Source organism: Mus caroli, unplaced genomic scaffold, assembly GCF_978045245.1.
Source record: "Mus caroli unplaced genomic scaffold, Mus_caroli_1 scaffold_14, whole genome shotgun sequence".
Lineage (NCBI taxonomy): Eukaryota > Metazoa > Chordata > Mammalia > Rodentia > Muridae > Mus > Mus caroli.
Window position 1 is genome coordinate 100,576,901 of NW_028227269.1, and position 71,918 is coordinate 100,648,818.

The following is a 71,918-nucleotide window of genomic DNA, read 5'->3' on the forward strand; positions in this document are numbered from 1 at the left end:
TCCATGGGGTCCCCACCTTCCTTCTGTCATTCAAGCCTGGAGCCCCTACATCTAAATTTACTGTAATCTCCCTTCAGAGCAACTGCTCCTGTTGAAGAAAGAAAGAAAGAAAGAAAGAAAGAAAGAAAGAAAGAAAGAAAGAAAGAAAGAAAGAAAGAAAGAAAGGAAGGAAGGAAGGAAGGAAGGAAGGACGAAAGAAAGGAAGAAAGAAGGAAAGAAAAGAAAAAGAAAAAAGGGAAAAAAGCCCTTTTTACATCCTCTAAAAGATCTTCTTTCAGATAGTATGACAATACTAGGATTGTTTGCTTCAATTTGAAACATTTTCTTCTACTATATTGCCTGAAACTTTGGGTACAACAGTGTGAGTAGGCCTTGGGGTTTTGTTTTTATTTTTTTTTTAAGAAATAATTTGTTATTGTGAAATGTTTCAAAAAAGACCACAGACTCTCTCTGCTCTCTATACCTCTCCTCTTTTCTCTTCTCTCCTCTTTTCTCTTCTACCTACTACTTCTTGGCAGCCATGAGTGGCTTTCTGCCCTAAAAACACAGAACTAAGTGACTGTGGACTGAAACCCTCTGAAACCATGAGACAAAGTAAACATTTCTTTCTCCATTTCTCTGTCCACAGATGAATGAACATAGACTTTGCTAGCACGAAGACCTAAGTTTGATATCTAGACCTCTCATAAAAACTCTAGACATGTCTGGGATAGACATGACCAGCTCTGAGGAAGGACACTGATAGAATCCTGGGGCCCACTGGCCAGTCTGTTTAGCTGTACTGGTGAACTCCAGACAAACGAGAGGCCTTATCTCAAAGGAAGAGGCTGAGGATTACATTCCTGAGGTTGACACTGAGACTGTCCTCCAACCTACACACACACACACACACACACACACACACACACACACGAGAGTCTCAGGGTTTCTATTGCTAAGATGAAACACCATAACCAAAAATCAATTTGGGAAGATAGGGTTTCTTTGGCTTACACTTTTATATCTCTGTTCATCATTGTAGGAAGTCAGAACAGGAACTCAAACAGGACAGGAACTCAAACAGGGCAGGAACCTGGAGATAGGAGCTGATGCAGAGGCCATGGAGGAGTGGTGCTTGCTGGCTTGCTCCCTATAGCTTGCTTGTTCAACTTGCTTTCCTATAGAGCCTAGGACCACCAGCCCAGGGATGGCACCACCCACAATGGGCTGGGTCTTCCTGCATCAATCACTAATTAAGAGACCACCTTACATGCTTACCTACAGCCTGATCTTATGGAGATGTTTTCTTAATTGAGGTTCCCTCCTCTCAGGGGACTTTAGATTGTATCTGGTTGAGATAAAACTATCTAGTACACAGCAGAGTGTGCATGTACATGTGTGCGTGTGTGCGTGTGTGTGTGTGTCACACACAGGAGAGAGAAATAAAAAAAAGGCTATATAATAACCAACATCTATCCATCCACCATCAGTTGTATTGGTCATAAGGCTGTATCCTATTTGTTTCCAACCCTTAAAAATCAACTAACCTGACAGTCTGCCTCTATTTTGCAATGGTCCTACAAGTCACTCTAATTCACTGCTATGTCTGCTGGCCACCTGCCTCTTTATGATTTCCCACACACGAGCTAATCACAAGGTTACAACTGCTGTTTCCAGGTTTCCCATTACCTCCTGGCATACATGCTCTGCTGGAACAAACACAGAACAAAGTACAGGGCCCCAGGAGGAGTTTGTCATGACTCACTGAATTCATGTGACCAAATTTGTGTGGGACAACTTAGAAATAATGCTTTCAATTCCTTTTTTAAATGCAAATACTAGAGAAATCCCTAAGAGTTCACAATAACCAGTGTGACATTTGACTTTAGTTTTTACTCCACTTTAATGGGAATAGCACAAGACAAAGTGAGTTAACCATGTCAGAGAGAAAAACTGTTATATAGCTGGCTGGATGGGGTGGCAAATACTTTTAATATCATCACTCTGGAGGCAGAGCGATCTCTGTGAGCTCAAGGATAGCCTGGTCTACAGGTCTACTTAGCGAGTTCCAGACCAGCCAGAGCTACATAATGAGGCCCTGTTTCAAGAAAAAAGGATATACTTATCATTTCTACAACTCATTTATTTATTTATTTATTTATTTATTTATTTATTTATTTTGTTTTTTTGAGACAGGGTTTCTCTGTGTAGCCCTGGCTGTCCTGGAACTCACTCTGTAGACCAGTGTGGCCTCGAACTCAGAAATCCACCTGCCTCTGCCTCCAATGTGCTGGGATTAAAGCCACAAGCCACCATGGCCTGGCTATCTACAACTCTCTTTATCCCTGCTTTCTTCAGCTGAAAATAACTACTATCTTGACGTACTATTTATTTTTCTATAAATTTTATATTCCTAATATGTATTTGTATAGCTATGCAATTTACATACTATTTGTTAATTCTTTTTTTTTTTTTTGGATGTATTTATTTTATTTATATGGGTACACTGAAGCTGTCTTCAGACATATCAGAAGAGGGCACCAAATCCCGTTACAGATGGCTGTGAGCCACCATGTGGTTGCTGGGAATTGAACTCAGGACCTTTGGAAGAGGAGCTGCTGCTCTTAACTTCTGAGCCATCTCTCCAGCCACCACTGATTCTTTTATTATATGTTTTGTTGTTGTTTGAAGACAGGGTTTCCATGGGTAGCCTTGGCTATCCTGGAACTCACTCTGTAGACTAGCCTGGCCTCAATCTAGATCTACCTGCCTCTATCTCCCAAGTGCTGAAATTAAAAAGCATGGACCATCACTGCCAGGTTTATATATATTTAGGCCATGTATAACCTTCTGCAACTTTTTGACTGCTCAATTATTGTCTGTATCATGTTTGTGTTATGTGTGGGCAGAGGCCAGATGAACATTCCTGAAAAGAAGCTATGTCTGGCTGTGAACAAAAACACTTGGAAGGAGTTTTTATGTCTGCAAATTGGAATTTCAGCACTGTGGAGAGATTGGAACTTTGTAAGTTCAGAGACTAATTACTTTATCTGGAGCTAGTTTTAGCTTCTGGAACAGCCAGGCCAAGCCTTGCCCCACTCTGCATCTGAACTAATACCTCGTGACGATGATAATAATAATACTTACTCTTTAAAAGCTATTAATTAGTAGAACACTAGCTTCTGCTGACCCTAGAGCTCAGGACGTCACTCAATAGCATCTCAGGCCTGTAGAACAGCTACCCCATCTTGTTGTACCTGCTCTCTAGTATATAGAACAGCCACTCCCATCTCATACTGGCCTCTCTGATATACCCACCAACCTATTTTGAACTTACCTTGATTCATGACTTTCTTTGTTCTGGAAAACTATTAAAAAAAAAAAAGTAAAAAAATCTGGAAAACTGCTTCTACATTGGAACATGGCTCGATTTGATATGTTAACTAGGCACTTCAGTCGTGTGACCCAGGGTTTGAGACATCTAGAACAGAGAGCAGGCAGTGTGAAGTAATGGGAGTGCTGGAAGATGTAGTCCAATGGTTCTCAACTTTTCTGGTGCTGCGGCCCTTTAATACAGTTCCTCATGCTGTGGTGACCCCAGCCATAAAGTTATTTCGTTGCTACTTCATAACTGTAATTTTGCTACCGTTGTGAGTTACAGTGTGAATATCTGATATGCAGGGTATCTGATATGTGACCCTCTCCAGGGGGTCATGATCCACCGGTTGAGAACCACTGGTGTAGTCCCTGGTTTAACTGATTCCCCTTTGCCCTTCTTGGCTCTTCTGACTCCTGAGGCACTCTCTCCTCCAGTTACCCTGGAGTGAGAACTGAGTGAAAATACACCCTCAGCATCTGCAAGCCTAACAGGGAAGGAACAATTATCTCTGCTGCTGTGGACCCTCCCCCCTGACCCCGCCCCAGAGGTGGGGGGCAGTGAAGAGCAGCCACATTATAGTAACTGAATTACTCCCTTTAAGCAATGACAGTACAAACTACTCCAGAATTGAGATAAGGGCTAAACCTTAACCAAGAATGCTTAATTATACAAATCCCATCAGGAACTAATTTTCCCTCTAAATTTAAAGTATCCATCAGTACCTTTGGATGTGGAAGTGCGTGGTCATGGGACCTCTTTTCCTCTCCCCAAGTGGTCTTGCTGATTAAATCTCCATTCTCTGACTTTTCCCACTGTGTACCCCTCTGTCACACTGGCATGTGTGGCAGAGCCCCATTGGGCCAGACTCACACAGCCAGTAGTAGCCTTTGCCTAACCCTTGTAACACAGAACTGGGATGGTGGCTCTGTATCTCCATAGAGCCAGGGATAGTAAGGTAGACCAGTTATCTCAGCTTGGGAGGTGGAGGAGAGAGGACTAGAAATTCAAAGTCATTTTTGGTTACAGAATCAGCTGAAGACTGACCTGGGATGCCTGAAGTCCTGCCTCAGTAGAAAAAGAGAATGTCCATGCAAGTCAGAGTGAAAGAGTACAGAGTTAGCTGCGTGGTGGTGGCACACACTTTTTATCCCAGTACTCAGGAGGCAGAGGGAAGTGGATCTGAGTTTGAGGCCAGCCTGGTCTACAAGTTCCTGGACAGTCTGGGTTACACAGAGAAACAAAACAACAACTAGAAAAAAGAGAACAGAGTTGATTAAGTTGAGATAAGAGTACACTTCTGCTCTGGCAGGAGAGAGAGGGTGCCTTTGGCTGTCTTCATAGTCTACACACACACACACACACACACACACACACACATACATTTCTGTGTTTTCTTGTTTTGTTTTGTTTTGTTTTGTTTTTTGTTTTTCGAGGCAGGGTTTCTCTGTATAGCCCTGGCTGTCCTGGAACTCACTTTGTAGACCAGGCTGGCCTCGAACTCAGAAATCCGCCTGCCTCTGCCTCCCGAGTGCTGGGATTAAAGGCATGCGCCACCACGCCCGGCCATTTCTGTGTTTTTGAAAGTTGCATTGCCCCTAAAGTAATTTGCAACAAGGTTCAAGGATTAATTAAAGTTTATAAATTAAGTACAAAAGTATAAACTCATTTCTCTTATCTCAACAGATTTCCTTTGTGCATTCTTTGTGAGATGTCAGCATCTAAGGACGGGCTGGTGAGCGCTGAAAAGCTGAATTCTAAACTCACACATATTCATCTCATACTAGGCCTTTTACAAACACAGCTTAATGTTTTCAACATCCGTGCCTGAGATGTCTGCCGGGAAGTTAAACACTGTCTCTGTAGGCTGTTTTGATTTTTATCAGTCCTGCTGAAGTTTCTCTCTGCTAGATTCTTTTTTTTTTTTGGTTTTTTTCGAGACAGGGTTTCTCTGTGTAGCCCTGACCGTCTTGGAACTCACTCTGTAGATCAGGCTGGCCTCAAACTCACAGAGATCTGCTTGTTTCTGCCTCCCAAGTGCTGGGGTCAAAGACGTGTGCCACCACTGTCTGGCAAGACAGTGTGTTTTGAAGGCTGATTATGGATGAGTAGAGAACTAATACATCAGACATCAATATTTCAATAAGCAAATGTCACAATATATATCTCTAGAAGATAAGGACATTCCTATAGCTTAGACTTTAATTATTGCCAAAGGCCCATGTGTTAAAGCTTGGTCCCCCATATGGTTGGAAGGCTGTGGAATGTTCAGGAAGCAGGGGACCTGTCAGGAGATCTGTGAGTCCTTCTGGGTATGTCTTCAGAGATTATGGCACTCTGGCCTCGTCCTTTTGCTTCTGCTCCACCCATGGTTTAAGTGGATCTACTCCATTAATTACGCCTCCATGTCTGCCTCAATACAGGCCCAAGGCTACAGAACCAGCTGGTCAAGATCAGAACCTCCAACCCATGAGCCAAAAGAAGCTTTTATCTTTATAAGTAGACAGTCTTGGATTTGTATTATAGAATTGAAGAACTGACTTCTTTCTTTTTCTTTCTTCCTTTCTTTTTTTTTTTTTTTTTTTTTTTTTTTTTTTTTTTTTTTTTTTTTTTTTTTTTAGGTTTTTCGAGACAGGGTTTCTCTGTATAGTCCTGGCTGTCCTGGAACTCACTTTGTAGACCAGGCTGGCCTCGAACTCAGAAATCCGCCTGCCTCTGCCTCCCGAGTGCTGGGATTAAAGGCGTGCGCCACCACGCCCGGCTCTTTCTTCCTTTCTTTTTTGTTTTGCCCTGGATGTCCTGGGACTCACTTTGTAGACCTCTGCCAGCCTCTACCTTCCAAGTGCTGGGATTGAAGGTGTGCTCCCGGGCTACCAGAGTTCAAAGTCTGAGTAAGTGGCTGAGAGAGGCAAGCAAAGCGACAGCTTTGATCAAGTGGTAAGTATCATAAAGGAGGCTTGAGGAATGCGAATGAGGAAATCAGGCAGAAGTCTAAAAATTTGTTCAAGAGGAGAGAGCTGTATGAGTCGGGGTTCTCTAGAGTCACACAATTTATAGAATGAATCTATACACATAAAGTGAATTCATGGGAATATCTTAGAGTCTGCAGTCCAACTAACCCAACAGTGGGCAGCAGTGAATGGGAATCCTAAGAATCTAGTAGCTGCTCGGTCCCAGGAGGCTGGGTGTCTCAGCTGGCCGTCTGTATAAGCTGCAATCCTGAAGATTCTAGGTTCTAACAGATGTGCTGGCAAAGTGTGTGCAAGCAGGCAAAGAACAAACCCTTCTTTTTTCCATTGCCCTTATGTAGGTCTCCAGCAAAAGGTATGGTTCAGATCAAAGGTGAGGCTCAGATCCGGTTTAAAGGTCTGCATTGATCTGGATTAAGAGCACAGGTCATCCCACCTTAAGACCTGGATTAAAAGCTTGTGTCTTCCCACCTCGAGATCCGGGTCACAGCTGAGCTCTCCATTTCTGGACCGTAATTCATCCCAGATACAGTCAAGTTGACAACCAAGTGTTGTTGCCAAGCTACCACAAGGGCCAAACATATTTTTCTAAGAAACCGACAAACCGACGCTAGCAATAACTAGCCTGTTCCTACCATAAAAAAAAAAAAAAAAAAAAAAAAAAAAAAACACTAACCCATGAGTTCTGCCCCGATGACCTAATTACTTACTTTTGTTTTGAGATAGGGCCTCTCCTACCTAGCCCAGGCTGTTCTTGAGCTCCTAATCCTCTTGCTTCAGCTCTCCAAGCTATATGATTACAGAGATATATATATCTGTAATCATATATATATATATACATATATATATATACCTAATGGTTTTTTTTAATAAGATTTATTTATTTATTATATGTAAGTACACTGTAGCTGTCTTCAGACACTCCAGAAGAGGGCGCCAGATCTCGTTACGGATGGTTGTGAGCCACCATGTGGTTGCTGGGATTTGAACTCTGGACCTTCGGAAGAGCAGTCGGGTACTCTAACCCACTGAGCCATCTCACCAGCCCCCTAATGGTTTCTTAAAGGTCCCACCCAAATCTCAACATTGTTGCACTGGGGACTAAATTTCCAGCACACAAATCAGAGACACAAACAAACAATGCCAGAGCAGGTCTAAGAGTTTTCCTCAGGGGCTCAGTGGCAGAAGCACTCATCTCTCAGGGCAGTTTAGCTTCCAGGGAAATAGCAGAATTACCGTCACATTTGGAGTCACGTCCATACTTGCCAGGAAACAAAAAAATGTCTTTTGTAGACATATACTCTGTGGTCTGTGAACAAGAGAATAGAGAAATGCCTATTTTACCTGGCAAGCCAGATGGAAGGCATAGACTTTTTTAAGTACCCAGTGCCCTCTGCTGTTGGAAGCTAAAAATGCACAAAGGAATCAATTTCATTTTTTAAAAACATTTTTATTTGTGTGTGTGTGAATGTGCATGTGCATACGTACGTACGTGTGCATGTGTGTGTGTGTCCATGTCCACAGAGGCTAGAAGAAGGTACCTGATCCCCTGGAGCTGGAATTACAGGTAGTTGTGAGTTGTCCAGTGTGGGTGCTGGGAACTGAACTCTGGTCCTTTGGAAGAGCAGAAAGTGCTCTTAACTGCTGACCTGTCTCCCCAGCTCCTTCTATTTTAATTTTTTGACATTAGGTAGAACAAGAAAGTGGAACTACAGAACCAAACTGTAAGCACACAGGACTCTCAAAAGTGAGAGTAATAGAGTAGCCGAGAGCCTCCAGGGGCAGAGTGGAAGAGGATGACTAATAAGGGCTGTGGAGATTCAGAGAGATGGGGCTGAGGGGCAAGTGCTCCCTCTGACCTCTGTGGAGTCACGGAGCAGACCTGTGGCAGTTTTACTTCCGCGAGATGTGGTATTCCTGCTTTTGGCTGTCACTCTAGTGACCCTGGAGGATGCTACAGCTTTTTTTTTTTTCTGGAATTTTTAATTTTCACATCTCTGATGACTAATAATTTTACATACTTTCACATGTGCTTTTGACAGATTGGATGTTTTCTCTTTGAAGTGCTGATATAAGACATTAGTCAATCCTCGTTGAGAGGACTTGCTATACTCTAGGGGTCCTGGCCTGTTTCATTTTCCCTGTCTGTTAAAACATTAAAAAGCAGAGAAAACCTGAAGCACATCAGGTAGCAAGAGTGAAATCTCACACACTGCAAACAGAATCAGAGGTTTATAAAGCTATTTATGGGGCTGGAGAGGTGGCTCAGCAGTTAAGAGCACTGACTGCTCTTCCAGAGGTCCTGAGTTCAATACCCAGCACCCACACGGTGGCTCGCAACCATCTGTAATGGGATCTGATGCCCTCTTCTGGAGTGTGTGAAGACAGAACATTCATGTTGTTAGGACGTAGTTGCCTGAGTTCAGCCCTCTCAGGAACAAGGTCCACCTGGCTGGCAGGATCAAAGCTGAGTTCACGTTCTCAGGCCCCACAAACCAACTCCTGTCCTGCTTCCTCAGATGGCTCATGTTTGTCTGTTAACCAGCAAAGGATGTAAAGAGGGAAGACGCTGTTATTCTGTTACCTAAACCAAGACACACAAGTCTCAATCGATTAGGCGCCCCTAGAATAGAGTGGCCCATTCCTTTGTTCCCTTATCCTTCTGAATCCCAGGTCTCCTGGGTCAGTTGATTACATTCCTTTGTTCTTTTATCACTCTAGATTCCGGGTCAGAGTCCCAGAGGGGACGTGACTCAAAAGCTGACTCAAGGACCCTGAAATCAAGTGACCTGGATAAGACCCAGTCACTAAGGATAACTTCCTTCCTTAACCCCTTGAGTCAAAATATGATTGATCAAGCAACTGCCCACCTCATGGCCCTTGCTTCACTTTCCCATCCCATAAAAATGTGGTACAGTCTCCCTTTGGGGATTTGGTTCAGATCCCGAACTGGCCACCTCCTTGCACGGACAGAAAATAAAACTTTAATTTTTAAACTTCTGGTGAGTTTTCTTAGTTTCTATACTGAACCCAAAAATATTATATAGGATAAATGAATATTTTAAAAAAGAAAGGTATTTACTGGGGGTAAGGAGACAGACACATGCAGAAGACACACAGAGCAAAAGACCCTTTGCAAAGCAGACGGGAAGCTTGGGAGCTGAAAAGGCCACTCTATTCTAGGGGCTTTTTTTTTTTAGATTTATTTATTATTTCTTGTATGTGGGTATACTGTCGATGTCTTCAGACACACCAGAAGAGGGCATTGGATCCCCAATACAGATGGTTGTGAGCCTCCATGTGGTTGCTGGGAATTGAACTCAGGACCTCTGGAAGAGCAGTCAGTGCTCTTAACCAAGCCTCTGTAGAGTTTCCCCCTCAATTTAGGGATGGTCGGTTTGAAGAAAACTACGTTGATTGGCCCAGAACTGTGGTGTGACATGTCCTGGTCTAGTCTTGAACTCCTTGAGACTGTCCATTAGTGGGGAGCCTGCAAGTGGAGACAAAGGTTGCCGGGCTTTGTCTCAAGTCTCAAGGTTGAGGAAGAAGCTGAGCATCTTTGAGATTTCCACCTTTATTACCTGGCTATAGTCCCTCTCTCCATTTGTCTGCCTACCAGGGAGTCTATCGAACTCCTAGTCTCTCAGACAGTTCCTGTTTTCAATTATTGACTGGCACACGTGGCATCTCAGATGTACACACCATGAAGAGTCCCTCCTGATAGTTGGCTTTTCTTTCATTCATCTTATTTTTGCCTTCCATCTGAGCTCTTACTAGGCAGGTCATCATTGGTGAATTCAAGGCCGGCTTGGTATGCATAGCAGGAATATACAGTGAGGCCATGCCCCCAAATCAATTATTTAATCCTTAATTTTTAAAAGTTCAACTTTGGGGCAAGAGAGATGGTTCAGTGAGTAAGAGCGCTTGCTGTTCCTAGAGTGTACATGAAGGGGTGTAGCAAGGAAACTGCCTTCATGACTGCTCCCTTATTAGGAGGTCTTATGGTGATTAAGAGAGAAAATATCCAGAGGCATCGGAAGCAGAGAGAAAAGAAAGCAGACTGGACATGGTCAGAGCTAAGAAAACAAGAGAGCAGGAGGGAAGAGTGGACAAAGGGAGTCAGCAATTGATAGGAATAGAGCAAGAGGACAGCAAGGGTGGGGGTAAGAGAGTGAGAGGGAAGGCATAACATGGGGGGAGGGAGGGAGGGGGAGAGAGAGACAGAGAGATAGAGAGACAGAGAGACAGAGAGAGAGAGAGACAGAGAGAGAGACAGACAGAGAGAGAGACAGAGAGAGAGACAGAGAGAGAGACAGAGAGAGAGACAGAGAGAATAGCAAGAGTCAGAGCAGAGATAGAGAAATGTGAACAAGTCACACAGATTACAGGAAGGATGAGAAGCTGGGTGGAGGGAAGGACAGGATGCTGCTGTGGTCTTTTGAGCTGTATCACAGGTACTAGTGATACCGGGGGAGCCTGGAGGCCAGCATGGGCTTCCGTATGCTGATTGATGCCACAGGTATCTAGAAGGAGAAAGATTCCTTCCTGGCAGATAGGAACAGGTTTCACACGTTTCTGAGAAATGTTAGTTTTTTTTGTTTTTTTTTTTTTTTTTCTAACAGCCAGAAATCTCTACATAGTCCTGATTGAGCTCACTTCTAGATATATGGTCTACCTAAGACAGAGACAGAGGTTTGGTTCCAACACGCACATCAAAACGGCTCACAAGCATCCTTAACTCTAGTTAGTTCTAATGGATACAGCACCCTCTTCTGGCCTCTGTGGGCACCTGCACACATGTGGTACACAGACATACACTCTCAGTTACACACATATGCACACTAAACAAACAAACAAACAAATAAATAATCTATGTTTTTGAAGGTCCAAGTTATAATTCTTTTGGAGCTCATTGTTTTTTATTCTTTTTAATTTTGCCTTAACCTGGATAAAGGTGCTTTGTCAACCTCAAGACCACAGAAAGATGCTCCCTTCCGTTTATCTGTAGAAGACTTAGGAATTTTAGTTTTCATATTTTGCCATATAATGGCAAGTGGACCTAAAGGGGGACATAGCTGACACGGGGTCTCTCTGTGTAGCCTTGGCTGTCCTGAAACTTACTCTGTAGTTCAAGGCTGGCCTTGAACTCATTAGCCTTTGCCTTTCAAGAGCTAGAATTAAAGGCATGTGTCACCACTGCCCAGCAAGATCCAACATTTCTTAAGAGATAGGATTGATAGACAACATGCGTGTGTGTGTGTGTGTGTGTGTGTGTGTGTGTGTGTGTAATCACATGCTTGTTATTGCACTCAAGGAGAGGTCAGAGAACAACTTTTACGAGTTGGTTCTTTCGTTCCATCTTTGTGGCTCCTGAAGATTTAATGCAGGTTTCTTAGATTGGCAACAAGTGTTCTTTAGCCACTGAACCATCTTGTTAGCTCTGGACACCATTTTTGAAGGACAGTCTTGTTACTATTTATACTGGTCTTCCTTCCTTTCTTTCTTCCTTTCTTTCTTTTCTTCTTCTTCTTCTTCTTCTTCTTCTTCTTCTTCTTCTTCTTCTTCTTCTTCTTCTTCTTCTTCTTCTTTTGGTTTTTTTGAGACGGGGTTTCTCTGTCCTGGATTCACTCTATAGACCAGGCTGGCCCAGAACTCACAGAGATCCACCTGCCTCTGCTTCCTGAGTGCTGGGATTAAAGGCATGTGCCACCATCACCTCTAGAAATCAAATTATTGGACTATATCTTTCTGCCCTTCAGTGGGCTACATTACCCCACTGCTGTAGCCCACCATGTCTGATCAGAAGTCAGCACTCATCTTTCCTCTCCCCTAAGCAATGAGTCACTTTCACTTTTAATATTTTCTTTTTTACAATTAATTGGTTTTTATGTGTATGAGTATTTTGCCAGCATGTATGTCCCTACAACACAACCCATGTGTTCCTGGTGCCTTAGATGCCAGAAGAAGGCATCAGATCCCCTGAGACTGTAGTTACTGTTGTGAGCTGTCATGTGGGTGCTGGGAATTGAACCCTGCATCCTTTGGAAGAACAACCAGTGCTCTTAACCACTAAGCAATTTCTCCAGCCTCACCTTTATGATTTTTTTCTCCATCTTTCATGTACACAAGTGGAATTCTGTAATTATTTTCTTCAGAGATGATTAGGTTTCTTGGATATACAGATTAATGTTTTCATCAAACTTGGAAAGTTTGGGACTATTATTTTCTGTGATATTTTCCTCTCCATCAATCTCTCCTTTTAGATGGAGACATCTTTATTAACTTCTCTGTCCCTTGCTGTGATCAAATAGCTGACAAGAAGCAACTCAAGGGAAGAGTTTATTTTGCTCAACGTTTCATGACCTGTATCCATTTGAGGGGTTCTGTTGCTGTGGTAAACACCACAACCAAAGGCAACTTGGGAGGAAAGTGTTTGTTTCAGCTGACAGGTTACAGTCTCGTGTACCCCAGGCTGACCTTGAACTTACCACGTAGCTGAACATGTCTATGATTTCTTATCCTCCGTCCTCAATCTCCCAAGTGGTAGGATTATAGGCATACACCATCAGGCCCAAATTATGCAGTGTTGGTGATCAAACTCAGTGCTTCATACCTATAACTCAAGCACACTGCCATCTGAGCTACAGCCCCAGTCCTCAAAATCCTTTTTGGCAGCCTGTCCACGGCCAATATTTTCATTGAGGAAGATTTGATTCTGTCTCAACTTCTTACATGGCTTCTGGGTTATACTAACTTAGGTTTACATTTCAGTGTGACATAATGTGGTGGCTTGAATAAGAGTGGCCCCCATAGGCTCATATGCTTGGTCCTCGTTTGGTGAAATCTTTAAGAAAGATTATGAGGTGTGGCTTGTTGAAGGAGGTGTGTCACTTGGAATGAACTTTTAGGTTTCAAAAACCTGTTTTGTTCATCTTTCTCTCTCTCTCTCTCTCTCTCTCTCTCTCTCTCTCTCTCTCTCTCTCTCTCTCTCTCTCTCTCTCTCCAACTTTCAAATCAGAAGTAAGCTCTTAGCTACTGTTCTAGCACTTTGCCAGCCTGCCTGGCATCCACGCTGTCTGCCATGCATGTCTGTGATGGTCATACACGCTAACCCTCTGGAACGGTGAATCTCCAAACTAAATGTTTTAATTTATAACTTGCCTTAGTCATTGTTATGGTTCATATATGCTCAGCCCAGGGAGTGGCACTATTAGACAGTATGGCCCTGTTGGAGTAGGTGTGGCTTTGTTGGAGTAGGTGTGGCGTCACTGTGGATGTGGGCTATAAGACCCTTGTCCTAGCTGCTTGGAAGTGAGTCTTCTGCTTGCAACTTTCAGATGAAGATGGAGAACTCTCAGCTCCTCCTGCACCATGCCTGCCTGGATGATAATGGACTGAACTTCTGGACCTGTGGGCCAGCCCCAATGAAATGTTGTCCTTATAAGAATTACCTTGGTCATGTTGTCTGTTCACAGCAGTAAAACAGTCATAGTATTTCTTCACAGCAAGAGAAAAGAAAGAAGCCCAAATAACTTGTTTGCATTTACACCTTACTGCATTTTGTGCTTTATCTGTAAAATAGGGTGATGTATTAGGTTTCATTAGTAAGGCTGTGGAAAAGCCAATCTTAAATCTCACTAGCCCGTAACTGCAAAGAACTATTTCTAACTGACCACATGTTAGATGTGGACTATTTACTGCTTCATTTTTTTTCCTTTCAGGACTCAGTCTAGCAGAACAACCCTAGCTGGGATCTGCTCTCTCTCATGAAGAAAAAGAACTGGAGGAAACACACCATTGCCTAACTCTGAAAGTTTAGGCTTGTATATAGTTAGGCCTGTCTACATTCCATCAGTGAATGGTAGATCATTTGATCAAACTGTCATCAGTGGAGCTGGAAAGGGTATCTCCATCTTGGGATGTATGACAGTCACCTAGCAACCACTGAGGATAAATAGCCCTTAACAGGAAGAACAGCTTAGTTAGAATTAGTTGAGAACTGCAGTGCCAGTTACCACACAATAAGAGCAAGACACTCTTTAAGGCATTGTGAGAATGGAGCCGCTCAAGGATCCTGAAACTGTTCTCCACTTAATAAGGGCTCTAAGATCACAGCAACAGTGATTTTCTGCTTCTGCTGGGAGTTAGTCTCACTACGGAGTTGGATTAAACCTGACTTAATAGGAAGAAAATGGCTTGTAGTTATTCTCCATATTTAATGCAGAGACAATAAAAAATTGAGTCTAGGGGCACAGACTTTGGAGTGAAATGGACACCCCCCCTTTTAAGGGCAGATAATATTGGAACCAGATTATTTAACATCTCTGAGTCTTAGTTTCCTCAATGCCCAAACGCACCAAACGCACTTACTTGAGAATCTATCATAGGCTTTTCCGTTAGCCAAATTAGCCTGGTCCTGTTTACCCAGTAGATGTAGCCTTCAGTGAATTATTGAACACAGATTTTCTATTTAAAAACCCATTTCAAAAAGTCTGTGAACTGTATGCAAAATATAACTATAGCACTATTGAATAGTAGTCTCATTCAAGTTATCTTTTCTACAAAGAACCCTCACAAACTGACTTATTTTCCTGCCTCGGGATACTTCTCCCTGTTTCTCTTGGTTTACAAAAGGCTCTGAACTATTGTTGGTTCATTAGTTTAGGCAAAATCCATCTCTGTCACTTGAAAGCAGGTTCTTTTTTAAAAATTGTATTCTTTTATTTTTTTCTTATACTATTTTATGTATTTACATTCCAAATGTTGCCCCCCTTACTGGTCCCCCCTCCCCAAGTTCTTCACCCCATCCCTTTAAATTGTATTCTTTTTTTTCTTTTAAAGATTTATTTCATTTATATTGAGTACACTGTAGCTGCCTTCAGACACACCAGGAGAGGACACCAGATCCCATCCCATTACAGATGGTTGTGAGCCATTGACCTCAGGACCTCTGGAAGTGCAAGCAGCCAGTGCTCTTAACCACTGAGGCATCTCTCCAGCCCTTGTATTTTTAATTAAAGTGTGTGTGTGTGTGTGTGTGTGTGTGTGTGTGTTGTGCGCGTGCTTTGTGAATGAACTCAGGACTCAGGCCGTCGGTCCTGGCTATTTATCTATGTACTCTATTTACTGAACCATCCCCCGGGCCCAGGGATTAGATAGTTCCATTCTCTGCCTGGAAATCCTCAGGTGTAAAACTTTTGAGAGGGAGGAGGAGCTCAGAGGCCTGGGCGGGCTCATGCCCCGCCCAGTTTAGCTTGGACCCGCCCCTGTCGTGCACGGGACCTTGCCCCCGTTGTGGGCGTGCTCCGCAATGTTATGGAGGCCGCGTGCGGGCGGTGTTACGTCACACGCATGCTGGCGCGGCACCCGGTTAGGCGGCCGACGGAAGCGGGGCGTGGCCTGGCGCTAGGGCCCCGTGGCCGCCGGCGCCGCCGCCTGAGTGACCTGCTAGGCGGCCGGCGGCGCTCAGCTCCCCGCCACTCAGGCAGCTCGTCGGCCACTCTGTTTTGAGGTCCTCGCCGCCCTTCCACGTCTCCCGGAAGAGCTAGCCGGCAGGTCCGGGAGCAGCGGGCTGCTGTGGAGGTCCGGGCGGGCGACGAGGCCGCGGCGTTGCCGCTCGGCGTCCTCAGGTGAGGCGCGACCAGGCCGCGGGCGGGACGGCTTGGCCTGCGGGACCCGGTCTCTGCCTTTCCCGAGCGCTGTCCTGCTCGTCTTCGCTCAGGGACAAGGAAGGGGATGCCACAGCCCCGTAGGCTCCGGATACCGAGGCTGACCCGCCCTCCACCCCGACTCTGCTCTGGGGACTCAGTGCGGTGTGTTCTCGCCTCCCGGGGACCCGTGGTCACACCGCCGGGCCTGACCGCTGACCCCTGACCCCGCCTCTGTGTGACATCTGACCTTCCCGGTGGCTTTGCACCACGGGAAGTCTCCTCTTGGAGTCTGTCACTGAGACAAGAGCTCAGGCTCAGTGTCTACGATCCACGTGAAAGATACGTTTTAAAGCCCCGTTAACTTTCAGATGGGAGGCAAGACATTGTCTTCAGGCTTTTTTTTATTAGGAGAGCTACTTTTCTCTCGCTCATCACTAATTTTTACATCGAGCTTGTGTGACGTTTTATAAGTCAGAAGGCATGTTACATTCCTTTTTCATTTGGTTTCTCATAAATTGAAATACACACTTAAATGGGTTTCCTAAAGAGTGTGTTTAAACAGTTAGGTTAGATGCAGAGAGGTTAAAAGGTGGGTTTACCACTAGGTTGACCTAGATTCCAGTGTCTGAGGTGGAATCGAAGTTCCAGGATCTTTCTAAGCCATATCCATGTTTATTTGTTTCTAAAGGACATTGCAATTTGCCATATAATGTAGCTGAGCATTATATTATTATATTATTTTTATTATATTATTATTTTATTTTTATATTATATTATTTTTAGTGATAATGTTTGCACAACACTTGACATATAAGGATGAATTACTAGGAGTGCCTGTGTGTGGGCTAGAATTGGAATTTATCATTGAGCAAACCAGGCATTGTGTGTATCCACCCACTCCCCCTTCCCCAGCAGGGAGAGACATGTTTTAAAACAACAATTGCAACAACATGAAGCAGTGTAAGGCAAAAGAAGGGCATGCACACAGAATAAAAAGACCTAGCATAGATGGGAAGGAAAGACAACACTAATGCCAATTTAGTGAAGAAAGCCCAAGAGTTAACTACATAATAGTTCCAAGCCAAAGGGATACCGACCACATTCAACCAACATTGTTGACTTTGTAGTTTACTTCATTCTACAGCTTGAAGGTTAATTTTACTTCGTGGCCTTGACTTTGGCACCTGGAAGGTTTTTGCATGTGTTGGTTGAATAGATAATTTATACAGTCATTTAAAAAAAAATTGAACTCAGCTCAACATACACATGGTAGGTACTAAGTATTTAAATTACTGAAAATTTACTTTAGACCTATATATGCTGCATACATAAATCACAGGAGTGCTTCACTGTTAGTTTTGTTTGTTACTGTTTTTCAAGATAGGATTTCCCTATGTATCATCCCCTGGCTGTCCTGAAACTCACTCTGTAGACCAGGATAGCATCAAATTCAAAGATCCACCTGCCCCTGCCTCCCAAGTGCTGGGAATAAAGGCCTGTGCCACCACCACCTAGCAGGAGTGCTTCACTTTAACAGTAATAACTTTGTGATAATCAAGTGGGGTTTCTTGGTTTGTTTTGTTTTGTTTTTCTGTTTTATTTTTTTTTCCCCAAGTTCAGCCCTTTGAAACAAATTTCAGAGGCTTTTTATTTGGTGTGCTGGAATTTTGCCAAGGTTTTCGTTTTTTTTTGTTTTTTTTGTTTTTTTTTTTTTTCCTGTTTGAATCTTGTATGAGTTTGTTATGACACCCATGAAAAAGTATCATAGGCGGGAGGGATTAACAGTAGAAATTGATTTTTCTCACAGTTCTAAGGCCACAGTAAAGGTATTGGCTAGGTTGACGTGTTTATTATTATTTTACTTACTAGTTGTGTGCGCACTTGTAAATGTGGGCATATTTGTGACCAGAGGACCTTTCTTGAGGCTCCTGCCTCATTCTTCAGTAGGTTCTATGGTTTGGATTCAGACTGTCAAGCTTCAGGGCTAGGGCTTTTACCTGCTCAGCTGTCTGAGGCTGACTTCTGAGGATTTCCTTTTGCCTTAGAGCTAGCTGTCTTCTCTCCTGCTTTTACGTGGTCTCTCTTTATGACTAATTGTGTATATGTCTCTTCTAATAATAGACATCAGTTTAAATTACATCTTTAAAGACTGTGTTTCTTTTTTCTTTTTCTTTTTTAGATTTATTTATTTTATGTATATGAGTATACTGTTGTTGTCTTCAGACACACCAGAAGAGGGCATAGAATTCCCATTACAGGTGGTTGTGAGCCACCATGTGGTTGCTGGGAATTGAACTCAGAACCTCTGGAAGAGCAGTCAGTGCTGTTAACCACTGAGCCATTTCTGTAGCCCAAAGACCCTGTTTCTATTAAGTGACATTCTGAGGTCTTTGGGTTTGGAGTTCAGTATGTGGATTTTGGGGAACACAGCACAGTCTGTAACATGTTTTTGCTATGTTAAGATTTTCCCTTTGTTGAAATAATAAGGAAAATAGTAGTAATTGTAATAACGATAATGGAAGCTAGCAGAAGGGTTTTGTCTGTATGCCAAGCTTCTCAAAAAGTGTTTCCCCGATTATTTGATCTTTAAAACCATTCTGAGCTACATGTGGTGATGAGTCCCTGTAGCCACAAGCACTTGGAAAGTTCTGATAGGAAGCTGATTTGTTCACAGAAGCTTGGGCGGCACAGCACAGACCCATCACAGAAATATTTACAAAAACATTCTATAAGGAAGTATACTTACTGTTCTCCATTTTCAAGATAAGGTTTCTCAGCTTCTAGTACTAATTTGTTCAAGGTTGGCTAGTATGAGGCAGGTTAGGATTTAACCCAGAAACCTTTCCAGAAGACAGTGATCAAATCCTGTCTTTTTTTTTTTTTTTTTTTTTAAAAACAGGTTCATCAGTAGGATTGCTTTGCTACCATCATGTCGTGGTTTGCTGATCTTGCTGGAAGGGCTGAAGATCTTTTAAACCGAGTGGATCAGGGGGCTGCAACAGCTCTCAGAAAGGAGAATACCAGCAACATCTTTTATAGCAAAAATACTGACTATCCTGAACTTCAGCAGCAAAACACAGATTCAACTTACCGGACTGGACAGAAAGCTAACTATATTTCCTCAGCTGCTGATAACATCCGACATCAGAAAGCCACGATCATAGCTGGCACAGCGAACGTGAAAGTCGGATCCAGGACAGTCGGGGATGCCGCCCATCCCACCGAGCATGCGTCTGTCCCTAGGCCTTCATCCCAGTTTGTTCGGAGGAAAAAATCAGAGCCTGATGATGAGCTGCTATTTGATTTTCTTAACAGTTCCCAAAAAGAGCCCACTGGGAGAGTGGAAATCAAGAAAGAGAAGGGCAGAGCTCCTGTCTTTCCAAGTTCCCCGTCATCAGGTGTCAGTTCTGTCAACACCAGTGTAACCACCACCAAGGCCATGGAAGAAAATTCTGGGAGCCAAAGTCCTGGTAGTTAACCAGTCTGTTTCTTTCAGAATTAAGTAGATTGCTGTGCCATCCTAAGTTAAGATGTTTGAATAGTGTTCTTCATCCCCTGTGACAGTGTCTCTCCCTGTAGGTGTAAGAGAAGGATCTTTGCCAGTGTGTGGTGTAAACAAGGACAACAGCATTGTCTACTACTCGTCTATACTGACTTACAGTAGTGTTTCTAGGCCAGCCTGGTCTGTAGAATGAGTTCCAGGATACCCAGGGCTCCACACAGAGAAACTCTCTCTTGAAAAAAAAAGAAAAACAAAGGAAAAGAAAAAGAAAATTAGTCTCTTTGACTCCAAAGAAGAATTGAAATCTTCATGTAATTTTTATTTAGACACTACCCTACAGTCTTTCTTTTACAAGCTTATTTATTGAATAACAAAGATTTTTTTAAAATTATGTGATAAGTGGTAAATACATTCTAAATTTATGATTTTTCTTTGACTTTTGAATTAAAATTTTCTCTTAATTACATATAAGAGATTTTCCTACTTTTCCTATTTTTTAACTTTAAAACATTGTGATCGGGCTGGTGAGATGGCTCAGTGGGTAAGAGCACCCGACTGCTCTTCCAAAGGTCCAGAGTTCAAATCCCAGCAACCACATGGTGGCTCACAACCATCTGTAACAAGATCTGGCGTCCTCTTCCGGAGTGTCTGAAGACAGCTACAGTGTACTTACATATAATAAATAAATAAATCTTAAAAAAAAAAAAAAAAAAAAAAAACATTGTGATCAAATAAAAAAATCTTTTTTGTTTATTTGATCTGATAAAGATGTCAATATTTTAAAACATATATGTCTATTTTCTAGAGGTGTGTGGGTACTCATGAGCCACAGAGACATGTAGAGATCAAGGACAATTTGAGGGAGTTCTCTCCTGCTGCCATGTAGGTTCTGGGACCTTAACTCAGGTTGTGAGGCTTGGCAGCAAGAGCTTCTGTCTGCTGAACCTCTTACCTTGAGGACCCTGACTTTTGTGGGGGAAAAGTCTTTCTTATTTATTTATTAGTATTTGGAGATAAGATCTAGAACTTGTAATTGTTGGAGTTCTTGTGATTGTAGCACTCCTAAGTGCTAAGGATTACTAGTATTGGCCTGGATCTCATTTTGATGTTAGTTTTAAGAAATATTCTATCCCAATCTGGCCTTGAACTCACAAGGTAGCTCAGCTTAACATCAGTTTCATGGTGATGCTCTGCCTCCGCTTCTAAGAGGTGGGATTATAGTGTACCACCACACCTGGTTTCTTGTGTTTTTAGTGTGCATTTACTCAATTACCAAAGACACTGAGGCACCATGTTATTACTTGTATCCAACCTTGTGGAAAGTCCCCTTCTGCCCATATAATTTAAAGAATAAGTTAATTGTGAAGCTACAGAAATAGCTCAGTGGTTAAGAGCACTGGCTGACCTTACAGAGGACCTGGGTTTTGTTCACAACACTCACATGGTAACTCACAACTGTCTGTAACCCCAGTTCTAGGGGATCAAGTCTCTTCTGGCTTCCATTGGCACAATGAAATGCACAGACATACATGTAGGCAAAATATGTATACACATTAAAAAATAAAAATAAGTTAAATGTGAATTTGCATCACACTTAGTTAAAAAGATAAATTTGAACTCCTGTGGCATCCTTTGGCAAGACATTTTAGATTCAGTTTGGGTGTAACAAATTGCTGTGACCTGTAGAATTAGTCTTCTTGGCTTGAACCTCATACTTGTTCTGTTGTGCCTTCTTAGTGTTTTCATTGTTGATACTTCTACCCTGCTTTTTTTTCTGGAAACAAGAAAACTCAGTTTAAATTATCTCTGGCAGCCAGAGGCAGGTGGATCTCTGTAAGTTTGAGGTTAGCCTGGTCTACAAAGTGAGTTTCAGGCAGCCAGGGCTATACAGAGAAACCCTGTCTCAGAAAAAAAAAAAAAAAATCCTCTCAGAAGTGTTTTATATTCTGTCCTCTTTCTTCTAGTATGTCTAGATTTGAGGATCTTTGTAGGTCTGTAGACTTCACTTGTGAGAATATATTTTCATCAGAAGGGTATCTGTTGAGAATTAGTAGTATTTTTCTGGGATCCAAACTATAGCAGCCTTCCAGAAGAAGCAGGTGACTGTTGCTGCACAGTGACTATGTTACTGTACGCAAGTGTGTTCTTGTTTTACAGGAGTGAACAGTTCTGATTCTGTGCCGGAGGTTCACAAGGAACCCTCAGAGGAGAGTACAGCACCAAGTGCTACCAGCGTGGAGCACAGCTCTTCACCTAGTGACAGCAGCAGCAGGTCGCAGGAGCTGTCCAATCTCCGTCTGGAGAATCAGTTGCTCAGGAATGAAGTCCAGTCTTTAAATCAGGAAATGGCCTCATTACTTCAGAGATCCAAAGAAACTCAAGAAGGTAGGACCTTAATGGGGCTTGTGAAGTGTTATGTCCATAGAAATGTAGGATCTAAATTTAGAAATAGAGCCAGTTCTTCTACGAGCATAAAATAGAATCTTGGCTAGTTTAGATTCTTAAAAAAAACACTAAATTTAAAAAATAAAATAAAATAATGGAGAGTAGAGTATAACCAACCCTGTACCTCAGCCTAACCTCAGACTCAGTGCAGTCTTGTCTTTTTGTTTCAACCTGACAAGTACTGGATTCATATGTATAAATTATTAAATTTAAGAACCAGTAGAAACCATGTATTAATAATCCTCTAATTATTTGATTTATTTATTCTGAACTTTAAAATTTTATTTGCTTATATTGTGTATAAGTACACTGTAGCTATCTTCAGACACAGCAGAAGAGGGCATCAGATCCCATTAGAGATGGTTGTGAGCCACCGTGTAGTTGCTGGGAATTGAACTCAGGACCTCTGAAAGAGCAGCCAGTGCTCTTATTCACTGAGCCATCTCTCCAGCCCTATTCTGAACTTTAAAGGAGAACCAACTATTTCATGAACCAAAGTTAAGGTATGTACAGTGTTAGACACTAGTAAGCATGGTCACAGTGTTGCCGCTTCAGGGACCATAAATGAACATGGAAACCAATGTGAATAATGAATGCCTTCCAGAAATGTGCTGTGACATAATCTATAAGTAGAAAACCCTCTAATTCTTCAGAAATGATTAAAAAAAAAAAGTTGGGACCAGAGACATGGCTCAGTAGGTAAGAGATAATTGACTGCTCTTCCTGAGGGTCTCAGCTCTGTTCTGAACCCCCACATGGTGGGGTCCAAACCATCTGTAACTCTAATTCTAGGGGATCTGGTGACCTTTCTGACCTCTAGGGGAATGTGGCATGTATGTGGTGAATAAACATGCATGCAGACAAGCTTCCATACACATTTAAATAAATCTTTTTAAAAAATAACTTTGGCCCCGCCGGGCGTGGTGGCGCACGCCTTTAATCCCAGCACTTGGGAGGCAGAGGCAGGCGGATTTCTGAGTTCGAGGCCAGCCTGGTCTACAGAGTGAGTTCCAGGACAGCCAGGACTACACAGAGAAACCCTGTCTCGAAAAACCAAAAAAAAAAAAAAATAATAACTTTGGGTCTGTGGTGTGGTATTGACAGAGGGGTTATGAGCATGTGTGGCTGAGGAGAGGGGACAGGGACAGGAAATGTTTGTCCTGGTTCAGTTGGGCCAGTGAGAATAGTGCAGTTGAACAGTGGGAAGTTTTATTTAGGCATGAAACAAGGCCAGAGGGGCATAATAAGGTTAGTAAAAACTGACTAGAAAATGTAGATGTGAAAAAAAAGAAAGAAATGTAGATATGAAATAGAGTATTTCCTGAAACCCTGTGAAATTTGTTTCAAATCTTTAAAAATTGTTTTTGGTGGCAGACTACATATATCACTACGTATACCCATGAAAAGATGTGTTGTTTTGCTTGACTTAAGAAGTTTTATTTTTTATAGAATTAAATAAGGCAAGAGTAAGAGTTGAAAAATGGAATGTTGACAATTCAAAGAGTGATCGCATAACTCGAGAACTGCGAGCGCAAGTAGATGACCTCACTGAAGCAGTGGCCGCAAAGGACTCCCAGCTGGCTGTCCTCAAAGTGCGACTGCAGGAGGCTGACCAGGTGCTGAGTTCCCGCACAGAAGCACTGGAAGCCTTACAGAGTGAAAAGTCACGGTAGGCAATCTGCTAACACAGAAAAGGCAAGCTGGAGTGTATTAAGTATGGTAATAATGTGGTGTTTTCCAATTTATGAAGAATCATCTTTTTTAGAAATTTACAAGAGGAAAGATTTCTAATAAAGTCGGAAATGTGAATGATTAAAATGGATTCACAGCCAGGCGTGGTGGCGCACGCCTTTAATCCCAGCACTCAGGAGGCAGAGGCAGGCGGATTTCTGAGTTCAAGGCCAGCCTGGTCTACAGAGTGAGTTCCAGGGCAGCCAGGACTACACAGAGAAACCCTGTCTCGAAAAAGCAAAAAACAAAACAAAACAAAATAAAATGGATTCACTTTTTTTGACCCTTGAGATACATGGTTAGCAAACTCTAAATTTAAGAGTATTTGAAAAGTATAGTGCCACCATCCATTATTTAATATATGGTATGTACTTATGTATGGCCTAAAACTATTCTTTTAAGAATGTCTTAGACCATCTTTGCTTGACTAATTTATAGATGCTCTAAGAATCATGGTGCCTGATTGCTTGTTCCCTGTGGAAATGCATTCTTTCATGTGATACAATTTTATTTTATATTTTTTAGAATAATGCAGGATCACAATGAAGGTAGTAGCCTACAGAATCAAGCTCTGCAAACTCTTCAAGAGAGGCTGCATGAAGCTGATGCCACTCTAAAGAGAGAGCAAGAGAGCTACAAACAAATGCAGGTTAGAGGGGATACTGTGTGTGTTCTCTTAGTACAGAGGGAGGGAGGGAGGGAGGGATGCCTTTGTACTTCATACCACCTCAGATCATCCACCGAATCTTACTGTACATTTTGTCAAACAAAAACCTGGGTATTTGAAAAAATTATCTTAATCCTTGCTAAATTATTTTTATTTGAAAGAAAATTAAAATGGTTAATATTCATCAGAACTGTGTATCTGTCAATCAATTTAGATGTAACAATCATTGCTATTTCACTAAGTGGTAGTTTGTGGCATCTTATTTATTTTTATTTAGTCTTGTCTAGATCTAGTTTAACCTGATTCATTTATTTCAAGAGAAAATTGGTTTTTTGGTTTTTGGTTTGTTTCTTTATTTGTTTTTTGTTTTTTTTTTTTAAAGATTTTTTAAATTTTATGTATATAAGTACTCTGTAGGGGCTGGCGAGATGGCTCTGCAGGTAAGAGCACTGACTGCTCTTCTGAAGGTTCTGAGTTCAATTCCCAGTGACCACATGGTGGCTCACAACCACCCGTAATGAGATCTGATGCCCTCTTCTGGTGTGTCTGAAGTCAGCTACAGTATACTTATGTATAATAATAAATAAATCTTTAAAAAAATAAGTACACTGTAGCTGTACAAGTGGTTGTGAGCCTTTATGTGGTTGTTGGGAATTGAATTTCTAGGACCTTTGCTCGCTCCAGTCAAGCTCGCTCACTCTGGTCTGCCCAGCTCTCTCCGGCCCAAAGATTTATTTATTATTATACATAAGTACACTGTAGCTGCCTTAAGATACACCAGAAGAGGGTGTCAAATCTCATTACAGGTGGTTGTAAGCCACCATGTGGTTGCTGGGATTTGAACTCAGGACCTCTGGAAGAACAGTCAGTGTTCTTATCTACTGAGCCATCTAGCCAGCCCCTTGTATTTTGTCTTTTGAGACAGGGTTTCTTTGTATAGCCTTGGCTCTTCTGGAACTTGCTCTGTAGACCAGGCTGGCCTCAAACTCAGAGATCTGCCTGCCTCTGCTGAAACTAAAGGTGTGTGCCACCATATCTGGTCTTTACAGGTCTTAAGAGATACCTGTTTGAATCCAATGAAGGTGTTAGTGCTTGAGGGCTACTTCGTTTTTGTTTTTATATTGCTTCTGAGACAGGGTCTCACCATAAAGCCTTTGCTGTCCTGGAACTCATTTTGTAAACCAGGCTACCCTCAAACTTGGAGTTCTGCTTGCTCTGCCTCCTAGTGCTTGGGTCCAGGGCATGCCCAATTTAAATGGTTTAGTTTTATAAGACTCAAGGGTAATACCAGTGAATAGCCAAGGTTGCAAATTCTTATTTTATATCTACAAACATTCTAAAAAAAAAAAAATCTGAGATACTTCTTCCTGGTCCTGGGAAATTTTTGATAAGGGGCAAACAACCTGTGTTTCAATATATAACTCATATTTTAAAATATAAGTAAGATATTTTACATTCTCTTCTGTCTTCTGAATCTTTAAAACATTTGTGAGTTGCACTTACAGCAAGCACATTGGAATTTAGACACTCAGATATTGAAACTGTCTTCAGGGATATTTGGTCTGTACTTAGATTCCTTAAAATTTACAAATGAACAAGAGTCATATTACCTAAGTTGTTTTAAAAATATTCAGAAGTTTTTCTAAGAACAGGCGGTTCTTCAAGAAGCTACACATAGAGACATAGAATTCTTATATGGTCTAACAGTTCTACTTTAGGTATTGACCCCAGAGATTAAAAAATGTATATTCACATAAAATTTTTTTGATTGTGTGTAGAGCTATATTCATATTCTGGGGAATCTAGAAATACAAATGGCATTTGCTGCTGGGATAAACAGGTTGTGGTAATGTTCATACAAGGAAATCCTATTAAACTTTTTTTAAAAATTTATTTATTTATTATATGTAAGTACACTGTAGCTGTCTTCAGACACTCCAGAATAGGGCGCCAGATCTCGTTACGGATGGTTGTGAGCCACCATGTGGTTGCTGGGATTTGAACTCTGGACCTTCGGAAGAGCGGTCGGGTGCTCTTACCCACTGAGCCATCTCACCAGCCCAAGGAAATCCTATTAAGGCCATAAAAATATAATGAAGCAGAGTCTGGTGAGATCCTTCAGTAAGTTGTGTGCTATGCCAGCACGAGGACCTGAGTTGGGACTCATGTGAAACGGTGGACACGGAAGCACAAATCTGTGACCTCAGCTCTGAGTTAGCAGGGAGTCAGGCAGATTCCTGGAGCTCTCTGGCCAGCTAGTTTAGCCATGGTGAGCTCCAGGTTCAGCAAAAGACTGACTCAAAATTAAATTAACTAAAATACAATAGAATGTGGTCCTCACTAACCTGTATGGGTTCTACCTCAACGTCCGAAGTACTGAAGTTAGGTGTGCAACACTGTACCTGGCTCACCTGTCATAGTTCCTAGAAAACAAGAGCCCTACAACCAAAGTTGGAAATTACAGTTCACTAAGCCTAGAAAAGACCTTGTAGCACCTTGAACAAACTCCTAGTTGACTCCTAGTTGACCTGTATTGCTGTGCTTGGGAGCCACAACTTTATATTTTTTCAATTTTTTTTCCTCCTCATTTTTAGTCAGAGCTAGTAAATTCCCTTAAGATATTTGAATTCATGGTTATAAGTATATTTCAAGCTAAGCAATTGAATATGTATAATATAAAATTTACCACAGAGTGAGTTTGCTGCACGCCTTAACAAAATGGAAGTGGAACGTCAGAATTTGGCAGAAGCAGTTACTCTGGCAGAAAGAAAGTACTCCGAGGAGAAGAAGAAGGTTGATGAACTCCAGCAGCAAGTCAAGCTACACAGGTCAAGCTTGGAGTCTGCTAAGCAGGAGTTAGTTGACTACAAGCAAAAAGCTACACGGATACTCCAAGTAAGCATGAGTGCACACTCCGATGTGCCGTTCTATGGGAGACGGCAGCCCTCTACACACTGGGGCATGTGTTGGCTGTATTGCCCTGCTGCACATTGAACTCTGATGAAAAGGGTAGAAATTCTCAATCTTACCACTGCTTGCTTGGTAAGATCTTCATCTCTGATGATGCTGTTGTTGCTAAGCAGCTATATTGTGCTCCTGTGGTGGTTCCTATAAAAACTGTAGTCACCAGTGTAGCCCTCAACATCTCATCAGAGAGAAAACACGTGCTTCCATTTATATTTAGGTTAGTCTGCCTGTCTGCATGGAGTCTGTCTGCTTGCTTCAATTTGAGTTGTTTCTTTGTTTTTGTGTGTTTGTGTCTACAGCTACTGTGTCTTAGCTCATGAAAGCATGTGGTGGTCACTAGTAGAAGAATGAAGACTAGATCGGACCCCTCCCAAAGGAAAAAAAATAAGTTGTTCTTTTGCATTTGTTTTGTTTTGCTTTGTTGTAGCCCTTCTTCATTGAACTGTCTGTCCCCTGTTTTTGTCTCAATTGCAAATGTATCAGAATGCTTGGGGCTATCCTGTCTTCGTTTATTAAGTACTTGTTCCCTTTGTTCCATCATATAATTATTGTCTATTGCATTTCTAAAATTATCTTCTCAAAAAGGTCTAGAGTGACCTGAATTTATATTTGGTGTCATTTGTTAATGTTGTTTGCATACATTTTGACTTTGAAAACACAGTTGGCTCTGTCATTCTCCCTCCATCTTGGAGCACCTGTCTTCTGTGCCACACACCACCTTGGCTCCTAGTTTGTCCTCTTGTCATTGTCTCCACCTCTCTGGGTTCTCTTCCCAGGCTCCAAAGACTAAACGTGCCTTTAGGTCCTAGACCCTCTTTCCTACCTCGCACTGATGTGTGCTCATTTGCTTCCACCTGTCGCCTCAGAGACTTCAGCCATGGCTCTACTCAACTCCTGACCGCTGACTCTTGCTGCTTGCTGTTTAGTTTTTGCGAGTCTCAACTCCTAAACCACCTTCCTCATTGTTTTGCCCTAGTAAATATCACTCAAACAATAGTAAAGCATGAACCCACAGCCATTTACAAAACTTTAGTAGTTTTTTTTTTTTCTTTTGATTTAAGGACACATTCAGCTTAGCAGAATTATAAAAATCAAAATATTTGACAGGGTAAAGTCATTGATGCAATACAATGGGACTTGGGGAAGAGAAAGAAGCCTTTAGGTGCTCAAGGATGCCAGGGTTCACTGCACTGAGCTGACACTATAAAGAGAACATTGAAGAATAGGTACGAAGGCTCACACATGGGTAGAGATTTCAGATAAGAAGCTGTGCCAGAGGCAGGGTTCCTGAGAGAACATTATGTGCCTGGGGAACTAGTGCTCATTGCTGGAGAATAACGTAGGTTAGGGGAGAGAGGTTCTAGGTGAGATTTGAAATTAAGACGTGTAGCAGCAGTGACGAACTTAAGCTAGAGCTGGACACTATCTTGCTCATCATTGCATCCCAAAACAATATCTGGTACTCAAGAAATGTAATGCAGGAACAGGGAGATGGTGAGATCAGAGGCAGGTGAATGCCAACAGGTGATTGGAGGTTTGTGAAGTGAGGAAAGCTAGTGAGGGTAGCTAAGAGGTAGAAGATTGAATATTTGAGAAATTTACATTGAAAATTTAATCAGAAAGGAAAGGAGTCAGCTGGACTCTGGAGTGACTCTGGGTTTCTGCTCGCATGTAAGGAGGTTGTCTCTTGTCCTCTGAAAGAGACAAATAGGAATGGCAGCATGTTAGGGTTGAAGGGTTATGGCAAATTATGATATGGTTGAGAAATTGATGTGATATTGATGTGAATGTTAGGAAGGTAATTAGAAATTCAAGCCTGAAGCTCAGCAGAGAGGTATGGCATTGGCCATGGGAGAGCATCAAAGAGTGGAAGTAATCCCAGCACTCGGGAGGCAGGCGGATTTCTGAGTTCAAGGCCAGCCTGGTCTACAAAGTGAGTAACAGGACAGCCAGGGCTACACAGAGAAACCCTGTCGCCAAAAAAAAAAAAAAAAAAGAGTGTAAGTAAAATTAATCATGAGTAGTATACAGCTTGAGAGGAGAAAGCCTATGGCTAAGTACATTATTATAAACATCAGCATTTACAGACTGGGCAAAGAAAACTCCCCCAAAAGAGTGGCCAGTATTTGGAGAACCAGGAAAAAGCTGGGCCAGGGGAGAGAGTTAGGCAGCTTCTGTGGCCTGATGAGGGCAAGATCGAATTGTTGGATTTGGCATATGGAATCCCTGGGATTCTCAAAAAGGAGAGGTGAAGACCTAAAGGTAGTTACAGCTAAACTGGCAACATAACAAAAGGCCATTGCCAAGGGTCTTATGATTGTAGTGGGAAGCAGTTTATAAGCAGTGATGTTCATTATAGCAAATTTGAAAAAATAAAATCTAAAGGAATGGAAATGCCAGGTTAAAGAGATAGCTCAGCGGTTAAGAGCACTCACTGCTCTGCCAAAGGTTGTGAGTTCAAATCCCAGCAACCACATGATGGCTCCTAACTATCCATAATGAGATCTGATGCCCTCTTCTGGGGTGTCTGAAGACAGCTACAGTGTACTTACATATAATAAAATTCTTATCATCACCTTCAAATGATTCTGGGCCTCTAGTACTTTTAAAAAAGAAAGGAAAGGAAAGGGGAAAGGGGAAGGGAAAAAGGGAAAAGGGGGAAAAAGGGAAAGGAAGGAAAAGAAAAGAAAAAAGAAAAGAAAGGGAAATGCCTATAGTTCTGCCACTTAAAAAAGGAAAGATGGGCTGGAAAGATGGCTCAGCTGTTAAGAGCACTGACTACTCTTCTAGAGGTTCTGAGTTCAATTCCCATCAAGTACACGGTGGCTCCCAACCATCTGTAATGAAATCTGATGACCTCTTCTGGTGTGTCTGAAGACAGCTACAGTGTACTCCTATACATAAAATAAATCTTTAAAGTGAAAAGGAAAAAAAATTTTTGAAAGAGGAATAACTAAAATTCTGTACTCAAGATGAAAGATTTAATTCTTACTGGTTGAGAACAGGAGCTTGATACGTTGATCTTCATAAGATCATCTAAGATCTTCATAAGAGATCTAATGATCTCTTCTTTCTGCTCATCCTTCATTCCAGGGAGCCACAGATTTTTCAGTAAAGGACCGCATAATAAGTATTATATATTCTATGGGCTAAATAGTTGCCATTGTATACTCTTTGGTTTTTCTTCTTATAATCCATTTGAATGTGAAAAAACATGTTTAGCTTTTGAGCTGTATAGAAACTGGCCAGATAGGCCCATGGACCATGATTTGCACACTTGCTATACCCCACTGCCTGATCAACCCCCCTGAAATGCTGTCACAGCACTTCCCTGCTCACTGTCTGGTAATTTGATTTAGCCTACCAAGTCAAATGAAATAATTTGGCCTCCAGATAATTTGGCACCTGCCTGTTACTTTGGCACTTAGGATACTGAAGCAGGATTTTGACAAGTTCAAGGCCACCCAGGACTACAGTGTAAGGCTCCATCTCAAACAAAACAAAAATAAATGACATTTAGCCTGGCATCACCCACACGAACTCCCTGAGCTGCCTCCCATAGTGCTTTCCCACCCACACCATGCTTCTTTGTTTTCTCTGTCTGTTTTAAATATGCTCTATTTTAGTCTCACTGGGCATGCTTTCAGGTGACGCCTCCTATCCAGCTCAGAACTCTGACATTCTGATCAATTCCCCTTTGCGTGAGTTTATTGCTTTCTTCTGCTGGTGCTACTAATTTCCTGTTGAGTTGTGAAGCAGAGTGTGCTATCTTTAATTCCAGCAAGGAATGCTATCTTTATCTCACAGAGCTCTTAGTGCAGTACCAAGTGCATTATATATGCTCTCTAAGCATAAGCTGGAGTATTACTGGGAAAAGAAGAACAAGAAGAAAACATAAGAGGGAAATCTTATGAAACATTTGCAACTATAACATGATCATGGGAACTAAGATCTAGGGACAAACAGCAAAGTTCTCCTGCATTTTTATCCCTACGACTTCAGTGAGCTATGGATTTCCTCTGTGGATAAATGTCTGGGGGCTTTGTTTCTGTATGGTGAGATGACAGACACTATGTAAGCTAGCGGGGAGAAGTGTGCTTAGCATGTGTGTGACCCTGGGCTCAGTCTCTGGCATCATTAAAAAAAAAAAAAAAAAAAAAGAATAAATACAATGCAGTAAAGTACAAACTAGAGCCTGAATAGATGGTTCAGAAGTTGAGAGCACTGGTCGCTCTTAGAGAGGCTTTAGTTCTCAGTGCCCACCTATACTAGTTCTTGAGGATTTGATGCCCTCTTCTGACTTCTGTGGTAACCAGGCCTTCATATGGTACACAGACATGCTTATAGGCAAAATACTTAAACAGGTATAATAAATAAATCTAAAAAAAAATAATAAGCTGATACCATCTTTGCTTAATTATGCTCTGTTTCACAACAGTCTAAAGAAAAACTGATCAACAGCTTAAAGGAAGGCTCAAGCTTTGAAGGCCTAGATAGCAGCACTGCTAGCAGCATGGAACTAGAAGAACTTCGGCATGAGAAGGAGATGCAGAAGGAGGAAATCCAGAAGCTGATGGGCCAGATGCATCAGCTGAGGTCTGAGCTACAGGTAACATCCATTGTTTAGCATACCAGACAACCATTTCCCTCAGCTACATCAGTTTGAAATCAGGTTATGATTCGGTATTTTAGGGGGAGATGGAATTATTGAAACAATGTGTTTCATTCTGCTAGAATGTTAATTACCATATAGAAATATGTCTACAGGAGTAGGTTTGTCTGTTGACTAACTCCAAGAGGTGACAAATACTTGTGAAGTATGAACCGAATGCTGCTATATACTTAAGCCTAAAGTTGCACCAGGAAGCCGGGCGTGGTGGCACACACCTTGGCACTTGGGAGGCAGAGGCAGGCAGAATTCTGAGTTCAAGGTCAGCCTGGTCTACAGAGTTGAGTTCCAGGACAGGCAGGGCTACACAGAGAAACCCTGTCTCGAAAAACAAAAACAAAAACAAAAAAAGTTGCACCAGGAAACTGACAAGGATCTTTAAATGTTTAGATCTTAAATTCTGCTATTTAAAAGTAAATTAGTTGGGGCTTTTCTTTTCTTCTTTTTTTTTTTTTTTTTTAGGTTTATTTATTATTATACTTAAGTACACTGTAACTGATTTCAGACATGACAGAAGAGGGCATCTGATCTCATTACGGGTGGTTGTGAGCCACCATGTGGTTGCTGGGATTTGAACTCAGGACCTTCAGAAGAGCAGTCAGTGCTCTTACCCGCTGAGCCATCTCACCAGCCCCGAGTTTTTCTATAAAACTGAAATGTTTCCTTGTATTAGCATGGGTTCAGAAACTAATTACAGTTTTATGCATAGTCTTATAATTGTAGTTTGTGTATAAGTGTTGTGTTTAATCTAAAAGGAACCATCTGGGGATGTGACTCAGTAATAGCTTGCTTGCCTAGCATTTGGGAGCCCTCAGTCCAATTCCCCTAGCACAAAACAATAAGTTAGGCCATTTATTCCACATAAGTAGGGGATCTTTGATCATAGGGTAGTCTCTGGTGATAGATTAAATGCAGGGTAATGAACCTTGTAGTCCTTTTTCTTCTAAGTAGAATCATTTAAACTTTGTAAATAGATATGAATTTCAAAGAATTTAGTCATGTCAAATTAGAAATTGTATAGATGCTAATAACTTTACTCATTATCTGTTCAATCCTTTTTGGGTAGAAAACATAAGACCAACTTGTATTATTTCATCCCAGCATCATGAATGACATTGACCCATTTTTCTTACCCCTGCTGAAGAAGTTTATAAAATCTGTATTAGATCTATAAAAAGCACTACAACTTATGAAATAAAGAAGCTGTTAGTGGAGCTGGGGAGCTGGCACAGCAGATAAAGGCGCTTGCTGTACAAGCCTGACAACCTGAGCTCAGTCCCCAGAACCTACATAAGGGTAGAAGGGAAGAGCTGACTTCACATCGTCCTCTTACCTACATATACACACAGTGGCAAGCATGCCCTTCGTCATCCATAGACACCATCATAATAATCTTTTAATTAAAAATAGATATACATATCAAATGTTAAAAAGCTGCTAGTAATCATTATGTTAAATTTACTGAGCACTTAGTGCCACACACTAGACACCCGTCCTAACATCTTCTTTGTAGCCCTGAGAGGGAGGTGTTACTCTCTTTTTATCTTTGAAGAAATTCAGGCACAGAGAAGAGAAAAAGCTGAAGTGCTGGATGGAGGACTGGAGCCCAGCTCCAAGCACTTGCTCTTGCCCCTGGGGTTCTCTCTGACGCTGGAGAGTTGACCTGAGTTGTTGGCAACGTTTGCTTTGCTACCCCATGAACTCCAAGGCTGGGAAAATATAATTGTTGTTGTTGTTTTTTCCTTTGAGTTCACAAAAGTGTGTGAGTTTGGAGGATTGTGTTATGGTCTCAGTGCTTCAAAGGGTGAGATGCAGAAAATGTTGGCTCTCATCTCCTGCTGCCTGGGCTGGTGGTTAACCTGTGTGGAGAAATGCAGGAACCTGGAGCTCCAGTCTTTGTACTTGGAAGATTTGTTTGTTTATTTTCATTTCTTGAGACAGGGTTTCTCTTGTGTAGTCTTGACTGTCCTGGAACTTGATCTTTAGACCAGGCTGACCTTGAACTCACAGATGCACCTACTTCTGCCTTTCCAACTTCTGGGATTAAAGGCACCAATACTTCTAGCTTGCTTGTGAGTTTGAAAAATGGGAAGGTATGAAATTGGGCAGATAGAAGCAGCTCACACGCTAACCTTGGTGATGTCAGGATAGATATTCTCTCTGTGTGCTCATGGGTGATACACAAGCGCCAGCCTACAGCAACAGAAAGAACTGTTGTAGTGAAGTCGCTTTGGGTATTGTTCTTTGAAAGTGTTAACTTTTCAATAGAGGCATGAATCTCCTAGCAAACTACTGCTCAATCATAAGGCTAAGAGGGTTGTGGGCCAGGCAGCTGGGGCATCGTGATCATTCACTCACTGCTACCCAAATCACATAGTAAAAGTAGCTGATTTCCTTCCTGTGATCCCTGTCCCTCTGGGAACTGCTGAGCCCAGTCCACAGGATGTGAGACTGGTTCAGTGTGTGTTGAACAGAACCCTTTGGCTTTTGCTTTCACCTGTATGGTTCTTCTTAGGACATGGAGGCTCAGCAGGTTAGTGAGGCTGAATCAGCAAGAGAACAATTACAAGATCTGCAAGACCAGATAGCTAAGCAGAGGACATCTAAGCAAGAGCTGGAGACGGAGCTGGAACGAATGAAGCAGGTAAGGAGAGGGCACCTCCCGAGAAAGCTTGTTACATGGGCTCAGAGAGTTTGTGTTAGGTGGGAGCTTGCAGGTTCCGCTTGCCTTTCCATCCTACCCTCTCTGGTTTGAGGTTTTGTTTGCTTGCTTGGTTTTGTTTTTTTACTGTTTATCATTATTGTTTGTATATATGGTATTGAGTATAGGCATACGCATGCTACCACATATGTGCCAGTGCTTGCTTGTAGAAGTCAAAAGGACAACTTTGTGCTGTTGGTTCTCTTCTTCCATGTTTACATGGGTTCTGGGTTTTGAACTGAGGTTGTCAGACTTCATGAGAGTGCCTTTTCTCTCTCTCTCACTTTTTTTTGGGGGGGCATAGATTAAAGGCATGCACCCCTCTTGTTTTTTTTTTTTTTTTTTTTTTTTTGGTTTTTCGAGACAGGGTTTCTCTGTATAGCCCTGACTGTCTTGGAACTCACTCTGTAGACCAGGCTGGCTTTGAACTCGAACTCAGAAATCCGCCTGCCTCTGCCTCCCAAGTGCTGGGATTAAAGGCGTGCACCACCACTGCTCAGCTCTAGAATTCTTTCCACTTCATATGTCTATCTGTCTGTCAGGGAATGTAAAAAAACACAAAACTGCTCATTACATCCACTTCCCCTGCTCGGAACACTGTTGGTGCCATATTAGCTGCTTGCTGTTAGTTCCCCAAGCCAAATTATTTTACATCAGTATATTGTAGTTTCTATATATGTATATTCTACATACTGGTTTCTGTATTGAAGCAGTTGATGTTAAACATGTTGTAGCCACATTTTCAGAGTAAGATGTTACCTCTCATAGTAATATCTACTATTATCATGTAAAATGACATAGTAATAACTGCTACTGTTGTTAGCTCTTTTTTTTTTTTTTTTTTTTTTGGTTTTTCAAGACAGGGTTTCTCTGTATAGCTCTGGCTGTCCTGGAACTCACTTTGTAGACCAGGCTGGCCTCAAACTCAGAAATCCACCTGCCTTTGCCTCCCAAGTGCTGGGATTAGAGGCGTGCACCACCATGCCCGGCCTGTTGTTAGCTCTTGCTATCTTACTTCATACAGTAAAAAGTTGGTACCATTCAATTTATAGAAAATTATACTTGTGATTCTTAGTGTATCACCCATAATATTTCTAATTTTGTGTATTTTAAAATCTCTTTATTTTCTTAAGTGTATTTAAATTTTTTTTAATGTTTTTAGATTTATTTATTTATTTATTATATGTAAGTACACTGTAGCTGTCTTCAGACACTCCAGAAGAGGGAGTCAGATCTCGTTACGGATGGTTGTGAGCCACCATGTGGTTGCTGGGATTTGAACTCCGAACCTTCGGAAGAATAGTCGGGTGCTCTTACCCACTAAGCCATCTCACCAGCCCAAGTGTATTTAAATTTTTAAATGGGTTTTTCATTAGGATTTTTTATGGAAATTATATTTAAAATTATTTTGTAACTGTTAAGAGAAGAACCAAGCAGAGACCTTCAAAACATGTGTATCACAGGCTGCTTTAGTTAATATATAATTGTAAGATTAGCTGTCCTTTCAGAATTACAATGCAGTTAATTCAAGGAGCTGCTATGTATCAAAGAGCAGCAATTTAATGTGATTGATAGAGGATAATATTTTATTATTCGAGATGTTTTCCTATAGTCTTTCCCAATGCCATTTTTAAAATTGTGAAGTAGAGCCAGGTGTGGTGGTGCACGCCTTTGATCCCAGCGCATGGGAGGCAGAGCCAGGCAGATTTCTGAGTTCGAGGCCAGCCTGGTCTACAAAGTGAGTTCCAGGACAGCCAGGGCTACACAGAGAAACCCTATCTTAAAAAAACTAAAAAAAAAAAATTTAAAAAAAATTGTGAAGTAGAGGCACATGAGCTGACTGTAGCTGTAGGCTACTTACTTATCAGAGATTCAGTATTTAATTTAAAACTAGATTTGTACCATATTGAGTAATTTCAACCTTGAACTGTTACAGACCTAGAACATGGAAGAAATCTGGTAAACCTTTATCAGACTATCAGGCTTGTAACCACAGAGCCGTTTATATTTTTAAAAAATTATTTATGAACACTGTATTACTAACAACATCTATGTTTATTATAGATAGCAAATTTCTTCAGTTTGTTTTCATAATCAGTAATAATACTATTCTATAATAAACTTTACATTCATAAACGATGTCCCATTCTTCCTCATTGCTGTAAGGTAAGAATATTTTGTATTTTTTAATGATTTACCCTAGTGCAGTGCTTACAGCATCATGCTGAAGAATTGACTTCCCATCAGACCCACGCACATCCATGTGGCCCATGCAGTGTGGTTGGGATATGAACTGAGTCCTTGGTGTGAGCACACTCAGACTGATTTGTTCACTCCTCACACTAGGAATCCCGTTACATGGAGGAAGATCTTCATAGAACAAAGAACACACTGCAAAGCAGGATTAAAGATCGGGAGGAAGAAATTCAAAAACTGAGGAACCAGGTAGGGATGGGGAAGTGGGTGACCTGAGTTGCTTCAGCAAGGCCTTCTCTTTCCACATCCTTCAGAATTTATTGTGAGGTTTGGGGCTGCTATAGATGTTTCATCTTGCACTACTTGAATCTTCATTTACATACACCATGGCTTCCTTTGGTGGAAGTGTCTTGTAGCCACTTCATGTGAGGTTAGATTTATCTCCAAAATTTATGGTTTCTCACCCTAGTATGTTCATGCTGATTATCACATTCATGGTTTCTTTTTCCTATCAAAAATCTACTGGCTGATCTTCACAGTATCAATTAGTAGGACATTTATAAAGTCACTACACTTCTACTTCTTAATATAAAATAAGCTGGGCGGTGGTGGCGCATGCCTTTAATCACAGCACTTGGGAGGCAGAGGCAAGTGGATTTCTGAGTTCGAGGCCAGCCTGGTCTATAAAGTGAGTTCCAGGACAGCCAGGGCTACACAGAGAGACCCTGTCTCAAACCACCACCCCCCCCCCCAAAAAAAAAACAAAAAACAAAACCCCACAAAACAAAAATACACACACACACACACACATATATATATATTAAATGGCACCTATATATGGTTTTCATTCTTTCAAGACTATTATAAGGAACAATAAAAAAAAATCATTGTCCCTTTTGTAAAGTTTACTTTTTTTTTTCCAGTCCTAGCTAGTATGGAATTCATTGTGTAGATTAGGCTGGTCTCAAACTCACCGAGATCTACCTGCCTCTGCCTCTTTTCATACTGGGATTAAAGGCATGTACCATCATAACCAGCCTCAAAGATTGTTTTTGATGAGGCTAGGCCTAAGCTTATAAGGACTAGAAAGAAAGTGTCAGATCCCGTTTATGCAGTTTAGAAGAAAGATTTCTTAGAGGAGACACAAAAGGCCTAGTCATAGAAAAAACTATAAACTGAATTCATCAAAATTTAAATTTCTGCTTACCAAAAGGCAGTGCAGACGTGAAAAAAGGACAGTCGCAAGCTGAAGAGGAGGCGCCCAACACCTCCTCTGCCCTCCCAGCGCTGCCTCAGACATGTCATACATGGCCAGCTTTGGCAAGCAGATAACCAGTGTAAGAATTCCTGTTGACCGGAAGCTGCCATAACATTGTTGTTAGAGGACAGAAGGCTTGAATAGACCTTCCCCAAATGGTCAGACGAGCTTGTGAGCAGGTGCTCGGGGTCACAGGGTTATCAGGATAGGTCCCACTCCACTCCCAAGACAGTGGCTCAGCTTTGGGGTGAGAAGCCTGTGTTGTAGACTGCACAGCACTGGGGAAACTGGCTCTCCCTTCATTTTTTTTTAAATTGTATTTTGTTTGTTTGTTTGTTTTTGAGACAAGGTCTTGCTGTTTAGTCCTGGGTGACCTTGAATGTACTATAATCCTGCCTCGGCTCCAAGCTCTAGGCTTACAGTCATGCAGTCATGCACCACCACTTTTTGCAGGCAGCTGGCTGTTTCTGGTGAGGTTGTCATCCATTGTCCCTGTGACTCCAGGTGTATCCTACAAACACACTTTGAGTTCTGCATTTACTCTTGAACAGTCCAAACTGGAAATAAACCAGGTGTTTCTAGGGGTGAATGAATAAACCAGTTGTGAACTGGTTTATACAGGAGCTGGAGAGAGCGCTCAGTAATTAAAACTACTGGCTGTTCACCCAGAAGACCTAGGATGCTTGAGTCCCAGCATCCACGTGGTGGCTCACAATTATCTGTAACTCTGGTTCCAGGAAGCCCTCTACTGACCTCCACGAGCACTAGGCATGAATAGTTGTACAGATATACATGTAGACAGAACACTCATACACTTGAAATCAAAAAATAAAAACAGAAAGATTAAATCCATAATGTGCTATTCTTGTAGGAAAGTTGTTCACTCAGGAACAGGCAAAAGCAAACTCTGGTGCTAGAACTGAAAGTGGCTTGTGTATGATGATGGGAAGCCACACTGCTAGGGGATCGTAGAGCACGGTCTTCATGGGGCTACACTTCGCAGACACACTGTTGAACTGTGTCCTGTAAACTTGACCATGTCACTAGTAAGAACACAGTTTACAGTGTCTTCATAGTCACGTGTATTCATGATACAAAACCAGAACAGAAGCCAAGCTTGATGGGCTCCTGCCTGTAACCTCTGCACTCAGGAAGCTGAGGCAGGAGAGTCATGAATTGGAGGCCAGCCTGAGTTACGTAGTGAGCTTAAAGCTACAAGAGGAGACCATTTCATAACAGCAACAACCAAGAAGTTAATACACAGTAGAAGTAATACTTGTATACAGTGTGTTATATGGCTTTCAGGAAATATCCCTTCTATTACATTCCCTCCCTGCTGGTGTGTGGCCTACTGATTTGGTTTAAGAATCACTTCTAGCCAGTGAAAACAATCATTATAGAGATTCAAGGACCCAATTCATGACCTTTCTATTCCATCCACCATAGAGCCTTTGTACTGATTTAGTGAACTTATTCTTCAGCTTACCAACAAAACTTTAAGCAACAGCAGCCAGTCAGAGCTAGAAAGCCGACTCCATCAGCTAACGGAAACACTCATCCAGAAACAGACCATGCTGGAGAGCCTCAGCACAGAAAAGAACTCCCTGGTCTTCCAGCTGGAGCGCCTTGAGCAGCAGGTGCACTCTGCCTCCTCGGGGCCCAACAGTGGATCTGCCATTAACATGTCTGGAGTCGACAGTGGTGAAGGTAATCCTAGAAAGGACATGGTGCCAAAAACATCTTGAAAAATTACTGAAAGACTGTTTTTATTGAAAAGAAACTTTCTCTAGTGCTTCTTCTCCCAGTGTAAGACCTGGGTTCTGTGCCATTAGTAAAATCATCAGAAATATGTGTATTGGAGTATTATCTCATGAGGTTAAACTTGGAGAAAGAGGGCTGGAGGTTGGGGAGCATGTTGGAATAATAAGATACTTGACAAGACAGAGACAAGGCAGGAATTCAGTAGCATAGAAATTTCAGGACAGTTGAAGGAAATGTGTTCCCATGATCCCTTAGTAAATGACCATTAGTATTGAAGTCTTTATTAATTTGCATGTTTGTCCATGTGCTTTAATTATGATAGAAAAGTCTGTAGATTATTAAGATGCACATTCAAAAAGAGTATGTCAGCACCAACATCAACACATCTGCGTTTTTAACTTTAGAACCTCATAAAGCTTGTACAAAATCATGGAGCAAATCTCTCAGGTCTTTGACTTTAACATAAATTTAAAAATAAAAAAATTAAAGAGAGAATGCCAGATTTGGGGATCAGTTGTAATTTAAGTAGGGTGTCCAATGAAAAATCCAGTTGAAAAGAGACAGATTATCAAAGTTCCAAAGAGTATGATAAGAAAGTGAACTATGAGGAGGTTTGGAAGGACAGTGTTCCGGTTAGTCAGAGGCTGAGGGTAGTGTGCGATGGATGCAGAGAGCTTGGAGGAAGCTGCTTGCCTGCACAAGGAGGTTAAACAGGCAGGCTCTGATTGCACTGTGTCGGGATGGCTCTGGGTGACTTAGACTTGCTCTGCTGATGTGGTTCAGTGGTGCAGCATTTGCTAACATGTAAGCAACCTGAGTTTTTCCCCAAGTACCACAAACAAAACAAACAAAAAACCCAGGAATCTCAGAGGGCTAAGAGTAAAGGCAGAGAGTCCAGGGTGCCTTTGCATTAATCCATTTAAGGGATGGTAGTTTTAATCAGAGTGGGATTAGTGGGGGATGGTGGGATGTGAGAATTTACTTGAAAAGTGAGCTGACAGAACTTACTGACAGATTGGATATAAAGCTTGAAAGAAAAGAGTGAAAGATTTGGCCTGAGTGGATGCAAGGGTGGAATCGTTATTTACTAGGATGGGAAAACACTGAGAGGGAGTTTGCCAAGGAGAGACAGAGACAGGAATCATAGTTCTAGGTACATGAGCAGGGTGTCCTAATGCATCCAGGGGAAGGAGTAAGCAATGATGGCTGCAGCGGGTGGAGCTGGATGCACTCAGCTAGGAGCCAGCATCCTCCGAGGTGCAGAAGCCACTGCCTCTCTCAGAGCCAAAGCCAAAGCATACTGACTCTTGCCAGCACCAGATAGTGTAAAGTTTTTACTGTCTACTAGTATCTTGTGGACATTGAAGCATTTTGTTTGGTTGATCTTTCTTATGGTTTCTTTGACACTGGCAGTGGTGCTTAGAAACTTAGTCTTAAGAAATTCTTCTTCATATAATCTGATACTAGAAAAACTCTAGTTTTCTTCGAAAGTCAATTTTAGTGTTACTATATTAATCTTTTCTCTTATTTAAATAGGGACACGCCTGCGAAATGTTCCTGTTCTTTTTACTGACACAGAAACTAATCTGGCAGGAATGTATGGGAAGGTTCGCAAAGCTGCTAGCTCCATTGACCAATTTAGGTAAGCAGTGCCACTCAGCAGGAGTGATGGCCCCTCAACTAATGTCTTCCAGTCACCCTGAGCCCATTGGGCAGAGGTAATATTTAAAGTGGCAGTTCCCTATTCCTTTTTGATACTCCCAAGCTCTGCCAGTGGCTAAGCATTGTGAAAAGTTGTTAATCCTGGCCATCCTTTCTCCAACAAACTCTACCAAGAAGCAGTCATTACTTAATTCTCTCTCTCTTGATCCCTCCCCACCTTTCTCTTGACAAGAGTTTCTCTGTGTACCCTGGCTATGCTGGAACTCACTCTGTAGACTAGGCTAGTCTCAAACTCAGAAATCCACCAGCCTCTGCTTCCTAAGTACTGGGATTAAAGATGTCTGAAACTGTCATCATTCACTGAAAACAGTCTCAGCCTGTATTAAAGAGACATAGACAGGGACATTGACCTCATGAGGTCAAGACCAGCCTGGGCCACATAGTGACATCATCTCACAACTGTCTCATTCAGTGTTCATGTGATGGATGTCTCATCCCAGTACTTCATTGTGGGTTTGAAGAAAGGATGCGACAATATAGAGCTGAACGTACTCCTTATAACTTCTGTTTTATACATGTCCATAAGTAATATTTATAATTTGTTTTAGATATTTGCATATAAAATTTTTATATACGCATTTACTTTATAAAGAAAATATTTTAACATTTTATCTAGAGTTTTGATAAAATTCATACCTAAAAAACCTCTAATATGTCAATTTTTCTTTTAGTGTTTATAGTTAGACATGGTATTAATGATTTGTGTGATAATACTAATGTTTTCTTAGCCTTTATGACTTAGAATAGAGCTGTGGTGTTAAAAAAGAAAAAAAGAGAGGAGAGAGAGAGAAAGTTCCTGAAACCACAGGACTTGTCACTGTCTGAGGTACATGTATTCTGCATAGCACCTGTAGAGAACTTTCCTGCAGTGTAAATGTTAGCAACAGTAAGAGAGGGAAAGGTGTGTCTATGCAGGAATGCACACACGAACATGCACACACACACACACACACACACACACACACATGTGCACACATATCTTGATAAGGAAAAGCCTGCAAAGAGCTGTGAGCACTGAGGGTGCACATCACACTGCTCTGTCACATTCACTCATGTCTGCCTGAGTTTGTTCATCTCCTTCCTTCCTTCCTTCCTTCCTTCCTTCCTTCCTTCCTTCCTTCCTTCCTTCCTTCCGTCTTCTTCTATCTTGTTTGTTTGTTTTGTCTTGTTTTGAGACAGCTTTATAACACTGTATAGTCCAGGCTAGCCTCATACACACAGAGATCCACCTGCCAGTGCTGAGATTAAAGGTGTGTACCACACCTGGCCTTGCCTCAGTTCCTATAGTTTAGCCCTCTGGAAAAGTGTGTCTGTGCAGAAACTTCTAGATTAACCATTTCCAAGTAATTGCTTGTGCTGAAGTCTTAATTGCTAACTCCAAATAATGATAGAAGTATTCCTGTGTCACCACATTTTAAGTGATCATGTGAGTCATTTTTCTGTGGTAGTCACACAGATAGTGTGAGTGGGGTTTTAAAGCATTGGATATTAGTTCAGGAAGATTGGCCTTGAGTGTAATTCCCTCTCTCATCATTTGCACAGTATTCGCCTGGGAATTTTTCTCAGAAGATACCCCATAGCGCGAGTGTTTGTAATCATCTACATGGTGAGTAATGAAGTAATGCCACACTTGGATTTCTGTCTGCTGTTTTAGCTGCTAATCATATTCGTATTTTACCAATCAACTTTGAAAGAGAATACAGCTCATTTTTGACCATTAAGCTTTTCTTAAAATACTTTACAAGTTAGCATTTATTATGTTGAGAACATAAGTGCTGAGTTTTCCTGCTGATAAAATGAGCTGTAATGTAGGTTAACAGTCACTTCCATTTTTAAGCCTGTCTAATGACAAAAATACAGTATAGAACAGCTGGTTTAATTTTTATCTTAATGCTGCAAAGTTGCTTTGATTATTTTCATGTGTTTTACTTTATTTTTCTAGAAGGATCTTTAAGGCCAGTGCATTTTCCTCTGGATTTTTAGTTGCAAAATTAGTTGCAGTAGTTTGAGATATTGGTTTATGTGTGTTGTGCCTGAAAGCCCACTCACTATGCTGAGAGAGGATGGCTTTAACAGGTTAGGCTGAATTAAGGCTATTTTCTTAAGAAAGAGAAACCTACTTTTAAAGGAAATTTCTGTGTTCACTAGAGGGAAGAATTATTTCTCTAAATAAAAATATTTAAGAAAGGAGGATGAGTGGGGAGGAAGAAAAAAAGGAAGGATATCAGAAAAGATTTAGGGTGCACTCCATAGGGACTGTCAGGTGTGAACAGACACCATGACCAAGGCAACTCTTATAAGGACAGCATTTAACTGGGGCCGGCTTACAGGTTCAGAGGTTCAGTCCATTATCAAGGCTGGAGCATGGCAGCGTCCAGGCAGGCAAGGTGCTGGAGGAGCTGAGAGTTCTACATCTTCATCCGAAGGTTGCTAGGAGAAGACTGGCTTCCAGTCAGCTAAGACAAGGGTCTTAAAGTCCATGCCCACAGTGACACACCTACTCCAACAGGGCCACAATTTCTAATAGTGCCACTCCCTGGGCCAAACCATATTCAAACCACCACGGGGGCCAACTGCCCAGGTACTGGCAGCCACAAGTGCTTTGGGTACCTGTCAGTGTAAGATGCTGTGTATTGCATCCTACAGTTTACACACCCCAACCAATGGGGGGACTTCATGACATTCAAACTGCCCCGAGTATCACTGACATGTTGTTCCTGTCAGGTGTACTTCCCCATCTATTCATCAGCAAAGCTGGGGAAACTGTCCCTTCTACTTACTGTTATACATGAACTGTTCTGGTCATATCAGCCCAGCCAAAATCTGTCTGTCTAGCAGTGCTATCCAAGCCCTCTTTGCATTCGGGTCATGAACGTTTGGTGTTCAGACTTTCCTCTCAGCTGAGAGGTCTGCAGTGTGCAGCTCTGTTCCTGAGCTCATTGGGTCACACATTTCTCCATTATTCAGCCAGTAAACACACACTGAGCCCCAGCTGTGCTCCAGACTCTGTCCCAGATGGGTATGAAGACAAGCATGGCCCCGTCCTCCCTGTACAATCCTCAGGTAAAGACTGATTTATTGGCCGGCACCTGAGTTGTGTTTTCTCCCTCTAGGCTTTGCTGCACCTCTGGGTCATGATTGTACTGCTGACTTACTCACCAGAAATGCACCATGACCAACCGTACGGCAAGTGAACAGAGCCGCTGGTTCCCATGCGTGCCTGCCATTGTCCAGAGCTGGGATCTGCAGAAAGAGCAGCACCAAGACTGCCAGCCGTGCACAAGATGGTTTCTTCATGGAGAGCTTTTAATCTCTTAACTTATTTCTCTGGTGTCTGACTCTCCCCTATTCCCATAAGAGTCTCTAAATGCAGACAGTAATTTGACAAATTAAGCTCGACTTTTTCTGAGTTCAGTTCCCTAGATAGGTATAGAGAAAGAGAGAAAAGGCAATTTGAGGGTGTTCACCTCTGTACGGACCTTTCTATATTTTAGGTGACACTGATTATGGGTTATAATCAGGGAAACTAATTGTATTTAGGGATAAAAATAAAAAGATTTCTTTTTTAATAATTTAGAGTGCTTTATATTTTCATATATTTAACTGCAAATATTTAATGTTTTCATGTTAGATTCTTGGTATAATTCTTTTTGAAATACATAAATAAAATTCACTGTGCATTTTTCTTTTTTTTTTTAATAACGACTTTAATCTCCTTTAAAGACATTTCTGATGGTTATCAGTGAGTGCAACAGAAAGTCACAGCTGCAGTTACTAGGTGACTGTAGTAGTTCCCCACTGCTTTCCTTTCTACCCCTGAGTTGTCTTGCTTCCCCCAGTGTGTATCTCATGGAGTGTATAGCCCCTGCTTGTAGCATGTGGGAGATGTCTATTTACCAATACTGTAGCCGGGATACGACAGTTACGGTGAGTAAGTACACCGTTTCCTGTATGACCAGCATGATCTTTAAATTGTCCTTCCTCTTCGTCTTCGTCTGTACATTCACACGTTGTCACCCAAGTCCTGGTGGTCTCTTTGTATATAGTTAATGCATGTGGCTCTTGGACAGCGAGTGGCAGCAGTCCCCTCTTGGGCCTGTCTTGATGTGGTCACTTGAATGCCTGCGGAGAACCTTGGTGACACCATTGTCACAACTTGAACTGGCATACAGGTCATAGAAAGTCCTCAGAACCTTGCATATCTTGAAATTTATGTCTCCTATTTTTTATAACTGTCAGGCATATTTGGGCTTTTGTTTTCAGTGTGTCAGAAAAGAAAAGGGCAGGATGTTCCACATCATATAAACGGGGGCTTGGTGTAGAGACTAGGAGATCGATAGCAGGATTCTTACTGGGATGAGCCACGACAGTGTGAGCTACGGAGTTAGGAAGAGGTCAGTCTTGTTAATGGATGTTAAGATTTGTTTTTTTCTCTTCATTTGGAAATGTTTCAGGAAAATGATTAAAACCAGGTTCCGCCCTTAAATGGAAGCAGCACAAACTTGGCTGTGCTGCCAGACTTCCCGTCTTCGTGGAGTCCTGGCTTTTGTTGGGACATCTGTAAGTCTTTTGTCCAGTCTGCACATTCTTGGCTTGGGCAGTGTTTGACTGTTTCCGGCTCTGCACTCACTTGCCGTTAATTGAGTTTCAGATTCATTACTCTTGACCACTCACAAACTGGGCAAGGTAATGTGAAACCTTGACCTCATTAGAAGGTTTACGGGAATGCCAAGTCAGTGTCTTCTTGTTCCCAGTACATGTAGTCAAAGGGATTTCAAAATGCATCTATCGTTCTTGGACTGCCTTGTATTTTCTAGGTGTCAGTTGAAAAACATTATTTTTAAAATTCCCTTTCTAGAAATTGCCCTTTTGGGGCTGGTGAGATGGCTCAGTGGGTAAGAGCACCCGACTGCTCTTCCAAAGGTCCAGAGTTCAAATCCCAGCAACCACATGGTGGCTCACAACCGTCCGTAACGAGATCTGACTCCCTCTTCTGGAGTGTCTGAAGACAGCTACAGTGTACTTACATATAATAAATAAATAAATCTTTAAAAAAAAGAAATTGCCCTTTATGAAAACCACCATTTCTACTGCTACAGAGCAAAACTTTCCAAGGAAAGATTTTTTTTTTTTTTCAAAAATATGGTCTCTCTCTGTTGAGTAGCTGGAGAGTCTAAGGTAAAGGGGCCCAGATCCAGCCAGATGCTCAGCTTACCTGTGGGATAGGGCACACTTCTCAGGCCTCACCAAGCTCCAGTTCCCAATTGCCAGGGGTCACCTGAGTGCTGGAAATGGCAGAGTGAACCTCAGTGTGGGTGCAAGAAGGCAGGAGGAGCTGGTGAAGCCTAAGAGTCGAGGACCAATGGCCCACGGCACTTGGGACTGACCAGCCTTAAGAGTCCCTACAGAGAAGCAAATGGACCTCTTAGAATTAAGGGTTAGAACTCTGAGGAGGAGGCAGACAGCACCAGTGGTAAAGGCACAGCAGACCACTCAACTGTCATTATAACTGCTACTGCCCCTTGCTTCGTGATAACCCTATCAGCCTTGTGAAGTTACTTGCTCCCACCCTATATCTGACCCATGACACATCCAGAGATCCTGTGTAAACAAAAAGGGAATAGATAGTGCTTGAGGAAGTTTCCTGTCCCTGCCTTCCAGAAGTTCTCCACCTGTTAGGTTTGTTAGCATTCCACCATGGCTCCCGTGGCTGAACTCTTGGACAGCGTGCAGCTGTTGGTTTTAGGAGGTTGGAAACCCTTAGAGGTTAACCCTGACTGGCAGGAGAAGGCCACTAGGGGGCATACCTTGACCCCACTCCTCTCTCTTTTCCTGGTCTGCTAAGATAAGAGCAGGCAGCTCATGGCTACACGAACCCCAGCCATGCCTTCCCTTTCAGACCACAAATCAGAAGAACCCTTCCAGGTACTGCTTTCTGGTATTCTGTCAGCACTGAGAAGAGGACGATACATTTCAACTCAAGACTAACCCATTAAAATTTGACCTTCAGCCAGGCAGTGGTGGTGCATGCCTTTGAACCCAGTACTCCAGAGGCAGAGGCAGGTGGATTTCTGAGTTCAAGGCCAGCCTGGTCTACAAAGTGAGTTCCAGGACAGCCAGGGCTACACAGAGAAACCCTGTCTCAAAACTCAAAAAAAAAAAAAAAAAAGACCTTCAATTCAAGCCATCAAAGATGCCAGCAATCCACCCCACTTCTTGAGTGTCTGCTACTGCTCAGCTCTGTTTCTGCCTTCCCCATTTCTTCCTGCACTCAGATGTCTATTTAAACTTCTTAGTAAGTCCAACCTCACAAAAAAGAGGGATGCCCCAGTGTCTCTTCTGCCCACATTCAAACCACACCAATACACCTGTTTGCTCCTGAGAACATGGGCTCAGTGGTTTGCTCACCAAGATACCTCAAAGTAAGCATGGCTTTTTCTTTTTTTTTTTTTTTGGTTTTTCGAGACAGGGTTTCTCTGTATAGCCCTGGCTGTCCTGGAACTCACTCTGTAGACTGGGCTGGCCTCGAACCTCTGCCTGCCTCTGCCTCCTGAGTGCTGGGATTAAAGGTGAGCGCCACCACACCCGGCTATGGCTTTTTCAAAGTACACTTTGGAGAAGAATGGGTAACCTTTTGTAAGCTACCTTGACAGTAAAAATTAAGTGGCAAGATTATTTTATTTTTCAATGTTTAAAATCTTTGAGAACATAATATGAAATATATAGAGGGAAGAGTTTATTTGGGAATTTGGTCCCAAAGAGTTAGATGTCTAGATGTCCGTGAATATGGAGAGGGCATAGCAAAAGGAACAAGAAGCTAAGAAGTCATGTCTCAATTGCACACAAGTAGAATAGAACAGAGAAGGTGAGGCTATAAGCCCTCAAAGCTCACCACAGTGTTGCACTTCCTCCAGGATCCGTAACTTCCCAAAACAGCAGCTAAGGAGTAAGTGTTCAAATCCACGAGTCCATGGAGGGCATTTCTCATCCAAGCCACACAAAGGTGGGTGCCATCACCTCCTGGCATTTATTTATATTTTTAAGAACAAAAAAATATTTGGAATAATTTTCTTTTAAATGGTAGTAAGACTACAATTTGAATTTGAATTATGAGTGTGGTGTGTCCCAGCTACTTCTTAGATATAGAATGTGAACAGCAGGGATCTCTGCCCTCAGGGATCTTACAGTTAAGTGGGAAGGCAAACTGTAACTGTCATTTAGTGTTAAGTCACTAAACAGAAAGAAGTGGGCCATGGGTGTGAAGTGGGGCAGCAGGGGGTGGCACTTGTGTGGTAGTACGGGAAAGAAGGATATGGGTGGACTTTCTCACTGAAGGTTCAGTGTGTGTGGAACATCTGGCTGAGCACACACAGTATGCTTAGAACCACAAAGGGCCAGTGTGGCCGGAACAGAACTGGAGCCGAGGACATGCACAGCCAGCCTCAAGGGACTGTCAGCCAATGAAAGGACTTAGGTTTCAAAGCCTCCTCTGTGTCCGAATAGTAACCCTGTCTACCCTGAGTCAACACCACTTTTAAACAGAGAACCTTTAACACCCCGTGTTAGTCCAGGACTGGAGGTTACAGTTGCTTCGTGTGAGCATTTAGAGTGTGGCAGTTGGCTTTGCTGAGGTGAAGACAGCCTTTATCAATGCCGTCACATGTACTAACCAGAAAGACAGAAAGCATTGACCTTCTCAGCAGTGTCTAGAACAGCTGCATAAGCAACTTATGGGGAAGGACAGGGCACAGTGGAAAGGGGAATTAGGTGGGTAGGACAATAGACAGAGCAGCATGTGGCCTCCAAAAACACCCCCTTCTAACTTCCTCTAGCTAGGCCCCACCTTCTGCTTAGAGCACTTCTATATTACGAACCTATCAAGGAATCAATCCATTTATTAGGTCAAGGCCCCCAGGACCTAATCAGTTCCCCAAATCCTAGCAGCTTGCAACAAAGCCCCTGGAACATAACCCTCTGGGAGAAATTTTGCATTCAGATGACACCAAATTAAGGGAATCAAGCAATGCTTCCAAACTGCATGATCTCCTCATCTTTATTCAAGTTGAAGACAAACAGAAGAACAAAATCCAGAAGTACAACCTTTTGCGTCTGTCGGCCAACATCTCTCTCCCTCTCGCTGACTAACTTTAGTGGGAGGCACTGCCTGACATCTCTGCAGTCATGCCGTCAGAACTTAGACATACCTGATCTCTTACATGACAGCCATCGTTAGCCCCTGTGGTGTCACAGAACATGGTAAGTGATGCTTCTCTATCCCTTCATAGTCACACAGCTTCTCTGGGTTCTAAAGCCACAGCCAAGCAGGGAAACAAAATGGAGAGGTATGTGACCAGTTAGGGGGCATTTAGACTGGACAGCTTGAGAGTGTTCCCAAGAGGAGAGCAGTAAAGATTTAAAGCATCAAAGTGTAGGGGCTGGAGACTCGGCTCAGCAGGTAAGAGCATGCACTGCTCTCAAGCAGGACTCAAGTTCAATTCTCAGACCCGTGTTAGGTGGCTCACTTGTAACTCCAGCTCCAGCAGATCCAACATCCTCACCTCACAGACAAACAGGCAGACAGACAGACAGATGCACAGAGAGAGAAAAGAGAGAGATGGGAGAGAGGAGAGAGAGAGAGAGACAGGAGAGAGAGGGGTGGAGAGACAAAGATAGAATTTTTAAAAAATATCCCAGAGCAGCAGGCTGGAAATGTGACCTAGTACTAGAATGTGTGCCTAGTTTGCATGAGATCTGGAAAATAAAACACAAAGGTGTAAATTGTATAAATTGAGCTGAAAATATTCCTGGATGATCAATTTGAGCTATTGATTGTTTTATTTTTTTTTTAAGATTTTTTTTTTTATTATTATATGTGAGTACACTGTAGCTGTCTTCGGACACTCCAGAAGAGGGTGTCAGATCTCATTACAGATGGTTAAAAGTCACCCTTATTTTCATTTTTTAAAAAATGTGTGTATGGAAGGGAAGGCTGGAGAGATGGCTCAGTGGTTAAGAGCACTGACTGCTCTTCCAGAGATCCTGAGTTCAATTCCCAGAAACCACATGGTGGCTCACAGCCATCTTTAATGGGATCCGATGCCCTCTTCTGGTGTGTCTGAAGACAGCTACAGTGTACTCAAATAAATAAAATAAATAAATCTTTTTTTTTTTTTTAACTGTGTGTTTAGGTGCCCATAGGGGCAAGAACAGGTTTCAATTGCCTGGAGCGAGTTACAGGTTGTAAGCCACTGGATCTGGGTGCTGGGAATCTAACTCAGTCCTCTTTCAAGAAGAGCCAGTGCCATGTCTCTCCATGTCTCTCTCCACCCCAAGGCTGTTGTTAGTGGAGTTCTATAGATGGTACCTTAGTCAGGGTTCTCTAGAGTTGCACAACGTACAGAATGTCTGTATGTATTAAGGGAAAGTATTGGAATGACTTACAATCTGCAATCCAATAAACCCAACAATGGCCAGCTATGTTGCTCAGTCCCCTGAGGTTAGGTGTCTCAGCAGGTCTTCTGTATAAGATGGAATCCTGAAGGAGTAGGCTCCAACAGATGTGCCTGCAAGTGGAAACAGGTGAGGAAGAGGAAGCCTTCCTTCTTCCATAATCCTTATGTAGGCTTCCAACAGAAGGTCATGGCCCAGATTAAAGGTGTGTTCCACCACATCTGGACCTAAACTGCTCTTTAGTTGGAATTGTTCTGTCCCAGAGGCTGTCCTTGAACTCAGAGATCTGTTTGTCTCTGTCTCCTGGGATTAAAGGTGTGTACCATCTTGCCTGGGCATCATGGCCACTATGCCTAAAGATCTGGATCACAGGTATGTCCTCCATTTCTGGGTTATAGTTCATGCCAGGTACAGTCAAGTTGACAACTGGGACTGACTAGCCATCGCAGATGGCAGTTCATAACAGAAGCTGGTCTCTCAGTTCTTCAGCTGGGGAGTCCCAAGCTGTTTCCTGATTCAGACAGCTGCCTCACAACTGCTTCAGGTAGGCTCTGCCCTCTGTAACTTCCCTCCCAAAGACCTTCCCCTCCAGACACCCTTACCATGGGCATCAGGTTTGGACAGGAATTTTGCAGGGTACTCAAAGGCTACTATGTACATCAGAGAAAGTACAACTCTGTCTACAAGACTCTCCCCCAAAGACAGGCCAGGATGTGGAATGGTAGAGAAGGCGTCCGAAAGCAACAGGGTCTTTTGATAGGATTTTGCAAACATTCTGTGAGGTGGGACCTAAGTATAGGAGGTTCCTTCCTCTGCCCTGCCCTGCCTGCCTCTCCACCACAGAGGCCTTGATTCTTTTTGACTTTGATGCCTGCTTTGTGGCTGTTTCCATAAGTGGCCAGCACGGAGGGGGGGGGGGGCAAGCAGCCCCTTTTATAGTGGGTCAGGCCTACCTGGCTGTTGCCAGGTAACTGTGGGGTGGAGTTTAGACAGAATGTTAACAGCTACTGTCCCTGGCTGGTGGGCACAGGCTGCAAAGTCCCGTAGGATGCTGCCCCGCCCTCCCTCAATTCTCTTTCTTTGAAATGGACAAAACTCCTACTCAAATGTCACTCTTGTGAGTTGATTTGTTCTCAACTGGGAGAAGACAGAAGATGGCCTCCATGACAACCAGTTATCACTGCCCCAGTGGCACGAACACAGACCTTGACAGAGATATTGATGAGCGCACTGTCAGGAACACAAAACCCGGCACATCCCACTCGGCACTGCTTCTCTCCACCGGAAGGCCACTGTTGCTCCAGAGATAACAGCGTGGCCTCCCTCTGGGTCAGTGTTTCTCAACCTGTGGGTTTTGACCCTTGGGGGGCGGGGGAGTGAATGACCCTTTCATCAGGGTTAAATATCAGGTATTTATGTGATGATTCATAAACAGTAGCAGAATTACAGCAATGAAGTAGCAATGAAATAAAGTTATGGCTGGGGTCACCACAGCATGAGGAACTGTATTGAAGGGTTGCAGCGTTAGGAAGGTTGAGAACCACTGTGCTAAACTGACTTGCTGTTTGTGATGGCTCAGGACTGAACCCGAGGACAGCTGCAGGCTCATCCTACCCTTAGCCATCAAGGAACAGATAATCCCAGAGCAGGCAAATAAGAGCATCTGCTGTATTTTTTTTAGCCATAAAATTGGACCGAAAAGCATTTCAAATCATCTGAAGTGGGGATTTCCCCCCTGATTATTAGAGTAGCAATTTTTAATTGTGGAAGACACACATTTAAAAACAAAAAATATCACTCGCGCACAGAACCACTTATCTACATTAGCCAGCCAGCATGCTTTGGCCTGTTTCCTTCCAGACGTTTTTCTTTGGCTGTGTATTCATGTCTATAGAAAGGCCTAGAAATAGAGGAAGAAAGCTGTAAGTCAATGAGTGGTTCCCAACCTTCCTATCGCTGCGGCCCTTGAATACAGTTCCTCATATTGTGGTGGCCCCAACCATACATTATTTTCATTACTACTTCATAACTGTAATTCTGCTACTGTTATAAATTATAGTGTTTATCTGTGTTTTCTAATGGTCTTAGGTGACCCTTGTGAAAGGGTCATTTGATCACCGAAGGGGGCAAAACCCACAGTACTACGGAACATACAGCTCTCTCTCTCTCTCTCTCTCTCTCTCACACACACACACACACACACACACACACACACACACACACACACACACACTTTCTCTCTCTTTGCTAAGTTCTATCACAAAGCTCCATCCCCATCCCACAATCTCCATTTTTAATTGATTTTTTTTAATCATGCAATACACAAATACATGCTCATTGTAGAATTCTGAGCAGCCCATGTCCCTCAGCCCTGTCCCTCCTCCCATTTCCTAGTGACAACTTAGGAAGAAGCAGGATAGCTACAGAGAGTTCAACAAATATGTGTTGAGGGCAGGGAAGGTAGCTATGGTGTTTTGGAGTGGATTTTTCCTGTCCCTCTGTGATGGATGGTCTAGAGGTGTAGTTTGGCGGCAGAACGTTTGAATGGCATGTGTGAGGTCCTGGGTTTGATTCCCAGCAGTGTCTAAAAAGGAGGTGAGATAAAGACTCAACAGAAACAACAGCTTTCTACCCAGATGAACACGCAACTGTGTGTGTGCCTATATGTGTGAGCTCACACACACGCATATGTGCACAATTATGAAAGGCAGAGGTCAGTGTGGAGTGTCTTCTACCACTCCCCACCTGATTTTTTTGAGACAAGGTCTCTCATGGAACCCAGAGCTCACTGTTTCAGCTATGCTGCCTGGCCAACAAGCTCTGGGGACCCATGATTCAGAACCAACATTTTGGGGAAGAATGGGCCATAGAAGACCCCAGGACAATGCATCAACTCAAGAGGCGTGGACATCAGCGAAGATGCTTGATCACTTAGTACAAACAGTCTCTGGGCTCTGCGGAGATGGGTGATCAGGTAGGAATGTCTTCTGACATGCATGAGGACCTGAATTTGAATCTACAGCATCCATGTAAAATGCCGGTCATGGCCACACACACACACACACACACACACACACACACACACACACACACACATCTACAACCCCAGCATTGTAGGGTACAGAGACAGGAAGATTCTTGCGGCTTTCTGGCTGCTAGTTCAAGCTCCAGGTTCAGTGAGAGACTCTGTTGCAATAAGGTAGACCCTGAGAGAGCTGGACACCTGATGTCCTCCTCTGGCCTCTGTGTGTGCTCTAGAGCACACGCATGCACATACATTACACAAACATGTACATTGGTATTTCCTCTGTAGTTGCACACCATGCTTTCCACAGTCTTATGGTTTCTTCTAGTATGGGTAGAGGTTCTTTTCTTTTGCTATGTCTCCATTTTAAATTCTGACCTTATGCTGCTCACAGACTTCTCTCTGAAAATCATGGAGGATCCTTCCATTGATTTCTGGTATCTTGGGAATGTGTGAGGTTTAAAACTTTTTTAAAATCCCACTTATGTATTTGTGTGGACACACCCGCATGCATGCCATGGCTCACATGAGGAAGTCAGAAGGTAACTGAGAGAGCCTCTTCCCTTCCACCATGTGGGTCTCGGGGATTGAACTCGGCATGTCAGGCTTGGCAGGCAGCAAGTGCTGCATTCATTGCAGGAAACAAATAGAAAGCCTGGTATCTGTAGCCCAATCTCGCTGTGACATGCCAGCGCACATTCGGGAAGCCTTTGGGTTTGGGAAAGTGTGGGCAGCTTCTCAAAGTCTCACGGGTAACAGCTGTGTAAAACAAAGCGTCTCCCTGGGTCCTCCTCCTTGCCCTCGGCTCCAAGCCTCATTGAGATCAGTGTCCACTGAAATGGAGCATGTGGGATGCATGTGGGAAAGTCACCATTAGCCTAGAGCCTTACAGACCCAAGGAGACAGGAGCAATGGCTCCGTCTCTACGGAGTCACTCCTGCAGCCTGGAAGCCACTGCAAGGTGAGTGTGCTTTCTATCAGGTCCATTCAAGGAGGCTCAGGACCTCATTTTGTCCGATCCTGAGCAGCAGGAAGTGGGACATAGTGTTCCCAACACCACTGTCACCCAAGAATGAATTGCACAAACTACCCCATCAGTTAGCTACGGCTTTCTAACAAAAATCACTCCTCAAACTCGGTAACCTAAAACATGCTATTGCTCACAGCTCATTAGAAGGTTCTGTCTGGTCCAAGGCAGCTGATCTTGGCTGAGCCTGCAGATGGGCTGTAGTTAGCTAGCTCGTCTGCTGGGTAATGGCTGGTCTAAGTGGCCTTGCCCTTGGTATGGGTGGGTGACAGAGCTAAATTATCTACCATCTACCAAACAGGATAGCTTAAGGCCAGCACAGGACTGTGGCTAGCATGCGCAGAATCAGATCTGCTACAGGCACACATCACTCCTGTCTCGGTACACTGTGGAAGGCTAGCCCAGCTCCAAGAACTAGAGACTCCTCTTCCTCTTCCTCCTCCTCCTCCTTTCCCTCCTCCTCCTTTCTTCCTCTTCTTCCTTTTCTTCCTCCTCCTTTTCTTCCTCCTCTTCCTCTTTTTCTTTCTCCTCCTCTTCTATTAATTGTTTTACCTTGTGTTTGTACATGTGTGTCTGTGTTTGCACATGTGTGTGCACATGCATATGCCATGGTTTCCATGTGGAGGTGAGAGGACAACCTGGGTTCTCTCCTTCTACCATGTGGGCTCTAGGGACAGAACTCAGGCTGTCAGGGTTGGTGGCAAATATCTGACCCTCCTGAGCCATCTGGCCATTCCTAGACTACTTAAAGAAAGAAACTGAAAAGACATGGAAGAGGGCCAGACTTATAAGTCACTGGGCATTTTATTTTTCAAATAGTCTATTAAAAGAAGAAAGCCACAAGCCAATGTGGCTGTAAAAGAAAAGAAAAAAAAAAAAACTCTTAGGAAACCAATGACTCCTGGGTACTCTATGCCCATTCTTTATGGACATGCTGTTTTGAGATCCATGTAACTCCCTTGTTATGCCCTGATGCAGAGAGAGCAAACAACATGATCTGGCTGGAAGGTGGTCGAGCCAGGAAATGAACCATACAGAATGGCATCAGGGCCAGCTTCTCACACGCCAGCTCCCCTGCTCCTGTGCTCATGAGGCTGGGCTCAGGACACCCATGTGTGTGTGTGTGTGTGTGGCTGTGCACACGACCCCTCTAGCTTCAGACACTTCTGCTCTTAGCCACCAAACACGATGCTAAGCTGAAATAGTGCCTGGTGATCTCTTGGACTGCGGGTCTGGTTTTGTACATGCCAGCCACAGCCTGTGCTGACACTCAAGAGATCCTGTTGGGTAGGTGGTCAGTGACATCCAGCTTAGTTCAAGGGCGATGGAGGTACGAGCCGGTAGATCAGACAGCTCACTGCTTCCTGAGCTGCGTGGCCTCCCATTTGTTTTCTTGTCTGCAAAACAGGAGCCATCTTCTGCAGTGATGGCCAGGGTTAGGAGAGATCATGGATTTGAGAATGCCTGAGTCTGCCCGGCACACAGCAGGCTGGCTTTGGGGCCTTTGTTCCCTTGTTCACTGGGGAAATCCTAGGTGCTTGGAAGGGACAGCTTTTCCAGGTTCTGTGAGAATATAGGCTTTTTTTTTTTTTTTTTCAGACTGTGTCCTCAGTTGTCTCCTGTGGTTTGTTCTTCCCTGCTAGAGTGTAATTAAATCCAGGAGCAGCGAGCCCAAATAATGAATGGTGGGGCTTGTTAGGCGTGTCTTCTGTTAATGGTTGTGACTGGGGAAGAGCCCGCCACAGGCAATTAGTGATTCTACGGTAATTGGGCTGCTCAGTTGGCAGGAACAGAGAGAGCAGCTTGCCTGTCTAGGTGGCAGATGGAGGCTGGGCCTTGCCTGGGCCTAGTGGCCAGACAGGGGCAAGAGTCCCAGAGCAGGTTGTGACCCACCTGCCCACTGTACATGGAGGCCACAGGGAGGGCTCAATCCTGAGTGGTTCTCCCCACAACTGGTGGCCTTTTAGCTCAAGGAGTTAACACTGAAGGCTGGCTGGGGCTTGTTTTAGTTACAGTAACACCGAACAATGAGTTAAACATTTACATTCTAAATAGGCAATGAATTTGCAGGATTCTAACATCAAAGTTAGATTTTGTTAAAAAAGAGTCAACCTGATATGGCCTGGTCAACTAAGGCCTGATGACCTAAGTTTAATCTCTGGAACCCACATTAAAAAAGCCAGATGTGGTGATGTACATCTGTAATCCCGGCACCCCTACAGTGAGATGGGAGATGGAGACGGGCAAAGCACCTGGAACCTCATGTGCAAGCTACCCTGGAGTACTCGGCAGGGCAGAAACATCAAGACACCCCACCTCAACAAAGGGAGAACGGGCACCAAACACAGCTCTCTATCTTCCACCCGTGCACCATGGCATGCACACACGTATTCAAACACATACATCATATATACACTACTACTAATAAATTCATATAAATTGAGAATATGTGAAAAGGAGCCTGCCGCTAAGGCTGAAATCTGATATTACCGGAAAGCCCTGAGATCGGTGCAATATGGTGGACTCTCTTTGTCACAGGGCTTCTCCTTCTCTGGCCTTGTCTGGGGAGCTCAAAACCCCTCTACCCTCTACCTGCAGAATATCACAGAGCCTTGATTAGATTATAGGCTCAGCTTTTCTTTCTCCCAATAAGAACCCATTCAGCAAGCACCTGCGATCCCTGGAGTGCTTGCCGATGCTAGTGAGATATCTCAGTACCTTAGCCTCCAGCCAATGACCTTCGCTCATCCTGGATATCCCTACCCTGTCCCCAAAACTATATAACTCTCGATTCACGCCCAAATAAAGTTGATCCTGGAATGACTCTGTCTGTACTCATGGGCTGTCCAAACCCCTGCTCAATGACTCTGTTCCCATCATCCTTGTGGGCCAGTGGCCAACGACCAGAAAGGAGGGGAGGCCCACAAAGATGGAGGGAGTGAAGGGACACACCTGTAACTCCAGCCTGTAGTCCTGGCCCACAGAAGGCTGAGACAGGAGGATTGCAGGTCCGAGGCCAGTGTGAACTACATTGTAAGATCTTATCTGAATAGAACAATAAAAAAAAATACGAAAAGACAAACTGAAAACCTCAATTTTACTGATTCAAATACAAGTCCTCTGCCCCAGTTAACAAACAAACAAACAAACACAAAAAGCCCACAGCTGGGGATGGTGGGGCACACCTTTAATTCCAGCACTTGGGAGGCAGAGGCAGGCAGATCTTTGAGTTTGAGGCCACCCTGGTCTTAAAGAAAAACAAACAAAAAACAACCCCCAAACTCCCACAGTGTTAGCAAACATACTAAGACCTTTTCTTTCTTACAAGAAAGCTTCCTCTTAGCATAGTGGGGCTGCTCTGTAAGATACACAGTGAGCAAAGGTTATTATTCAGCACCTGTCTGAATCCACAGTATCCACCCAGCACACTGGTGTGAACTGGGCACCCTAGGGTCACCTGTCAATCATAACCAGTGCACCCCTCTAGTGAGGGATGCTAAGAGTAAGGAAGGCTGTGGGTGTGTGTGGCAGCAGAAGGGATATGCTGTTATAACTACATCAGTTATAACCAGGGCAGCTCTCTGTGAGGATGCTAATACTGGGGAACACTGCGTGTTCAGAAACAGGATGTAGATGGGAAGTCTCTACACACTCCTCTGAGTTTTATTGAAACGGTAAGTCAATACGTGTCTTGTGTTTTGTTTTGTTTTGTTTTGTTTTGTTTTGTTTTGTTTCAAGACAGGGCTTTTCTGTATAGTCCTGGCTGTCCTGGAACTCACTCTGTAGACCAGGCTGGCCTTGAACTCAGAAATCCACCTGCCTCTGCCTCCTGAGCGCTGGGATTAAAGGCATGCACCACCACTGCCCGGCATGTGTTTTAACACCTGTACAAAAATACCACAAACAACTGTGTTTTAAACTGTAGTCAGTTACCAGCCAGGGGACTGTATTAGTCAGGGTTCTCTGAAAGGAAAGGATCTACAAGTGAATAAATATATTTTAAAAATGTACAGCTTACATTAAAATAGTAACAAGTAACCTCTCACTTGAGAGGCTGAGAACCCCGTTGTTGCCTGGTGCTTGGCGCTAAGTACCTCTGCAATCTCAAATCTGGAAGGTTCCTGGAGCGCTGGTCCTTAGTCAGTATCGGAACACTGGAAGCTTTGGTTCTGATGTCAGGGAAGGATTCATAGGCCATGCCATTTTGATCTGGATTATTTCCAGATGGTAATGTCCACATCTGGGAGTAGGGCTTCCCACATTGAGAAAGGTGATCAGGGCAATTCTTTGAGGGAGGCTTCCTACTGAGGCAATTCTAATGTGTAGCAAGTTGACACTAAAACCAGCCAGCGCGTGGATAGTCAGGCTGTGTCTTCAGATCACAGAGCATCCCCCAAGGATTCACACTGAACGGACAGTGAGGAGCCCAGTGCCTTGGACCTTTAGCTTTGCCTGTGTCAAGGAACAGGACAGCGAGAGACAGAGACATCAGTTCACAGCCCATGCAGCCTAAGCCAAGAGGGTCCAGCTTAAACAAGCCCAGTGAAAGCCAGGCTTTAAGCAGAGGCAGGAACAGCCCGCAGTGCAAAAAAGCTCTGTCCCCATTCTGTCAGTAGCTTGGTGGCACGGCCATAGTTAGCTGCTGGGAGAAGCATGCTTGTAACAAAAGGAAGGAGAAAGCTGGCACCGCCAGGCCTCAGCCACAAGGAAGAGCCTTGTAACTGGCAGTACAAGGCCAAAAGAAACAAGTTTTTTAAAATTATAATTAACATAGCAATTGCACAGGTTAGTGAATTTGCTGAGGTATCTCCATACAAGTATCCACTGTGCACTGATGGGGTCTACCCACCCATCTACCCTGTCTCATCTGCCCTTTAACCCTTTCCTGTCCTTGTCCTTTCCTTTCTGAGTTCCTGGTAATAAGCTCTCTTCTGCAATAAGCTCTCTTCTGCTTTTAGGATGTCTACTTATTTGAAAATTTATTGGTAAAAATTATGTGTGTGTATGTGTGTGTGTGTGTGTGTGTGTGTGTGTGCATTTCAGTGCAGCCGCCCCAAGAGACCAGGAGCATCAGGTCCCCTGGAGCAGGAGTTTCAGGTGGTTTTGAGCCGTCTACTGGGCAGTCCCCTGCTAAATCAGAATGATCTCTCTACTGCTGAGCCATCTCCCCAGCCCCAGAGTGTCTTTGTTGTTTGCTTCCACATATGAAAGAAAACATCATCTTTCTCTTGTTTTGTCTAACAGGATGCTCCCCAGTCCCTTCAGATTCCTGCAAAGGACCGTGCTTTTTCTTTTTGTGTGGCTGAGTGATACCCCTGTGGTGTAGGCACACCATATTTTCTTTATCCATTCATCTGTTGAGGGGTATTGAAGCTGAAACTCAGCTATTGTGAGCAATATTTTAATTAGCATTAACATGCAGATGTCTCTTGTTTAAGGAAAAATCTGTTTGAAGTCTGGCCTCAAATGAAAGGCATCAAGGGTAGGAGGAACTGACTGGATACTTTCTTATGGTTCATATATACACATACACATACATACATACATACACATATACACATACATACTTACATACATACATACATACATATGCACACACACACACATCTTAAGTGGCTGGGGAGATGACTCAGTAGAGAAGAGTACACACAAGGAGGCTTGCAGAGGATAAGTTCAGTTCTCAGCACCTATATCAGATGGCTCACAATACCCTGAAACTCTATGTCTGGGTGATTAGATGCCTTCTTGCCTCTTTAGGCTCCTGCATTCATGTGCTCACACACGTGCATACACACACATGCACACACACACACACACACAATTAAAAATAACAAAATAGAGCTAAAAATTAAAACAGATCAGAAAACTGCCAATACAGGGCAGGTGTTAGAAGATCAGCCCCCTGAGCACTGCTGGTGAGATTGATGCTGGGGTGAGCTGAGTGTGTGTTACATCAGGGCACCAGCTTTAAAGAAGAAAGAATTCTGTAAATGTCAGACTTTAGGGAATGAACACGTGACACTGCTGGCTCATCAACTGTCTCAGATGCACAACAGGGCACACGATGTCCACAGGGAACCCAGGAAGGGACAGACACAGTCTGTGGGCATGTGCCATGACAGTAGAGCTTGGTTTCCTTCTTATCCATCTATATGGTCTGTTCTTTCTGCTCCATTTTTGTGAACCTAAAATCACTGTACAAAGTAAAGCCTGCTTTTCTTTCTTTTTCTTTTTCCCCTCAATTTCTCAACTTGCTTTTGTTTAAAGCAGAGGCTGGGTCATGTCAACAGCTGTCTTGGGATGAGCGAGCCACAGGCTCTTTTCAATGGGTCTTGGCAGGTTCCTATTCTAGAAGAGAAGATCACCTCGGACTCATCTCCAGGTCAGAGAAGCTGCAGGTCTTAAGAGACCTTGAGAGCAGTCGTTGTTCATCCTGGGGGGACTGCACTCCACAGAGTGCTCCCAGGACAACAGATGTTTGCTGGCCTTGCCTCCCTCAGACATCTGTTCCCAGATGGTTGGAACCCAACAGTGTAGAGTCAGGCAGGGAAGAACAGAATCAACAAAACCTTCCATAACCCACAACTCCACTGGCTCCAGCACACAGATGCCAGTTACTTGTCTGCCAAAGGGTGGCAACGATCCTCAATTCATCCTCAGACCTGCCATACTTTCCCAGGTCTGCCATACTTTCCCAGGTCTGCCATACCTTCCCAGGTCTGCCATACTTTCCCAGGTCTGCCATACTTTTCCAAGCTGGAAGGGGAGGTTCATGAGACCAGACTGCATCAAAGATGCCACCTGCATTCAGAGTAGCTAGCAGAGGCCACAGAGGAGTCTAATGTTGTCACAACCTCCCACCCTGGCCCGTGTAGCTGGCATGGGCATGCATCTGAACCCTGTCTAGAGAGGTCTTGTCCCCAAAGTCACCAAGCCTGAGGTTTTTGCTCCTGACTTTATTTTAATTATAATTCTAAATAATTCACAATTTTAAAATGTAATTACATATTTGGGCCTTTGTAAAATAATATTCTTAAGTCAGGCAATGATGCACAGACCTTTAATCTCAGCACTTGGGAGGTAGAGGCAGGCGGATCTCTGTGAGTTCAAGGTCAGCCTGGTCTTCAGAGCGAGTTCCAAGACAGCCAGAGCTACACAGAGAAACCCTGTCTCAAAAAACAAAAACAAAATTAATAATAATAATGATGATAAATTTACTAATTCTTTGAGAATGTCATACAATACGTCTTGATGCATTTGTGGTTTTAATAACCCACAATGCTTTGAAGTGTTTTACACACTTTATTACAAAAACCAAACAGTGTTCTGTGCGGAACACTTGGGTCAGACAGATAGGCGAGAAGAAGGAAATGAAGATCAACTGCCACGGGACCAGGAAGAAATACAGCGGAAGGCTTTGAGGTAAGCCTTCTGGGCCTTTCTTCCTCAGGTCCTTCCTCATTCACTGGACAAACGCTCGTTATGATTCACTGCTGTCAGCGCCGCCCCTGTACCAGGAAAACGATGGTCAGTGAGCCTGGACCTCAGGAAGCTGGATGCTCGCACAAATGCCTGAACACATGCACGCAGAGCCTGGCTCCCGCTGGCACTGAACACAGAATTACTTACAAACACTTTTTTCACATAATGCACCGTGAACACTTCCCATGGGACGCAACACTGTTTCAGAATACCATCTCCAAGATTGCCCGTGTCCAGCTCTGTGAGTGGGCCATCATTTATTTAAGATTATTAATTTACTGTTGAATATTGAATGCTTCAGCCAAGGTCCTTTCAGCTGGATCTTTATACATAATCATGCTTGCTTCCTTATTTTCAGGTTTTTGTTTTAAAAAAAGATTTATTTATTTATTATATGTAAGTACACTGGAGCTGTCTACAGACAACCGCAGAAGAGGGCGTCAGATCTCGTTATAGATGGATGTGAGCCACCATGTGGTTGCTGGGAATTGAACTCAGAACCTTTGGAAGAGCACTCAGTCCTCTTAACTGCTGAGCCATAGGCAGAGGCAGGCGGATTTCTGAGTTCGAGGCCAGCCTGGTCTACAAAGTGAGTTCCAGGACAGCCAAGGCTACACAGAGAAACCCTGTCTCGAAAAACCAAAAAAAAAAAAAAAACAACAAAAAAACTGCTGAGCCATTTCTCCAGCCCAGGTTTTTGTTTTCTTGGTTTTTTTGGGTTTTTTGTTTGGTTGGTTTTTTTTTGGGGGGGGGGGTTGGTTTTTTGCTTTTTGTTTTTTTCGGTATCAAATTACATACAGCACAAAACTTAGCATTTTAGCCATTTTTTGGTATAGTGCTCAGCGGCCCTGGTGTGTGACCATCGCTCCCTCTCTCTGCCCCAGAACCCTTTGAATGTAGGAAGTTGAAATGCTGTGCCCTTTACACAGCAGATCCCTCTTCCCCTGTCCCCAGCCCCCAGCTCTCCTGCTTCCTAGCACCGTAGCGCCATTCTATCTAGTCACTGGTATATGTAGAACAAGACAATACCTGTCTTTTTGCAGTCAGCTTGGCATCCTCAGGGTCCCTCCGTGCAGCAGCATGTGTCAAAAGGCCGAGTGACATTCCACTGTAAGGACAGCCCACAGCTGAGAATTCTTTAACTTAAATATCTAGAAGTGACTGTAACTTTGGTTTTTTTTTTCAAATGCCTATTTTTTTAATAAAGATTTATTTATTTTATGTACACTGTAGCTGTCGTCAGACATACCAAAAGAGGGCATTGGATCCCCATTATGGATGGTTGTGAACCAACATGTGGTTGCTGGGATTTGAACTCAGGACCTCTGGAAGAGCAGTCAGTGCTCTTAACTGATGAGCCATCTCTCCAGCCCCTCAAATGTCCGCTTTTTGTTGTTGTTGTTGTTGTCTTTTTTTGTTGATGTTGTTGTTGTTTTTCAAGACAGGGTTTTTCTGTATAGCCCTGGCTGTCCTGGAACTCTTTTAATGATGGTTCTTAAACACTTTAACCTCCCTTGTAGTCCACTGCCCTCCAGAGGTAAAAGAAAGGATACAGGGGAAGTGAACCTGTTTAGAAAGGTTCTTTGGAGCAACTCCCATCTGTGTTGTCTGGAAATTGGCAGTTCAGTTCACAGGTCAGCAGCGGCAGCTCCATCCACTCACAAACACTTCACGGGTATACCAGCAGTCCAGTTCAGTAGAGTCTGGATAGCAAACATGAATCAACAGCAGTGGCACGGCCTAACAGAAAGAGCCAGGCCTCAGCCTTGGCACAGGTCAGCAGGAGGGACCCAGAGGGACACTAGGAGAAGTTCTCAGCTGCGCCTTTCTCAGAGAAGCGAATATCAACAAAGACACAAGACCCACAAGCGTTGTACAGCTAGCTCTATAAGCAAGCCAAGCTTGGCCTCCATCACCATCTGTCGAGTCCTATTTTCCCTCCGAACATCCTCCATGGGTCTTGCCTCATCTCATGCATCTGTCTCAGCTGACATCACTCTGCCAATTAGCCTGAGTCTGTGGCAAGAAACTGCAATACATCACCAGAAGTTTTGGGGAGCATTTCTCTGTATGGTGTCCCAACAAATTCAGGTCAGCTACGCAATGTAAGGCCGACCAATACATGACATGTGTGTTGTTAGCAAAGACCCCTTCATCACATGTCCTTTCACGTGCTTGCTTTAGCAGATCATCCTTTCACCTGTGTCTGCTTCAGCTAAACCTTCCTTCACGAGTCTGCCTTAGCCTTTCATCTGTGTCCACTTAACGAAGCGTTCCTTCATGTGTTTGCCCCAGCCAAACACCATCCAACCAACTTTCCAAAGAACCCTGAAATGTCCACTTCAAGTGCCCTTGGTAGGTGAAGCTCTTTGCTCCCTGTTGCCCAAGTCTCCTGTAAAATATTTAGGTCAGCTTCCTTCCCTGGTTTTAGGATAAGTTTTCAACCCTCTGTGACTCGTCAGCACTGAATATTATAAGGTTGTTTTGAGGGGAATGGTGGCTGGGGTCAGAGAATAGATGGATGTGTGTGAGGGTGCATGTATGTGCATACATGCACGTGGAGACCAGAAGTCAACCTCTGGTGTCATTCCTCAGAAACTGCCCGCTTGGTTCTTGTACTGCTGGTGGTGGTTTGGTTTGGTTTGGTTTGGTTTGGGGTTTTTAAGACAGGTTTCTCTGTACAGTTTTGGCTTCTATGGAACTCACTCTCTAGACCAGGCTGGCCTCACACTCAGAGATCTGCCAGCCTCTGCTTCCTGAGTCCTGGGGTTAAAGGTGTGAGCCATCACTGCCTGGCTCCCGCTTTGTTTTTTGAAACAGGGTCTCTCGCTGGGACCTGGGACTTGCTGATTCAGCTACCCTGGCTGTCGCACAATTCTCAGAGATCCTCCTAGCTCTTCCTCCAGAGTTCTGAGATTATAGGTCAGTGTCCAACACTTGTGATGTGTGTGTGTGTGTGTGTGTGTGTGTGTGTTTAAGTGCCTACATGTATGTCCGTGCACCACATCCATGGCTGGTGTCTGTAGAGGCCAGAAGAGGGTAATTGGATATTCTGGAACTGGAATTACAAATGGCTGTTAGCCACCACTTGGGCTCTGGGAACTGAACTTGAGTCCTCGTGCAAGAGAAGCACACGCTCTTAACCACTAAGCCAACCCCAGGCAAGCACTTCACGGGCTGAGCTGTCTCCCAGCTCAGTGATAAGATCTTTGAAAATAAAAACTGCTTTAAAAATGAAAATTTTAAACTTCATATAATTTGAGGTATAATTTAAATTTACAGAAATGTGTGCCCCCATGCCTGGCATTACAGATATGATCTGAGATTTACAAAACACTCTCAAGAGCAGTGCGTGGGAGCAGCACACAACGGCCACTCGCCTGCTTCTCCTTCAGCCCCCCTCCCAGGTAGATGGTAGCCATCACAACCCTTTACCCGGCACGAGGTCAAGGCACAATTTCCTAACGACCTCTTACATAACCATTGTGCAACTACAAAAACAGTCAGGGACTTAGCCTTGATCATAACCCACAATCCAGAACTGACCAAGGAGGCCCTTTGTTTTACCCTCACCTAGGTTTAATGCATTTTCCAACTTGAAAGGCCCAAGATGGAGCTTGGTTTCATTTCTGACAAAGCTAAATATTTCTTCTGATTTGGTCTTGCCCCATACTGCAGGCTGAGCCCAGTACTAGCAAGCAGTCCACTAGCTAAATCTCCCTTCCCCGTCCCTCTTCTGCATAGTTCCAGTAGGTATGCTTTACACACTGCCGGCTGGTTTCCTTTGCACACAGCCCACTGGTGTCCACTCTCCTTTTCCCTCCTGGCTTGCACCCAGCACATTAGTACTCGTTAGTACTCGGACTTGACTTGTATAAACAGCCCTCAAAGCCTGAAGAGGGGGACGACCGCTGCCCTGGCCCTGGCCCCTCAGGTCAGCCTCTTGCCAGGGTTTTGAAATATCACAGTTGTCTGCTTCAAGCCAATACACCCCACCTGTCCTTCCAAGCCCCGCAGAGCACAAGCCCGTGATTCCTGTTTGGGTTCAATATTTCCTGCAGGATCTGACGTTCTGCCAGCCCGGTTCTGTTTCCAAGAAGCCACCTGCTGAGTGTCAGTGGTCAGCAGCCCCGAGGTTGCTATTGATCAGTGTCTGCGGCAGCCACGCCTGGTGTCCCAGGTCTGATCTATCCTGGGGGAGGACTGTGGAACATGGGAAAGATCCCATAGTGCCTGCAGGCACAGGCTAGTCCCTTTCACAGGGTTCAGAGGGATAGAAAATGCTGAATCAGTGCACTCAAAGCCACGGGCAAGTATGAGCTCTGCCAGGGCCACCAGAACACACTGTCACTGTCCTATTGCTACTTTGTATACAGGTTTTTATTGAATTAGTTATCACTCTTTCCAGGAGTCATAAAAAGGAAAAGATAAGAAAAATGAAATTCTCTGTTTAACTTGGCTCTTTTATACCACATTTCCTCCTCATTTCTGTTGAGATAAATATTAAGTTCACAGGGGCTGAAGAGACTGCTCAGTGCCCAGTGGTGAAGAACACTGGCTGCTTTTCCACAGACTGGGCCTCAACTCCCAGCACCTACACAACAGCTCACAACCGTCTGTAACTCCAGTTCCTGAGGTGACACCCTCCTCTGGCTTCTGTGGGTACCAGGCATGCCCACGGTGCACAGACACACATACAGACAAAACACCCATATGCACAAAAAAATCAATAAATATTTTAAATCTTTTTTTTTTTTTTTTTAGGTTTTTCGAGACAGGGTTTCTCTGTATAGCCCTGGCTGTCCTGGCACTCACTTTGTAGACCAGGCTGGCCTCGAACTCAGAAATCCGCCTGCCTCTGCCTCCCGAGTGCTGGGATTAAAGGCGTGCGCCACCACGCCCGGCTAAATATTTTAATGTACAGACTATAAACTACAGTTAAAGTTAGTGGAAAATAGACTTTAAAAATCCCTACATAGTTATCATAAGAAGTTCTGGTCTCATCCACAGCACTAGTCCCACCCCCTTTTCAGGTTATTATGGGATGCGTTTTATGTGTCATGTGCTTTATACTGTAGTTTATACCTACCAAAGCACTTGTAAGTTTTAACATTATAGCACTCCTAAAGATAGCAAATGTTTCTTTCTTTCCTTTCCTTCCTTCCTTCCTTCCTTCCTTCCTTCCTTCCTTCCTTCCTTCCTTCCTTCCTTTCTTTTGGCTCTTTGTATATTTTAGATATTAATCCTCAGTCAGATGCCTACCTAGCAAAGATTATTTTTTTTCTCATGATAGAATTTTCTTTTTCATTTAAATTTATGTACATTGCTACTTTGTCTGCATATATGTCTGTGAGAGGATCTTGGTTCCCCTGCAACTGGAGTTACAGACAGCTGTGAGCTGCCATGTGGGTGATTGGAATTGAACCCCAGTTCTTTGGAAGAGCAGCCAGTGCTCCCAACTACTGACACAGGAATTCCAGTCAAAGGCTTCTTTTCCTGTAGTTAGTTTGCTAAGCCAGCACCTAAGCAAGGCTTACACTTGTATTTGCTTATCCAAGGCCATCATCACAAATGTCCCTCAAATCTCATAAACTGAAAGATAATCTTCAATATTATTAAACAATAATTTACAAATAGGAGTCTGGAGAGGTGGCTCTGTGGGCAAAGTGCTTATAGCTCAAGCCTGAGGACCTGACTTCACTCAAGCCTGAGGACCTGACTTCACTCAAGCCTGAGGACCTGACTTCGGACTCCTAGCACTCACATAACAAGCCTGATTCTGCAGGGTACGTGGGGAAGAAGGTAGTGTGGAAGAGGGTGGGTCTCTGTGGCTCTCTAGCCAGCCAGTCTAACCATCAGTTAAGTCCAGACTCAGCTAGAGTCTTTGAAAAGAAAGAATAAACCAGTGGGTGTGGTTTCAGAGTGCAGAGTACCTATTGCTCTTGGGAGACCTGGGTTTGATCCCAGCACTCCGGCACCCATGTGGAGTGGTTCACAACTGCCTATAACTCCAGCTCCAAGGGATCCAATGCTCTGTGTTGACCTCTGCAGGCACTGTACACACACACACACACACACACACACACACACACACACACACTAGGAAGTAAGACACTAAGATATGTGCCTTAACTAGTCTACGTTATCGCTCCCTCATTATACACACACATATTATATATATATATATATATATATATATATATATATATATATATATATATACATATATATATATAGTCATCACACACAGGCTTGGAGAAGAACTAGAAGTGACTGGAGAGTGTGGACATAGGGGTGAGCATCAACAGACTCAGCTCTGTTACTGGCCCATGGGTGAACAGATGTGAATACAGATGTGAATACATCATAGTTGTTTTGGTAAAAGGGGAAGTGTAGCGACATACAGGAAGTCTCAGGGTTCCTCCATGAAGGCTACTTGTTGATGTGAGTTGGCTCTAAGGCTCCGGAGGAGCAGCCCTGGGGTGGGAGTGTGAGGTAGACAGGCTCAGCCCGCCCATCACCATCAGAGGCTGCTGGCTTTGCTGGTACGAAGACTCTCTAGCTCTCCACATGACGGCAGTCAGACCCTGGAATGGACCCCAGGAAGCTGGCCGGATTTGCAGACTTCTCATGGGGTTTAGATCCATCTGGCTGCTGGTCACATTACTGAGCTTCTGTCCCTAGGTCCTCCAATGAATGGTGGTTCTGTCTTCAGGAAGGCCAGAGACACTGAGGCAGACTGCCCAGCGTGCACCACAGGGCCTAAAATTCACCCAACCTTTCCCTCCCCTTTCTGTTTTGATCTCTGCTTCTCTTCTTTCTTCTTTCCACTCTCTTCCAGTTTGGGGGGTTTATCTCCCTCTGTAATAAGCAGTTTTGTAACTTTTTTTCAGTACACTAGGGGGAGCTACTATGTAACAAAATCCGCAGGGACTTGGCCTTGGCCCCTGCAAAGGCAGTCCTCTGGTCTGGGAACTGTAGGGAAGGATTCCGTTCCTTACTGCAGGGTTTCATAGAGCAGAGCCTATCCTTTTGGGTTGACTCAGAGGAAGGGCTCAGGAGACCTGGATTCAAACCTGCCTCTGCCATCCTAACCAGGAAGACCTCCTCTCCTTCCTGGCCGGGCTAGGAGAGAGTTGGTTTGGGGCAGTATTTAGTGCTGGGGCTGTGACTCTAAATCCTGACCCTGTCCCCTATCTACTGTGTGATCATGGAGGAGTTGCTAGACCTCTCTGAGCCTCCTTCCAGAGGGCACCAAAGTAGAACAACTATGTTGCTCTTGGCACAGAGCCTGGAGAAGACAAGTGTTCAATAGATTCAACGGTATTGCTGTTTATGAGATAAGCTGGCACAGGTAACTGTTTCCCTCCTAAGTCCAAGGCCTGGGGAAAGCTTCTAAGTTTGTGTTTATAGCCTGTGAGGCAGTTATAGCTTAAGAATGGAATTCTGTATGTGGGGACATTATAGTTTCTATAATAAAAATACCTGCCCCTCCCTCCCAATGACACAGACTTTGCTGGTCCCTGCAAGATGGCTGGAATGCCCAGTTTATCGTGTAACCATGACAACTTCTTATGGTACCTGGGCTGAGCATACTGGTGTGGCACAACTGCAGATGCTTAAGAGAGACAAGGTGGTCGGTCCCAGGCAGGCTTGTGGGTCCTGGCACTGTGAGGTTCCGTGTGTGGAGAGGCACTGCACAGCCACTGGGTCTGTGAACAGACTAAAGCCTGTCCCTGACTATCAGGTAAGCTGAAAGGAGCCAGCAGCTTCTTTGACTAAGGCCTATGCTTAACTCAGGGTCAGATAAAATAGGCTCTGAATGTTTCTGCTAACGTAGAAGGAGACAGACCCCAGAGATCTCTGCCACAAAAGGAACCACAGCCCGCGAATCATCCCCACATTCCCTGATGTACTGCAGGGGAGGACACCCACTCTCCTGTTTCTGTAATCTTCCCTTGAGCCCTAAACAGCTTGTCAGCTGGACCCGGGGTCCCCAGAGCTGCTGGTGTTTCCGTGGCTGGACCTGGAAGACGGTCGCCCTGCATGGCTGGATGAGGCAGGAAAGCAGGGTGCTGGTCTCCAGAGAGGACAATGAGTTTATGATCAGACCAGGACAAAAACAGGAATGAGTTAGAGATAGAAATAATGAAGAAAAGCCTCGGGGACCTCTGGGGACAGAACAGAAAGAAACAAAAACGGCGGGAAGGTAATGCCAGGAGAAAAGGCTGAGACGTTTGTGGTGTAGGGAATAAAGAAGTAAGTCTTTAAGGTGAAGAAGCCTAAGGAGCCTTGAGCAGGAAAGACGGATAAGCCCACATTGGACACATTGGAGAGAAACTTGCCCCATCTGAAACACGAGAGATCATTAAAGCGCCGGCAGAAGAGACAACTAATATACAAAGGAAAGCAGACTCAGCACAGCAATGCAAACTGGGACACTATTTTATAATCTCATAAATATAATCCTTCACGATCGTTTGAGGTTCTGGAGGGAATTGTTTAGTCCTCGGCAGGTGCAATGTCTCAAATACAAGTTGGGGGAATAAAGACCAAGGAGCTGTCACTGACCTATGTTGGAGACAGGCTAAAGGACAGCCCACATTGAAGTACAGGCCAGGAGGGAAAGCTAACTGCTTTTTACTCCCCTTTGTCTTGCAGAGACAGGCTCTGGTGTAGCCCAGGCTAGTCTCAGGAGTGTCAGAGGGAAGAGGGATAAAATATAATGTGCTGGAATTTGGAAGAAGGAAGTCATGAGCTGAGAAATTCAGAGAGTTCCAGAAGCTGGGAAGAGGAGGGCAATGGGTCCTCACCAAGAGCTTCCAGAAAGAACACAGCCCTAAGCTTGGCTCAAGGAGATCCATTTTGAACTCTGACCTCCAGCACAAAAAGTGATACATTGTGTGGATTTAGATGAGAAAGTCTATAGCACTTAGTTACTGCAGCTAACGGGAAACTGACACAGACCTAAGGATGGACCCTGGGGAGAGCAGAAAACACAGAGAACTTATCTTTTCCAGAACCAAGGAGTTACAATGGGTTTTTATACTTTTGAAACTCCTTTACCTAGAAGAAAATGTCCTTTCTGTTAGTGTAACTCATTGTTACTGTGGTGGTTGGTAATTCACTAGCTTAACACCTGACCAAATGAGGGGACCACTTCATTTTAAGAGAACTCCACAGCTGCTCACTATAAAAAAAGCAGTAGGAACATAAAACCCGAGGTGTTTACTCTTCGCCATGTTAAGCAATTTTCTTACATTGTTAATTTTTAGGACTGTTAAAGACAGCTTTTAGTGAGTAAAAGTATTTCTTGAGAGGTAGAGGGTTGGCTCAGTGCT

At 43.5% G+C, this 71,918-nt stretch overlaps 1 protein-coding gene across 2 annotated transcripts; it reads left to right on the forward strand.

The window, feature by feature from the left end:
* Positions 1-15,722: 15,722 nt before the first annotated feature.
* Golga5 (golgin A5) lies at positions 15,723-45,165 on the forward strand. 2 transcript variants are annotated; one of them, XM_085830627.1, is made up of 13 exons: positions 15,723-15,953; positions 18,874-19,444; positions 21,634-21,861; positions 23,371-23,590; positions 24,178-24,301; positions 27,011-27,214; positions 31,725-31,895; positions 34,471-34,599; positions 37,003-37,101; positions 39,592-39,817; positions 41,408-41,513; positions 43,136-43,199; positions 44,707-45,165. In XM_085830627.1, the coding sequence occupies exons 2-13, from the start codon at positions 18,904-18,906 to the stop codon at positions 44,785-44,787; spliced, it is 2,193 nt and encodes a 730-aa protein (XP_085686753.1). In that variant the 5' UTR covers positions 15,723-15,953; positions 18,874-18,903; the 3' UTR covers positions 44,788-45,165. The 2 variants fall into 2 exon arrangements, with proteins under 2 accessions (XP_085686753.1, XP_085686754.1); XM_085830628.1 differs by lacking the exon at positions 15,723-15,953 and adding an exon at positions 16,806-17,243.
* Positions 45,166-71,918: the final 26,753 nt, after the last annotated feature.

Excerpts from the sequence above, each read along its gene's own strand:
- Golga5 (XM_085830627.1), top strand. The coding sequence starts at position 18,904 with ATGTCGTGGTTTGCTGATCTTGCTGGAAGGGCTGAAGATCTTTTAAAC. Across the intron at positions 39,818-41,407 it reads TGGAGTCGACAGTGGTGAAG|GGACACGCCTGCGAAATGTT; the intron begins GTAATCCTAGAA and ends TTATTTAAATAG. Across the intron at positions 41,514-43,135 it reads AGCTCCATTGACCAATTTAG|TATTCGCCTGGGAATTTTTC; the intron begins GTAAGCAGTGCC and ends TCATTTGCACAG.